General features: G+C 37.5%; 1 protein-coding gene across 1 annotated transcript; it reads right to left on the minus strand.

Annotated features, from left to right (window-relative positions):
* Window positions 1-25690: 25690 nt before the first annotated feature.
* LOC148027781 (uncharacterized) lies at window positions 25691-35783 on the minus strand. Its single transcript, XM_087689878.1, has 6 exons — window positions 35436-35783; window positions 32976-33065; window positions 32689-32872; window positions 32131-32304; window positions 31787-31854; window positions 25691-25999 (listed from the first exon to the last, which is right to left on the minus strand). Exons 1-6 carry the CDS (start codon window positions 35781-35783, stop codon window positions 25691-25693), a joined length of 1173 nt encoding a protein of 390 aa, XP_087546004.1.
* Between the last annotated feature and the right edge of the window lie 36306 nt (window positions 35784-72089).

The raw sequence follows: 72089 nt of genomic DNA on the forward strand, positions 1-72089 counted from the left end.
AGCCTATGGGATAGAAGACGGATTGGCAAGATGCTGTTGATGTGGTTTCCAATTGACAAAGAGGCGGAGATGGAAGGTTCGCTTGCAGATTGGCATGCAAACACCTCTAGCAATGTCTTCTCCTACCTTGACTTCTCCTACTTCGCCTATTGCTTCTTCAACTTCTTCTCCTATTTCTCACCCTATGTCTATGCATACTTCTATGCCCTATGCCCATTCCTTCTGCGATTGTCAAGACCATTTGCCAAACTAACTGTCAAAGACATGGTGGAGGAAATTTCAAAGAACTTGAAAGATCTTCAAATTAAGATGACCAGAAAAGAGCAGTAGCCACTTAACCCAACTCCAATTTCTTTCCCAATCTCTTCTACTCATATAAATTATTTGAGAAATGATTGTGTTTGCCATTGCATGTGGTGCGATAGTCCAAACCATGAGCATAAGGACTATCAATATTTTGAAGAGACAAAAAGGCTGAAGTTGGTGACTTGGAAGGACAAGATGATATGTTTTGGAAATATAGAGCAATCGATTAAACCAAATTTTAGTAAAGGAGGTAGGAAGAAAGTATTGGAGGAATATATTTTGCGTTCTTCTTACGTGATGCAACAGGTGGCAAGAGAAGCTCCTGCTTATGGTTTTCAATTGGAGTAGTTGCCGAAGGACAAATCTCCTTTATGGTCCTATGCACTACATGCAGAAAAGAAAGGTAAGCTTCATCATCCGAACTTTTAGCCATAGGAGATTTAATAAAAAAAGGGACTGGATGGAATGATCACGTTGATGTCTTTTCTATCTATGCTTTCATCGCGAAATCTCAAGGATTGATCCAATCCTTCAGCCTTCTTCTTCAAGACCGGAGCAACACAGTATGACTGACGTATAGAAGCCAAAAGTACAAGAATATCAGAAGGCCCCAAAGACAAAGGATCTAAAGCCGAAAAAAGCAACGTGGATTCAAGCTACTATCCAACATTGAGATGACCACAGACTTGAAAAAGGTACTTGAGGATCGGGTTATTAATTGCAAAATATAATTTACTCTTGGAGAAGTCTTGGGGATTGCCAAAAGAGAATTTCATGATGTTATCATTGATATCATTAAAAGAAAACGACAAGTTATTGAAGAGCCAACACATGATATGATCCATCGAGAGGCTTTAACTGTTGAGGCTATTCTCTATGTGCTGCAAATTGAGGAGATTGATTTTGATAAGGAGAATATTGAGGTGTCTACATATGGAGCTCTATATGTATGCAGTCCCACTACAACAAAAAGGCTCCATAGATGCGCTTGTAGATGCAATATTTGAACTGTGTTAAAAAATGTCGGGCGCGTTTATTACCGCGTCTACTGCTGCGTCTAAAATTTCGCGTCTAAAAATCGCGCTTATAGTTAGAGTTACACACCCATATAGACGCGCATATAGACGTGCATATTGACGCATTACGCAAATATATAATCATATTTATAAAAAAGTGAATATATTCATAATGTGTGTCTATACAAGCGTGTATCTACGTGTCTAAAAAAGCATTTACTCTATAAGTTTTTGACGAGAATAGATGCACATTTATCCTGCAATTTAGACGCGCAAAACAGAGATGTGAAAAAAACCCAGAGCTCTCTAGTTTTTTTTCCCCCCATCAACAACAAATTGTATGCTTAGGAAAAACAGAGAAAGATAATTTCGAAGATTTCTTTACTGAAAACAAAACAATGTATGTAGAACACGAAATTTCATATATATAGATGAAACATTTTTACATGATGAGTTCTAGTGCTTGTGACCTCAAGCATGGTCATGGTCACAAGCACTAGCTGAAAGTAATACATATCAAAAATGAAAACTACAAGCCAAGGGGAGGCATGCATGCATGGGGCTTCTCTACATCTCCTCAGAAGAGGCATCATCATTGCTACCACCATCGCTGCCTGTGCCGCTGTCGTTGCCATTGCCGCCACCGCTACTGCTAGTCCCCCCTTCGCTATCCTCAATTGCATCAGGGTTCACCTACACAAAGGATTAAGGTATATAAATACCATTACAAAAAATAAATTAGAGTTACCTATACTTTTCATGTAAAAAATAAAACATACCTCTTCTGATTGTGGAATCCTCATGGCACAATTATATTGCTCCTTTGTGATGAGTCTCTCCTCGTAGAAATGCTGCCAAGTGGAAGCGCGGTTATGATCTCGATGGTAGCCTACCTCTCTAGTAGGCATCCTACCAACGATATGATACTACAAAACAATTTGAACATACAACGTATTAGAACACACTACATAATGAAGCAAAATAAATTACAAAATTTAATTTTAAAAAAGAAATAAAATAATACTTACAAACTTAGCCTCCCATGACTCGCTGCCACCACTACAACAGAAATGAGGCATAGACGCGCATGTTAGACGCACAAAGTCGGGCGCGTCTATAGGCTCGTCTAAACATGCGTGTAAAATAGATGCAACTTTTGCGTCTATATATCCACGCAAATAGACGCGCTTATACATGCAAAAATAGATGCACACGTCAAAATTCAAATCATACTTAAATCATTTCTTTTCAAACTACGCCTTTCCTTTCCTACGTTTTTTGGGATTCTGAAGCTTGAGTTTAGCCGACATGCAGTCTCTTCCTGTCTCACCTAGTCTTTTCATGCCTCACCTCCTCATGACTCACCTCTTCTTTCATTTCAAACACACAAGAAGGGAAAAAGGAAAGCCAAGGAGAGGAAGAAAGAGAGAACAAGAGAGAGGAGAACAAGAAGAAGCAGCAAGCAAGGAAGCAAGAATCAAGGGAGGGTAACTTACCAAGGAGAGGAAGAAGGAGAAGGAATAAGCGCTACCACCCGCCACACCAAACACCCAAGGTGACTCTCTCTCTCTCTTTCTCTCTCTCTCTCTCTCTCTCTCTCTCTCTCTATCTTCCTCTGTCTGCTTTGTCTGTGTATTTAGGATTTGTGATTCCATTATGTATTGCATTTTGTAAATCAATATTGGTGGTCGTTTGCTAAAATCAGCCAACCAAGCGCGTTTGATAGCGCATCTACATCTCAGTGTAGACGCGGATATAGACATGGAAAACGTTTCTCTAGGGGTGCGTCTTTGAGGGCGTGTACGGGTATGTGTGATCTGCAGTGTACACGCGAGGATAGACACGCACAGAGATGCAGGTATAGACGCGCACAAAGACGCAGGTATATACGTTGTATGTAATATGTTTTATCTACACAGGGTAATATGATTTTTCTTGTGTAGATGTGGAATCCTGGATCCTCCAGCACCCCATTCAACAAGGAGCAATTCATGGGGGAGATGGCCAATTATCTTGGTCGCCCTCCCACTGTAGATGAGGTTTTCAGTGTGATGTCTAGGACACCTATCACATCTTTGCCTACACAGGGATCAGCTGAGGTACATGGATCGGCCGAAGCACGTACATCTGCAAAGGCACGTGTATCGAGTGAGGTAGAGGGTAGTGCACGTCGAGGGAGGAGGGAGAGTGGTGTGGGAGGACGAGGAGGTCGAGGGCTTTGTGGGGGTTGCCTAGGTGGTGGCTCTTGATCACCCTCACTGGAAAATGAGAGAGGTGAGCCTCCACAAATGTACTACTCTATCACTGATGTTGGTGGTATCTTGCATGATTTCGAGGGGAGGGAAGTGATAGCCTACTTGAGGAGTGTCGTGCATGCCACATACAAAGATTGCATAATTACCTTCAAGCACCAAAAAATGGTTTGTGGCAAGAGGTGCTGCGGACAGTACATAAAAGGTATCCTAATCCCAAGAATTCACGATTCTCAGATGATTGCGAACTGTCAAAGGTGAGAGACGCGCTTCATAACAAGAGGTCTCACCTTATGACGTGCGCCAATGAGTCATTGCAGAGACAAGAGCAGGGGCGCCTTAGATATGGCCAACCACCCAATTGCCACCGCAAGGAGTGGAAAGAGGCCAAGAAGAGAGAAATGAAGAAAATGACAAGTCACCAGCATGCACAGGCGCGACGTATCCAGATGGAAACCATGGGATCATCACATTATGGATCGGGTGGCAGGGAGTCATGGGAGGCTGAGTTTGTAAGTATTATTTGATTTCTTTTTTTAAATTAAATTTTGTAATTTGTTTCACTTCATTATGTAGTGTGTTTTAATACGTTGTATATTCAAATTGTTTTGTAGTTCCATATCTTTGGTAGGATGCCTACTCCTAGAGAGGTAGGCTACCATCGAGGTCATAACCGGTTGGCAGTATTTCTATGAGGAGGGACTCATCATGGAGGAGCAATATAATCGTGCCATGAGGATTCCACCACCAGAAGAGGTATGTTTTATTTTTTACATGAAAAGTATAGATCAATATGATTTATTGTTTGTAATGGTATTTATATACTTTAATCCTTTGTGTAGGCGAACCGTGATGTAGTTGAGAATAGCGAAGGGGGGACTAGCAGTGGCGGTGGCGACAACGGCAGCGGCACAGGTAGCAGTGGTGGTAGCGATGATGATGCCTCTTCTGAGGAGATATAGAGGAGCCCCATGCATGCATGCCTCTCCTTGGCTTGTAATTTTCATTTTTGATATGTATTACTTTCAGCTAGTGCTTGCGATCATGATGTCACAAGCACTAGAACTCATAATGAAAAAACATTTCATCTATATATATGAAATTTCATGTGCTATATACATTGTTTTGTTTTAAGTATCCAATCTTTGAAATAATCTTTCTTTGTTTTCCCTAAGTATACAATTTGATGTTGATGGGGGTGCAAAGCCACATGCTCTCTGGTTTTTTTTTCATACCTCTGTTTTGTGCGTCTATCAGCGCGTCTAAATTGCAGGATAAATGCGCGTCTATTCTCATCAAAAACTTTCAGAGTAAACGCGGTTTTAGACGCGTAGATACACGCGTATATAGACGCACAATATGAATATATCCACTTTTTTATAGATATGATTATATATTTAGGTAGCACGTTTATACGTGCGTTTAAGTGTGCGTCTACTTCTTACTATAAGCGCGCTTTTAGACACGATTTTGTAGATGCAAAAATAGACGCGTTAATAAATGCGCCCGGCTTTTTTTTTCACAATTCAAATATTGCATCTACAAGCGTGTCTATGGAGCCTTTTTGTTGTAGTGCACGCGATCCATAATGCAATGATCCCATGGTTTCCATCTGGATACATCGCGCCTCTACATGCTAGCCACTTATCATTTTGTTTATTGCTCTCTTCTTGGCCTCTTTCCACTCCCTGCAGTGGCAATTGGGTAGTTGGCCATATCCAGGGCGCCCCTGCTCTTGTCTCCGCAGTGACTCCTTGGCGCGAGTCATAAGGTGAGACCTCTTGTTCTGAAGCACGTCTCTCACCTTTGACCGTTCCCAATCTTCTGAGAATCCTGAATTCTCAGGATTAGGGTACCTTCTATGTACTGCCCGCAGCACCTCTTGCCACAAACCATTTTTTTGGTACTTGAAGGGGATCATGCAATCTTTGTATGTGGCGTGCACGACACTCGTCAAGTAGGCTATCACTTCCCTCCCCTCAGAGTCATGCAAGATACCACCAACATCAGTGTCACAGAGTAGTACATTTGTGGAGGCTCACCTCTCTCATTTCCTGGTGAGGGTGATTGAGAGCCACCTCCTAGGCAACCCCCACAAAGCCCTCGACCTCCTTGTCCTCCTGCACGACTCTCCCTCCTCCCTCGACGGGCACTACCCTGTACCTCACTCGATGCACGTGCTTCTGCAGATGCACGTTCTTTGACCGATCCATGTACTTCAGCTGATCCCTGTGCATCAGTTGATCTGTGTGTATACATAGTGCATGGAGTACCTGTTAGTAGAGGTGTGCCAAGGTTTGGTGTTTGTGTGGAAGTGCTAGGCAAAGATGTGATAGGTGTCCGAGACATCACATTGAAAACCTCCTTTGCTGTGGGAGGGTGACCAAGATAATTGGTCATCTCCCCCATGAATTGATCCTTGTTTGGAAAACTTCCAAAAAAGCTACTAACACCTCTAGAAAACTTTGCTAAGGTGTTGTTCATGCGTTCCAACTCAGGATCAGTGCTGGAAGATCCAGGATTCCACATCTACACAAGAAAAATCATATTACCCTGTGTAGATAAAACATATTACATGCTACGTCTCTGTGTGCGTCTGTCAGCGCGTCTATTTCCTCATCTATACCTGCATCTACACTATCACCTAGACGCACTGATAGACGTGCACAGTCGGACCATTTTTTTCAAACTTGGTTAAAAAAGGCACAAAAAAACCTCCATAGATGACAGTCTATAGCATGTAAAGAGAGAGAGAGAGACAAACAGACAGAAAAAGTAAACAAGATTGAGAGAGAGAAGAAGAACTCACCTTCTTTGCTTGTTCCGATGGGTGGCGGCTAGGTTGCAAGCTCCTTGTCCTCCTTCTCCCTTCCCTTGGTAAGTTGCTTGAATCTTCTTCTCTTCCTTGTTGCTTGGCTCTTTTTCTTTACTCTTTGGCTCTTCTTCCCCATGTCCTCTTTTTACTCTTATTTCCTTCCCTCATTGTCTTCATGAAGTGATAGATAGACCTTATTAGTGATGTCGAGCTCGAATTGCAAAAAATGCAGGAAAGCACTGGTTTGAAAAGAAAGCCACAACTTTTTTTAAAAAAATTTAATATTTGCGTAGCTCATTTGTAAGCGCGTGTAATTGTGCGTGTATATGCGCAGATAATACTTATTACACGCATTGACAGACGTGCAGTAACAATTAAACTGATTAGATGCTAGCTTTTGGTTGTTTTTGGATCAACATGACATGACTTTCCTAGTCTTTCAATATCAAAATGTTTGCCTCCATGTTGTAAGTATCAATGCATGCATTTAGGGAATATGACATATATACCAAATGAAATCACATTTGTTCTTATGATCCAGGTGTAATTATGTCGTATATACATCCAATCATGCCCTATACATGCATCACTTTGGAAAATGTGGCCATAGAACTTATTTGGAGGATTTTTTATGTTTTCTTTTAGTTCTTATTTTCTTATTTGGAATATCACTTGTCCTAATAATCTTATTTCTAACAATGCTACTTTGTTTTCTTTATAGCACTCCATCACAAACCGTGATCCTACAGATTTGGAGACTCGATGTACAAAGAGACATGGTCTCACTACACTCATTGATAGATTGTATGTGCATAGTGGTCTAACAAATCAAGCCTCTTTCTTATTTGCAGGTATTATATATTGTAGTTAGACTCTAATAGTTTATATTGTAGAGTTTGTTTGACGAGGATAATGAAATGGAGGGTGATAAAGAAATGTTTGATATGTTGGGTAACACTTCAGAAAATGCAACTAACACAGGAAACTCCACAACAACATCAAAAGAGTACTCTAGAAAATTTTGAATAGAATGGACTAGAAAATATCCTTCTTAAAAACATGTGGTGGAGGGAAAGAATGAGTATATGAATGAGGGAAACGAAATCTATGCATTCACTAACATGCTATATTTTGGATGAGAGAGAATGAGTATGAAGGATGCATGGCATGTTTTCTCCAACAATTCTAATTGGCAAGTAACATAACCAAACTTGATGAGATTATGGAAAATTCTTTTGGTTCTTCCTACTTCATAAATAGTATATGAAGGAGGCTTCTCTAAGCAGATTGATGGTGTCAACTCTTGAGGCATTAATGCAAAATTTCTCTTATTGGCCTTGACATCAAAAGCATTGAATGGGCCTTGGTTTATGAGAAATGGGAGCTAGTAAAGGCACGAAGACTACTTGATTTGTAGTTCTTACTTGTTGCTCACCTTGTTTCTATCATGATGAACTTTATCAATTAACTATGATGTACAAGAGTCTAGACCTTGGAAATTTTTTTGGTCTTAAGAATATGAAACCAAAGTTTTTATTGTGATTTTCCACACTAGTTTATACTTCTTTTTTGTATCATGTATTATGGGACCTTACCATCTTATATTAAGAATTGTTATCTCTTAAGTTGCATCTAAGAATGCTCTCTTGTAAGCTACTTGGAAGTTGATGCCTAAATTTAGAGCAAAGGTGTCAAAATGAAGCTCGCCAAAAAGGATAAAAGTGTCATTGATTTTGTCTTGAAGCCCAACCTTGGGCATCAAATTTAAAGCTTAATTTGAACTGTGAAGACTCGGTTCTCGCAACCTTGCTAATTTTAGATGTTGATACTACTAATTAGTAGTCGTGTCAAATTACACTTTCTAGATATGTAGGGCAATGTACCATCATGTGTCCCTGTTAGTTTCAAGACTTCAAAACAATCTAGTAGAGGTTAACCTAATCTAATACTCACATTATGGCACAAAATATTTCAACAATTTTTAAGGGCTATGAATATCCCGTCGTTCATAAATGGGAGCAACCGGTTCATTAGACTAGATGAAAAACTGCACTCGACTACAAAAAAAAACACACACATACACACACACACACACACTCTCTCTCTCTCTCTCTCTCTCTCTCTCAGAGCATACCTGATTGGTTTGAAAGTCTCACAATCCCTTTGTTGAGAGCCTTCAAGTGCAGCTCGATTTTTGGAAAGAAGGAGATCGCTTCTTTGTATGGCTTACTATGCTCATCATGATTTGTGATACTTCTAAAGCATGTCACAATTGGCATCTTAGAAGGAAAAACTGAGGTAAAACACGCATGCTTTAAGTGGAGTATTGCTACATCTGACATTTGCATTCATTGTGGAGGAGGATACTTTCTGCGTTGTGACCACTACCCCTCTACCTTTTATACATTCTAGCATTGACTTCTTGGCAAAGGTTGATTGTGCTCTAAAGTTAAATACTCCTCTTGTGATCAGTTGGGATTGGGCATTATCCTTCTCTATTGTGGGTCTTGTTTCAAGTTTTACATCAGCTCAAGATGGCCATGAAAACTAGAGAGCTATTGAAAATGCACGCAAGCTGGAATTACTATTTCAATGGCACAACATACTTTTTGGATGATGCACCTTCCCTTGAGACTCAACTGGTACATGGTGATGATCTTGACTAGGGACATGTTGCAATCTCCAACTATGACATTGAGGAAGCAATTGCAACAACAATGGAATCCTCTAAGGCCCTATCTAACATGTATACATAATACTCTTACAGTGACTATGTATCTCTAGAATCTTCCATGCCAAGAAGTAGAAAGACATAATAAACCAAAAGAAGAGTTTAAGACAAACCATGAGCTACTCTTAAATCCTGCCCTTAACTGCAGAAATGAAGCTGAGATGCTAAGTTGACATTTGTTCCCAAACATGTGGGAGCACAGAATACTATTGGTTGGGACATGCTCATTGATACATCAATTGAAGCAACCAAGGAATATCTCTTTTATCCTAAAGAGCACCATGTCCATGTATAACTTGATGATTGTCACCCAGAGATTTCACTATTTAGCAGTCCTTAAAGGATGTATATTGAGGGTACTGTTATTCCTCTACTTGCAGCTGTTAATATAACCATCTTTGCAAAAGCAAATAGTTCTAATGGAACTGTGGAATAGGAAGCCGTGGTCAGGATGGTATTCACACATGATAGGGGTGTTTATGTAGCTGGACCTTTTATAATGACATAGAATATGCTGTTGAAGTTGCCAAGTCTGGGTACTATCTTAAAGCAACTCATGAGAGTAGCATCCCATGAACGAATGTGGAAGGTTAGCACCACGATAAAACATTCGGCCAATTGTTCTTGCAAAACTGAATGCTGAGAAATATTCGAAGCTTGCTTACAACTCTGTTGCTGGCACGTTGCTTCAACCACGGTGAGGATCAGTGTGTTGAATGATGCCTTGATGAAGATGAACAATGCGGAGAAGCATGGAGGTACAGGCTCAGGCCTTGGCTCCCTTTTGTTGGAGTGACTATCAGTGGATTATGGGAAAAAGTATAAACTTGGTTTACTGTGTATCCATCTCTGCAAGTCTGAACATCTATTGTTGAGCCATATAATAATGTGCTGTCTACTCTACTGGAGCACACAAATGTTGCAATACTGCTTGACAATGAGGTGATTCATCGCACCGACACTCTCTTGACATTGATCACCCTACCTACACCAATCTCAACAGGCTTGTATCTCAGTAATATCAGCAAAGAAAGCATACCATGAGCAGCTATCTGTTGCAAAGATCACGAATAGTGCCTTTGAGCCATCCTCTATGATGGCGAAGTGTGACTCGTGCCATGGCAAAAGCATGGCATGTTGTCTCATGTACGGAGGTGATATGGCGGCCCAATTGATGATTTTTAGGCAGTATGACGATGAAAGATGACTGCCGGCTGGTGTTTGAAACATGAAGTCATGGTGTAGATGGCGACGTAGCTAGGCGGCAATAATGGCGGTTTGAAGACGACGGTGGCACGATGATGTAATGTCGGATGTCAATCAGATACAAATTAAGGAATGTTTTCTTGGCGCCTCAAACAAAATAAGCAGAACGATATTTTGAACAATCCTTTTTTGAAGCTTTGCGAGGCATCGGACGATTATAAAAGGCATTGAGGAGGCTACTGAAAACGGCATCGGGACGAGCTCTACAGAACGAATACGATTGCTACTTCATATTGAAGGCACCTTCTAGCGTGCTGATGAGGAGCTACGACCATCTCTTTTGGTGACCCAAACATCTGATTGCCAAGCCATGTATCTGGGAAGACTCGGCCACCTACTCCTCTTCGACGATGTGAAAGGTTTCACGCTGGAATATATTACAAAAACTTGAGAAGAAGGCTAATGATAGTAATGAAGGAAGTTGTGTGCCTTATCGGTCTTACTTCGGCAAAGTCAAGAAGCAACATGGCTCTATCTTTCATAAGGTAAAGGTGGTGGAAAATTAATTCGATGAATGGTTGTTTGTTGCCTTGTCTTTGTGCTTTAGGGACAACGTGGAGAAGATTAAGCAATCATGAGACGCTCCTACAACTTCCACCTTAGTGCTATCTCAGAAGGAATTGGACATCTAGCTCATGCTTGCCCACCAATGAGCATCTTATCACCAAAAATTGCAACTCTTGTCACAAAATCATATTTGTGTGGAACATTAGAAACTCATACATGTCAACTATCTGACAAGACATGAAGGTGTAGTTGATGACGAGCATTCTGTCTAGTCATGGTGCATGGAAAGGGGTGAGAAACTTGCTGCACTAATCAAACCTTTAAATGGTTTGGGTGATGGAACCTTATTCCTTGGAAGTGACCTATCTACACTATCAAAAACACTTGCAACTCGCTTCTCTTTTCATGCATATTCATGACAAATTATGCTCTCTTGTGATCAAACTTTGAAGATATCTTGTCAATTGATTCATTGAACTTCTTCCATTCTATTCCTTGTGTGTATCAATCAAGAAATCTGTGTATGAGAACATATCGAGAAGATTGAAATCTTTGTATTCCCACTTCTCCTTCTCATGCCGACATATGTAATGGATGGAATGAGAATCCTAACCATTCTTTACTCCATGTATTTATCTTGATTTGAGTACTCTTCTTATCTTTTGCTCCCATCTTGCCAAGCGTCCCTGCAGTGAGCTACTTTCACGAACCCCCATGTGAATCCCATGCGACAACACTCGATAATGGAAATGGATCAAGATTAACCTCCTATACGATTAGGGCCTTCTAGATCAACGCAATACTCTAAACCACAATGTGCTTTTTAATAATTAATATTTTGATGAAAGAAATATTAAAAGTGCTTACAAAAATTATAAATCTAAGGGAGAGGATTTAGATAATGAAATTGACACACTGAATTACGAAACAAAAGAGCGTAAAATAGAGCAAATCATCATGGACTCTAAGTATAGGGAAGCACCTATGATGCTCATTGATAAAATGGTCCAGCTCAAACTTGACTTGAGTACCTCATGGTGCAAGACTATGAGTGATTATGGCTTGAGGGATGGCAAAGTCTATTGCACTATATGAGGCTTGAGTCAAGTCCCACTAGGTGAAACACCCTTGTTTAGTGAATGATGTGATTACAAATTCAATGCAAAAGTTAGATATAATAGTGATCTGGAAGTCATGTTACCATCTAAGACTCAATAAACCAATGGGAACCCTCTAATCCACCTAGCCCAAATAAATTTGGAGGAAAGGTGGAAGATCACCAAGGATTTAGATGCTAAGAAGTAGAAAAAAACCCAAGATCCATCGAAATGCTTCATTGAGTTTATGAAAGGAGATCAAATTGTAGTAATGTTAGAAAATAAGCATCAAGGACATACCAATGAGTAGAATGAGGAACCCACCAAGGTAAAGGAAGTTAATCTCATGAGAGAATTCAAAGATGTATTTGTGTGGTTCATAGAAGAGCTCAAAGAAGTAGATCCTAGCATCATCACCTAGAATATCCCCATGATGGTGCCACTGAAAAAATGCCCATATGTAATGAATTATAAACATGTACATTTTGTGAAAGAGGAAATAGATAAACTCTTAAAAATGGGATTCATTTATGAAATTGGGCACATGGATTGGGTTTCACTTATCATCATCATGTTGAAGAATAATGGAAAGATTCATTGATGAAATTAAGTACACATCCTAGGTTTCACCTATCGTTCGTGCTAAATAAAAACAAAAAGATCAGGGTGTGCTTGAATTATAGAAAGGTTAGGGCATGCTTGAATTATAGAAAGGTTAGGGCGTGCTTGAATTATAGCAAGGTTAGTGTAGCAAGAAGAGAGATAATTATCTATTACCCTTCACAAAGCATATGCTAAAAAGGGTTGCAAGAAAGGAGGCTTACAGCTTCCTCAATGGAATTTTTGGGTTACAACTAGGTGCAAGTTCACTCAAACAATAGGTAGAAAACTGCATTCACCATAGAATGGAACTACTTGAAGTTAGGGCTACATAGAAAAGATAATATTTATTTTTTAGCTTTCTTTGTAATGCTATTTTTAAAATAGATCAAAATTATAAATAAGACTATTCAAATTTTCTGTCATGGTTATTAATCTAGAATCAATGAATCTTATAATTTTTCAATACTAATGTAGATATGTGAAAGTTACTAGTAAATTAGTAAAATCATGCCAAAACTTATTTTAGATACATATTATTTCTAAATAGATTAATTTTATGGCTCCTTGACAAGACTAGTGTAAATCTATCAAAATGAATCAAACACATATTATTTCTAAATAAAGTAATTTTTAAATACTTTCAAGACTATGATCTAATTGATGTTCAACAATACTAGTATTCATCAGATATTTGAATGATAGTTTAAATAGAAAGTCCTCCTATAATTTTTATAATCTTAATGTTATATTTCAAGGATTTTTCAATAAATTTATAACATTAACATCTAAATTTTCCTAGTTTTTAAAGCTTTTGTCTAGTATTTTTAAAAGCAACTTGGAAGAAACTTGAGTTTAATCTCTAATCTAATTTTTTAATCATTTACTCGAATTATGTAAGATTTTAAAAATTATTATATATTTGTTCATAATGTAGCTTTAATTATATACGATAAATTTGATTTTACCTTTAATGTTTTAAGCTTTGGCTATTTTAACACTTTTTTTAACTATTCATTTTAGTACTTTAAGGATTTTTAGTATTACTTGAGGATTAAGGGATGTAGGGTTTAGTTTATTTATAATTTAAAAAATTTAACATTCTGACCTATTATTTTATTTAGCTTTCTTAAGAATCCCCTCTCTCCCTATAAGATTAATTTACCTTTCTTTTTCATGTTTTCCCTAATCATTGTGTGTGTGTGTGTGTAAGTCTAAAATCTCTAAACTTTATAAGTAAAAATTTAGATTAACTTAGGAAATTAATAAGTAGTTAAATTAATTTAAGAGAAACTAGTTAAAAGTTTTAGCCAAAAATATGAAAAAAATAAGTAATTTTGGCAAAAATTTTATTAAAATAATTCAAATCATAAGAAAATTAAAATAAGATTATAAAACTAATAATAAACCAAAAAACATGATAATAAATTAAGATAAGTGAAGAACATTAATGATAATTTGGGATGTGTTTAAAAAATTATTAATAAATTTAAATAAATTATAAAATTTAGTTAATAATTAAGATAAACTTAAAATATAAATAAAATTTAAAATAATTATTTTACAATTTTAATGACTTATAATTTTATAACTTATTTTAGTAATCTCTTTTTGAATTGTACAAAGAGTGATCATCCAACCCATGTATGTTTCAAGAGGCATTTTGATTCAAATCATAATAGAGCATATATTGCTACACATCACAACACTATTGAAGAAGCAAATTGTGTGAATTATTCTCTCTCTCTGGAAAGGATACTTCATGTTCATGATAGATCTGTTTTATTAATAATTCTAGTGCTACAGAAAACATAACATATCAGTCCCAATGGTTACATAAGTATCATTTTATTTGTGTCAAGAAATTAGTTTATCTTACTATGACACAACCTATCAAGTCAAAGGTATGGGTGATCTATATCTCCGTACTCTTTCTTTAGCAAGAATTCTGCATGGAGTTTTACATATTCCAGATCTACAAAGAAATCTTCCTTCAGTTGCAAGACTTATTGTTGCGCAGATCGGACGTTGTATGCTCGCGTAGTGAATGCTGGAAGGTCCCCAAGAACAATGAATTCTACTTTTTGCACAAGTTACAAGGTAAAAAGCATGAACGACAAGAGCAAGAGACCAATTGGGTGCAATCTCCCCCCATGCCTTGTGTGAACGCTTCACAAAGCATGTATTTTATGTATATTTCCTCTTCATGCTCAATAATAGCCCAATTTACAAAAATATAACAAGCTTTTAGCTTCTGAGTTTGCTTTTACACAAAAATAGGAATAAAGCTAATGGACGGTGCCCAAAGAGTCTCGCACGCCCAATACAATGTCCAAATAGAAATAAGATAACCGTGCGCCCATGCGCATACAAAATAATAATAAATAATCGATGCCTCAATAAATAGGTATGACAAAATATAGACGTGGCGCCTATCGGAATATAATCCATAGATCGAATACTCGCTATCCTCCAATGCTTTCCTCCGCCACTGCTGCTATCTCTACACATCAACTGAAGCATTCACAATCATTAGTAAAATAATACAATTCAACCGACAAAAGTGAATACCTAGCAGTCTTCAGTTACATAAATAAATCAACTGGTTAGAAATAAATCCTAACCTTAATTTATTACGAGTGCGCACTCTAAACTCATAAACGTTTATTAATTTAATATGCATTTTGCGGAATCACCCGCTATGGAATCACCCATGTACACACTGAATTAATGAAACGCCCGAAAAGGACAGGCGTCCCCATCAACTTCTTGCACAAAGAATCCACTTTGTGTATGAGCCCCGGTCATCAAAGTTTACGTAATCCACCGTAAAACCTCATTGAATGCACCATGGAATATGCCTCCTGGCATCATACCCCCGGGGTGGGATAGCAATTGACCTCAATTGCTATTAGCTCAATGTGGAGCTAACAGAGTGGAGAAAGCATTTAAGTCTCTAGCGTGCATCCATTGTGCTTCCTCTACATGATGGTTTTTAAATTTAACTAGATATCTAGAATACCTTCGGCCAGTTCTAGTGGTCATAAAGTCAGTGTCTATGATAGCTTATGGTTCAAGTATTTCAGTCTCTTCCTCTAATAAAGGTGGGTTTTCATAAACAGGGTGTACAGGTGGGTTTTCTTCTAAATGGTCTCAATAAACTAATGTGAAATGTGTTGTGAATTTTCCAGTGAGGTGGTAATTCTAACTTGAATGCATTGTCATTAATTTTATGAATGATCCTAAATGGTCTCAATAAACTAATGTGAAATGTGTTGTGAATTTTTCAGTGAGGTGGTAATTCTAACTTGAATGCATTGTCATTAATTTTATGAATGATCCTAAATGGTCCATAGAATCTAGGGGCTAATTTGACAACTGGATGTCTATCTACACTTTGCAGTCTACGTTTTTCTATTCTCAGTCAAACATAATCATCAACTTTAAAATTCATTGCTTGTCTTTTCTTGTTGGCTTGTTTGGTATATGATTGCTGGGCTTTAGCAATCATATCTTTCACCTCATCAAAAATAGTATTATGCATACTAGCAATATCATCAGCACTCTGAATTCTATTTGACAAAGATGCAACAAGTGTAGATAATCTATATCCATAAATCACTTCAAACGGTGCTTTCTTTGTAGATGTGTGTAGTGTATTGTTATATGCAAACTGTAATAAATGCAAATGTGTGTCCTATGTCTGTGGTTTAGAGATAGTATATGCACGTAAAAGATCTAGAATTGTGCTGTTAATGGCTTCTGTTTGTCCATTAGTTTCTGGATGAAATGCAGATGAGAAATCAATCTTTGTGCCTAGGTTAGCAAACAAAGTAATCCAAAAGTTGTTACAAAATCTAGAATCACGATCTGAAATAATAACTTTTGGCAATCCATGATTAGTAAAAACAGTTTTCAAAAACAATTGTGCTGCTTGTGATGCTGTTAAAGTTTTCTTACATGGAATGAAATATGCTTGTTTACTAAATCTATCTACAACTGTCCAAATCATATCATGGTTAGATTTAGTATTAGGTAAACCAGTAATGAAATCCATAGAAATTTGTTCCCAAGGTTTAGATGGAATAGACAAAGGCATAAGTAATCCATACTGTTTATCATGATGTCTCTTAACTCTTTGACAAATCAAACATTCAGAAACAAAGTTAGATACATCAGCATCCATATGCGGCCAATAAAAATCTTCAGTTAATGTACGTAAGGTAGATATGATACCTCTATGACCTTGATATGGGGGACAATGAATTTCATTCAAAACAAAAGATCGGAATGAAATTGTAACACACAATCTTTTTTCATAAAACATAAATCCATCATTATATGACAATGAATAAATAGGAATCAAATTATTTTGAACTAATTTATTCCAATCAGCATGAAAAGTAATATCCTGATGATATGTATCTTTCATAGCAATCAAAGAATCAAAAGATATAACATAAATATTATGAATGGCAGGTTTTCTACTCAATGCATCAGCCACTACATTTTCTTTTCCAGGTTGGTATTGAATGATAGGATGAAAACTTTGAATAAAGGAGGCCCATTTGATATGACGGTCAGAAATTTGAGGTTGGCTAAGTAAATGTCTAATACTTTGCTGATCGGTCTTAATCATAAATTCTGAACCTATTAAGTAGTGTTTCCACTGTCTTAATGCTTGTACAACTGCTAATAGTTCTTTGTCATATGTGGAATATTTCAGCTCAGAAGGTTTCAACTTACAACTAGAATAGGCTATAGGATGATTGTCTTTCATAAGTACAGCTCCTATTCCTGATCCACTAGCATCGGTCACTACTAGAAAGAATGGTCTATTAAAATCAGGAAACTGTAGAACAGGGGCATGGGTTAATGCATGTTTCAGTAAGTCAAAGGATTTCTGTTGATTTTCGAACCATTGATAAACGATTCCTTTCTTCAGAAGTTTGGTTAATGGTAATGCAAGTAATGAAAAATTACGTACAAACTTCCTATAGAAACTAGCAAGACCAATGAATGAACGTAACTCATGCACGTTTTTAGGTACATGCCAATTCAATATTGCATCAATTTTCTTAGGATCAACTTTAATTCCATCAGATGATACAATATGACCTAAATACTCAATTTCTGTTTTAAAGAATTCACTCTTTTCAAGGTTTGCATATAGTTGATTTTCTTTCAATAACTGAAAAACCAATGACAAATGCTCATAATGTTCTTTCTCATTTTGACTAAACACCAAAATACATCAAAGAAGACGATTACACAATACTGATATTTCAGAAATATACGGTTCATCATTCTACTAAACGTAGCAGGTACATTAGTAGTCAATCCAAATGGCATCACTAAAAATTCGTAATGACCAAACTGTGTTCTAAATGCAATCTTGAATATGTCTGAGGTATCTAGTCTCACCTGATGATAACCAGACTTAAGGTCTATTTTACTAAATATAGCAGATCCTTGCAGTTTGTCCATAAGGTCATCAACTCTAGGAATGGGATACCTATTCTTTACAGTGATCTTATTTAAAGTGCGATAGTTGATGCACATGCGATAGGTATTATTCTTTTTCTTGACTAACAGAACAGGTGCACCGAATGGAGAACTACTAGGTCGAATCAATCCTCTATTTAGTAATTCCTCAACTTGACTCTGGATTTCTTTTTGCTCTATCTGGTTATGCCTATATGGTGCTTTGCAAGGTGGTTGTGTATCAAATCTATCTTATGGTCTTCTGGACGTGAAGGAGGTAAACCAGGTGATAGGCCTTCTGCAAAATAGTCCTTAAAATGTGCAAGAAATTCTTTATGCCTAGGATGCATATGATTATCTTTTACTTGCAGTTCATTCACCCAAATGAAATAGGATTTACTACTCTTGTGTAATGCACGTTTAGCTTGAGTATGTGAAAGCAGTGGAAAAACATTAGATGCATGCATACCATATAATGTAATAGATTTTCCTTGAAAATTAATATTCATTGAGTGTGTGGAATAGTCTATATTTGGGTTATGCTGGTGACGCCAAGGCATACCTAAAATAATGTCACTCGACTGTAATGGAACAACTAGGAAATTTCGTCTTTCAGTGTATTGACCAATTTGAATCTCTATGTCTTGCACTTCCTGTGTACCATTATACCTAGTACCTAAGAATGCAGCTTTGATGCGGTAATGCGTAGATACAGTCTGTAACTTCAATTCCTTTACTAATTTTGTTCAAATAAAATCATGAGTGCTACCATCATCATGCAAAATAGTCTTTTCCTTTCCATGCGCCAAACATTTCATAGTCAATAAAGAATGTGGAGTAGGCATACCTGGTAAAGTATCGGAAGTAGTAGTAGTGTCGCTCTCATCTTCAGTGAAATCAGGTATATCTTCATGTTCATCTTCGTCCATTGCTCCAAGGTAGTTGATATGAGCAGGTGACTTCTTTGAATGACAATTTGCTGCTAGATGTCCAAGCTGGTGGCATTTATAGCATACTATTGGCTTGGCTTTGGTTATATTGTTTGCAATGGCGGGAAGTCTAGGTACATTAGGATTTGGCTGTGGAATAGGCTTAGGGTTTTTATTGAGATTGGATGGTAATGCAGGTGGTTTTGCCCAATTTTTGCAGAAAGATGATGAAGAGAAACGGCCTGGATTAAATCTTCTAAAATTGGAATTGAATTGTTTAGATCCATAATTACCATTGGCTTGGAATTGCTGTGGACGTTTGTCTCTACCTCGTAGCTTATCTTCAGTGTCGTGAGCTAGTGAAATGGCGTCTTTAAGGGTAGCAGGCTTGAACATGTTAACTTCAGCGTAGTAATGCCCAAGGAGTCCAGACATATACTTGCGCTTGTGTGTCGCTTCCGGTACGTCTTCAAGCATGCATAGCTAGAGTAATGCATTCCAAAAACGCTCTGTATACTAAGGTATAGGCTCACAATCCCATTACTGGAGAAGATCCCATTGCTTAATAGCTTTCTCATGAAATTGTGGTGGAAGGAAATTCTGCATGAACTTCTTCTTGAAATTCTCCCAAGTATCAGGACATTCTATGATCTTGCGTACTACAGTCCACCAAAGAGATGCTCTGTCTACTAAATGATTAGTGAGACACTTGATTTTATCTTTTTCTGCATAGGTTTCTTCATGGAAATAGTCATCAAACTGACTAATGAATGCTATAATAGTTTTCCCTTCTCGTATGCCATTGAAAGTACGGAATTTGAAACTTCGTTTACTTATCTTTGATTCCTTGCGGATAGTTTGAGCTTTAAGAGTTGCGTCGATGGTACGTCGAATCAGATCTTCAGCTTGAGGTTCTTCTTTGTCGGTAGACGCTCTTTGTAAATTTGCCAGTTGAGCTTGCAATGCTTGCCTAGCCCTTCGTTCTTCTTCCAATTACATCATGATTAAGTCCAGCTTTTGCTCCATCGTAGGCTCAGGTAGGTCGCCTTCAGCCATAAGATCATCCATATGTGGTTCCGTCATCCTGCAAAACTAAAAAGACCTTTCTCACTCAAAATTAAGTTAGCGGATTGAGCATAGCTCAAGTTCGGGAATACAAGGCTTATGTGTTTTTGGGTATAGCTTTCACAATCTTCGAAAAATCTGTGTTTTATCCTTCTTTGTATGCTGAAAATGCTTCAGTAAACCTGCGTATGGGTAGAGTACCTTCCAATGAACAACTTTGCAGTTCGGAGTTTCTGTGCAGGAACAGTCCTTCTAGGAGTTTTGAGCACAAGTCAGTTCTGACTCCAATTGACTAGTCTGACTTGCAGAACTTAGTCGATTTACAGAACTTGCAGAACTTAACTTGGAAATACTTGTTGCTGAACTTGATTGTTTTGGTGTGACCTGGAGTTTGTGACTTGCAGGACTGATTTGCCCTAGAAGACTTATGGAAATAAGAAGCTTAGTGCTTCTCAGTAAGCGCGCGTTTTTTTTAGGACAAGAGGATGTTCTCGGCGCAATTTGTGGCCCTCAGTACAACCCGCTGTCCTTCACGATTCGATTTTTTTTTTAAAGCTTAAGTCAATTAACTAAAGCTTTTAAACTTTGAAGGCTTATGCTTTTTTAGCTATGGAAAATATGAAGCTTATCTCTAGTTGTCCACGACTTGATGAAGGAGATGTAAGAGTGGTCCTCCACCTCTGTAGCCCGGTCCTTCGCGATCCACAGAAACAGGGGTTCTTGATCGCCAGAAGTCTTCCTATATCGACGGTTCGCGACGAGATTGACCGTAGAGCCCGATCATTCGAGGAGCTCCGCCTTCGCATGAGATGGGTAGCGATTGGAAGCTCTTGATCTTAGCTCTGCTCTGATACCAGTGGTGTGCAGATCGGACGCTTTATGCTCGCGTAGTGAATGCCGGAAGGTCCCCAAGAACAATGAACTCTACTTTTTGCACAAGTTACAAGGTAAAAAGCATGAACGACAAGAGCAAGAGACCAATTGGGTGCAATCTCCCCCCATGCCTTGTGTGAGCGCTTCACAAAGCATGTATTTTATGTATATTTCCTCTTCATGCTCAATAATAGCCCAATTTACAAAAATATAAAAAGCTTTTAGCTTTTGAGTTTGCTTTTACACAAAAATAGGAATAAAGCTAATGGACGGTACCCAAAGAGTCTGGCACGCCCAATACAATGTCCAAATAGAAATAACATAACCGTGCGCCCATGCCTATACAAAATAATAATAAATAATCTATGCCTCAATAAATAGGCATGACAAAATATAGGCATGGCGCCTATCGGAATATAATCCATATATTGAATACTCGCTATCCTCCAATGCTTTCCTCTGCTCCACTGCTGCTATCTCTACACATCAACTGAAGCATTCACAATCGTTAGTAAAATAATACAATTAAACCGACAAAAGTAAATACCTAGCAGTCTTCAGCTACATAAATAAATCAACTGGTTAGAAATAAATCCTAACCTTAATTTATTATGAGTGCTCACTCTAAACTCATAAACATTTATTAATTTAATATGCATTTTGCGGAATCACCCGCTATGGAATCATCCATGTACACACTAAATTAATGAAACGCCCGAAAAGGACAGGCGTCCCCATCAACTTCTCGTACAAAGAATCCACTTTGTGTATGAGCCCGAGTCATCAAAGTTTACGGAATCCACCGTAAAACCTCACGGAATCCACCGTGGCACGGAATCCACCGTGGAATATGCCTCCTGGCATCACTTATGGATCTTGGTCTCTTTGTCAGTTTTGACCATACCAAGTGTCGCATTGAGAAAGACGGCCAAACCATAGCTGTCGCTCCTTCTCGCAATGGTAATCTTTTTTAGTTGTCCTTAAATGAAGATGTTGCAAACATCGTTACGACTCCTGGCGATCATAATAACAAAATATGGCATCATCACTTTGTTCACTTTCATTTTTCTAAGCTTGTCGATCTTTATCGACGTGACCTTGTTCAAGGAATGGAATTCAAAGCTCGTCCTCATATGGGTATTTGTGAATATTGTGCACTTGGAAAGCATTTTCACAAACCCTTTTCCATTTCCACCACAACTCATTCCAGAGATTTGCTTGATCTTATTCACATTAATATTTGTGGACCTTTTCGTCCATCGAAATCCAGAGATTTGCTTGATCTTATTCACATTAATATTTGTGGACCTTTTCGTCCATCGAAATCTTAATATTCGTATTTCATGACCTTTATTGATGACTTCTCAAGATACACCACTGTTTTTCTCTTGCGACACAAATAAGAAGCTTTATTATATTTTAAGCAACATAAAAAAACTACAGAACTTCATATTGGTATTACATCAAGGAACTTCGCAGTGATAATGGTGGATAATACATTTCAAATGATTTTGATGAGTATTGTAATAATCAAGGTATTCATCATGAATATACAATTCCCTACTCTCCTCAACAGAGTGGTATTGTTGAACATAAAAATATGACTATCCTCAATGCCATGCAATGTATGCTCAATCATTCTAGCTTGCCTCAATGTTTCTGGCTAAAACAATCTTAGTAGTAGTATTTGTGCAAAATCATCTTTCTATGACTTTTCCCTCTTGTAAAATATTGATTACTATGCTTGGACAAGTGAAACTGCTTCTACTTCATATTTTTGGGCTTTTGGATGTATTGCTTATATTCTGTACCCAAAGAGACTCGCAGAAAGCTTGATCCTCCTGGTTTGAAAGTTATTTTCATTGGATATTCAATTTTTTCTAAGGGATACAAGTTTTATGATCCATCCTCCAAGAAGGTAATCATAATTCGTGATGCTATTTTCAATGAGCAACTTATGGGAAGCACATGGTCTCAAGAGGATGTTGGGAGGACGTGGTCACTAGAGAAGGTTGATGATACAAATTCATTACTCACTTCTTTTCCTTTTCTATATGATGATGAACCTCCTTCATGGGATAATATTGACTCTTCAAATTAGGATTCCCAACATGTACCTATTATTACTAATGATGACCTTGGTGTTGATCTTTATGTTGATTTTCCAATTGATAATGAGCATGGTACCTATCATGTTTATGATGTTGATATTCTTGAGAATGCTCTCAATATTTCTGAAGACCCTGTCTCTTATAGTGATGCCATGTCATCCCCGCAAAAGGAACAATGGTAGGAGGCCATGGAAGATGAGTATGAATCTCTTCTCTCTAAAGGTGGAACATTTGACAAATTCAAAGCAAGGCTAGCTGCCAAAGGTTTCTCACAAATCATAGGAGTTGGTTATTAAGAAACCTTCTCACCTATTGTTTGTAATACCACTATTCAGGTCTTGTTAGTTTTTGCCATGAGTTTGATTTGGAGGTTCACCAACTGGATGTGAGAACTGCTTTTCTTAATGGTGATTTAAAGGAAGGGATATACATGGAGAAACCAGAGGGATTTGTAGTCAAACATATGAAAAATCTTACTTGCAGACTTCATCAAGCACTCTACAGTCTCAAACAATCTTCACAAGCTTGGTATCAAAAGATTGATCTCTTCCTTACAAAACAAGGTTTTATCTCTTGTTCTTCAAATCCTAGCTTTTATGTGAAGAAATGCAATGATAGTTTTGTTATTCTTTCTCTATATGTGGATGATACCGTAATTGTTTCTAACAATCTCAACTTTCTTCAACAAGTAAAGAAGGTTTTATCTTTTGCATTTGACATGGTGGATCTTGGAGACATATACTCATGTCTTGGTATTTAGATTCAATGGTATTGAGAAAAGGGTGTTTTATTACTACGTCTGACAAAGTTCATTGAAGATATTATTCAAAAGTTTGGTTTGGGTTCTGCACATTCCTGCTAGTACTCCTTGTCTTTTGAGCTCTACCAAAAACTCTCACTTTCTATAGAATGATGAACAATTAGCATTACATCAACCTTATGCTAATCTTGTTGGATGCCTTCAATTTGTTAGCTTAAATTCTCACCTTGACATTCTTTTTACTACAAATTTTATTGGACAACATCTTAGCTCTCTATGCCTTTAACATTGGACTACAGCTAAACATGTTTTTAAGTATTTCAAAGGCACTAAAGATTTTGGGTTGGTTTATCGACATTAATAGAACTCTAATTCTCTACATTCACTTCGCCTTTTGGATTATACAGATTCAAATTGGGCAAGTTCTCACTTATCTATGCATTCTACAAGTGGAAATTGTTTCTTTCTCAATGGTTTGTCTTGTTTCTTGGACTAGCAAGAAATAATGTTGTGTTGTTGTTTCCACTACAGAGGCTAAATATGTAGCTACGTCTTTCATGTCTCAAGAGTTAGTATGTCTTCAACAAGTTCTATTAAATATTGGCCATGCTCCTCTCTTTAGCAAACCACTTTGACGTGATAACCAAAGTGTTATTAGTCTTGCTAAAGACTATGTTCAACATAACAAGTCTAAACATACTGTAGTGCATTATCATTATGTTCAATATGAAGTAAAGAAAGATACAATCATGATTGAACATTGTCCAAGTGATCAAATGACTACATATATATTTACCAAAGGACTCAATAAAAAATGCTTCACTCTATTGTGCTGCTCGGAACTTGGAGTTGTCTCAACTTCAATCTTTGGGAATTAATCTACTATGACATTGTAGTGCCATTGTACATACTCCTTCTAGGCACCATACACTTTACACATGCGCATACACCTTAGACCTCTTGGTTATCTTTGTACATACATATTCAATTTCAATTCACATGCACGGATTCACTTGACATGCACACAATAATCCTTCTTGATTATGTTTGTACATTTTTATATACGAGCTCTGGTTTTTCCCTTGTGCTTTCCAAGGGTTTTTTTATGTATAGCTAGAGACCTTTGTTTGAGTGGGGGTGTTTAAGCTATATATAGCTCACCTTATCAAGACTAGTCTCACCTATATATATATATATATATATATATATATATAAAATAATCTTTGGGAGTGTACATGATGTGTCTCTTCTCTCTCTCCCGCATCTCTACATGTCTTTTCTCTCTACATATCAACATGTTCAACATAAAAGAGTGAAGGTACAAAATGCTCCATGTCAAAAGCTCTGTTGGTAAACTTTGAGACTGTAATATTTCCGTTGTAAATATTTCCAACCCGTATGATGCTCATGCAAGGGAATGACGGCATTGAATATTTGGACAGTGAAATTGTACAATCTCCATTGGCATGAACAAGACCAAAGTCAAGGAAAGCGCTTATGCTTGTGTGAACCCCCTCTTGGAAAGAAATCAAGATGAAATTTTGGATTTGTGGCATTTTTTTAAAAAAAAATCCAGCCAAACGATCGTGCTAAAGGAGAGAGAGGGGAGCTGCTATGACTTAGCATCTAGCTGGAGCTCGTAAGGGAATGTAGGCATGCATGATGCCGCGTGGGGGAGGGAGGACCCCCTCCCCCTCACCTATTTAAGTGGTATGGGATAGCCAGGGAAGGAGGCTGCGGTGAAGGAGGGGCCCGTGAAGAGGAGGAAGGAGGCTGTGGTGAAGGAGGGGCCCGTGAAGAGGAGGAAGGAGGCCGTGCTACGTCGTGTGAAGGAGGGACGTGAGAAGGCTGCCGTAGGACGCCACCAACTTGCCGCCATCAGGCGGTCATCATGCCGACGGGGGGGAGAAGGTAGGCATAAGAAAAAAAAAGAGGCTGTGATACGACGGGGCGCTGGCCAAGCCAAGGAAGAACGAGATTGAAGAGAGTCGGGATGCTGCCGTCGAAGGGGAGAAGAGAGCCGCGCTGCTCTACTAGCCGAGGAGTAGGCTGGGATAATCGGCTGCTAGCCATGAGGGAGGAGGGCGTCACGCTACTGGGCATGAGGAAAGAAGAGAGCTGCGCTGCTCTGCTGGCCGAGAGGGAGGAGGAATCTCCTGAAGATTCGCTGCTCCCATATTTCGCCTCCTGCCCACCAATAGTTGTCGACTATAGCCATCCCCCTCTTCCCCCCCCCCCCCCCCCCCCACGTGAATACTGAGACCACAGAAGCTTCCAAGAAGCTTCTTGGAAGCTTTTAAGGGATCTTCTTTTAAGCCCCCTTCCCGTGGTTCATTTAAACTCCCTTCCCGTGGTCCATTTAAACCCCCTTCCCGTGGTCCATTTAAACCCCCTTCCCGTGGACCTTTTGTAATTACCTTCTCAAGTGGTTTTTTTTCAAACCCGGGGATTTAAGCCTTGCTCCCCTTGCATTCCACAAAACTATTTTACCCTTCCATGGATTCCCACACTAGACGGTTTTAAGCCATTTTTCCCTTGAATCTTCGTAATTCCACTTTATCCCCCAGCTTTCTTCTAAAGCCCTTCTCGTGGACTCACATAAAGCCATATTAGCCAGGTTTTAAACCCCTTCCCCATTGAATCTTCTTTAAGTCCACTCTACCCTCTGGAATTTAAATCCATCCTTCCCATTGTAACTCCTACAAGCCCCCCCCCCTAGCCCGGACTTTGAAGAGAAGAAGGGAAAGTCTACAAGCCCTTCCACCAATCACCCACAAGCCCATTCCTAGCCTCGGAATTTTGAAGAGAAGAAGAAGAAGCTTATAAAGCTCCCTTTCTGCGAGACCCATCGTAAGAGCCTCTCCGCAAATAGGCTTCAAAGCCCACAAGCCATCCGTAAACCCATTCCTAGCCACCACCCCGGTTTCTTCCTAAGAAGCTCATAAAGCCCCTTTTCTGCAAGCACCGTTCATCTAAAGTCCCGCGAAGGAATCTCCTATGTACGATGGAGAAAGGCAAAGATCATAAGGCTGCATACCAAGATGAGAAAAATTGATAGACCGCGAAGGCAAACCACAAGCCGAAATCATGCCTACGATGGCCCTAAAAAGTCACAAGGCGCGCCAGCGGGAGGATCTTCTCCTAGTATTTACGTGGATATTTCCCGGAGTCCACAAGTCTAGGTTTTATCTATTTGGATTCCACACAAAAGTATTGAATTAGTCACGATAACTTCATGGATTAGGAAGCACTCATGCATGTTCAAATTCAACTAGTCAAGTTAAATGCAGTTGGAAAATGAATTGGCTATTGAACATTTACTAGAATTAGCTCAAGATATGAAACTTGGTCATTGGTACGTTCAATGGAATGAATGAAAAGAACATAAGGTGTCTATGCATTTTTAGGACCTTACCAGTAAGTTTCCTTTCGTGCATTCAAAAGTGACGAGCCTAGGACAACTACTGCCTCATTACAAGGTTGAAATTATTGAGGTACATCTTTTACTGGGCATGGAAAGATTAATGGCATGTCACATTTTTAGACAAATCTTCTTGGTAATGACTCATTAAGGAAGTCGTTATCACCCGTAGGAAATAGCAAAGCGTGGAGATAATTCTAAGGGTTGCATTAAATAGGTTAACTCTAGCTTCAATTGGCATGAATTTCATTCATCAAGAGATGTAGTTAAGGAAAGGTTGCATGGTTCATTAAGCATGAAATCTTAAAAAGATTAGAAAAAGAATTGCGAGCATGATTCATGAATGCAAGTCCTAGTAGGATCAATGGAAGTTATGCCGAAATTTTACATGCCTTTTGGCCTTAACAAGAAAAGTTAGGGATTGTGAATCTAGTCATACGTAGAAGCAATGAATCGTGTGCTCACGTAAATTGTGACAAAATGCAACTAGTTTTCCCCTTTTAAATCAAGTAAACATCTCTAGGAATGGTTCGTCCTTATCGCAAGACAAGTAAACTCTAATACCTAAATCACTTAAACCGCAAAGTATTCGCATAGGATGGTTCAATCGATACAATAAATACTCCAAGTGCTAACTAGGGTTTAGCACGTTAAGGACTTGACCTAGTTTCACACTTGTTGCCAAGTCGAAACCCTCATACCCAAAGGTCCCACCCACATTCACGGAATGTAGGGGCAATTGGACGGGCTTGCAAGAAACGATCTAAGGTTTCTACCCTAAGGGTCACTCATTCAAATGATGAAACTCGGATTGAGTTGGAATTCCTAGGACCATGGTCGGCCTAATGTAATTAGGAATGGGTTGGGTAAGAAGACACCCTAAACCCTGCTTCTCGTCTGGAGATAATTCCGTGACCAAAACAACACCGTTCAATGGGTGAAATGATCTCATGGAATAGATGCGACACTTGTGCAATAAGTTGCAACGTCGCATAGACTTGTGGTTTGTTCACAAGAGAGTTTTGCCATTTCTTGAAATGAGGTTGGCAAGTTCTTGCGCAAGTTTAACTTGCAAGAGGATGAGTAGTCATCCTGTTATATCACATTTCTTGGGAAAAATTGCCAAGTAAAGGGAAGTTAGGTATTTGCTTGGAAGCAAATGATCAATCAATAAATTAAAGTGACATGGTTGCCAGGATTTACTGTTAATAAAGCCTAAGGTATTGGTTAAGTTGGGTTAACAGGGTACGGCCCTAACCCAAGGACAAAAGGGTGAACAAACAAACCCTTGGGGATCTTGCCAAGTCGCAATTGATCCCGGATCGAATGCTGGATGCATTCGGAGAGAAGGATTCACTCCTTGACAGTTGGCCAAATAAACGACCACTGGAATTGATTGTGCTTGTAACAGTTTAGAAAGCACTGTTTGCATTGTTTGCTCAAAGAACTAAAGGATGAAATGATATCTAATGCTTCAGGTTGAAGGCCTGAAGGGAGAGGTAGCTTCAGTTACCCCCGACTGCCTGCCTGACCCTAACCAAGGGGGTTGTTGACCGCGCCGGGAACATGGACTGAACCCGCCGCGAGAGGTCTTTCCGTTGAGCTCTACTTGGAGCAGGAGGACGCTTGGGTGCCAGGGGGGGCTCTGGCTGTAAATCCCTCGCCTTCCGAGTCTTGCACAAGAGGCTAACGTGACTCGGGATTGGATCTCGAGGCCCGCATACTAGTTTACGGGCGGAATCTTGGAATAGTGATCCCTGGCGGATTACTGGATAGCCTTCAGGCAGATTATGGACAAGCCTACGGGCGGAACTCCTTGTATTTCAAAGATAAAATGATGAAATGATAATAAAGAATTTGTCTGATATTGTTTTTCGATGTCACGTGATAAGATTACGTGAAGAAACCAGTGCTTAACAGGAGTAATTAAAGAAGCTGGTTGTTATATGTCAAATTAATGTGTTAGATAATTACATAACTAAAACAAACTGAGGAAAGTGCGGAGGATGGGCCATGGGTCCGTCCTATGGTTGGGTGGTCCCGGTTAGCTGGGAACTTTTCTCAAAAATCTCGAAGAACAGCGGGAGGATCATCGAAAGCAATGACCTAGAATTATGTTTTACCCGATTTACGCTGTTTTAGGGGAACGGAATGGGACTATGCCTTATGGTAGAGAGGTTGACTTTTGCATCCCTCTCGTTTCCCATTCTCCTTGAACCAAGTCCATCGTGAATCCGCTTCGGACCTGGCGTTTCTGCATAAAGTAGTTCGCTCGGGTCTGACGCTAGTTGCTGTTAGCTAATGACCAAACAGGAAAACCCAAATTCAGGTCGATCCTAAGTGGGAACGGCCAGGATACTTCCGCTACGTGGCAAACGTGGGAAGACCTAGATCGCAAGTCCCATAACATTCCATGGGAATGCCAGGCAGAGCTTTCTAGACATCCTTTCCGATGGACTGCTAAGACGTGTCCTGGATGATTCTAGTGGACACGTTATAGAGACATTATGCCAAAGTAATTGACCACGAAGCTCAAATGTAAATTTATTCACATTTTATGAAATTTAGTTTTCATTTCTCATTTTTTTTTTATTTACATGTTCTATGTGATCTTCTTGCTTGGGAAGACTTTATGTGGAGGAGTGAAACCCAAAATCAATATTTGAGATTGATTGAAAGGAGTTCCAATGATGTTTTAAAACACCACCCTTTCTAGATATTTATTACTAGATTGAGTCAAGAGTTGCCAAAATAGTCCAATATATTTGAACACTATCACCATGTCAATATCAATTTTTATCATAGAATAAGAATATGTGCCTTAGTTAGTTGGGCCAACCATATTCAAAGCATACATGTTAGGCCCTATTATCCCTTTCCTAATCTCATTATATTAGGCAAACACATTACAAAAACTATTGATCTTTGCAATTTGGAATTTTCCATACCATGTAGCTTTTCCCACTCTATGTGAAACACTCTTGAAAGCTACACACCTCAAAGGCAAGCATGCCATGCTTCAAACAATCAAGTGAGACACATAGCACAATTTAACATCTTTTTATTTCTATTAGGAAATGGAAGTGTAAAAAAATGATAGAAATTTAGCCATGTCTCTTCATAATATGTCCACTCTAATTTAATAATTGTATAAGGTACATATAATAGTTCTTACATCTTTCTTTTGTTTTAATTAACTGACATATAGAAGACTAATGTTTGGAGAAGTAGAAAGTAGGCTTATAACATGTTGTAAAGAATATGATGAACCTTTAGGTGGCTCACAACAGGGGATATATCTCAAGTATAAATGCATGCCATGCCAAAGCATGTTTCACTAGGACAATTAACCTTATTGGATCTCATTTTCGTACTCAAATTTGTCATTTTTTTCTTGAGGATATTTGTGATTAAGAGAGATAAAAGAAATGCTCCTATGGACATTATGAAAAGGAAATGTATGCCATGCAAAGTAGTTTGGTGGGATATGTTAATATTCCTATCCAAAATCATGTACAAGTTTCTGTAAGAATCTAGACCAAGGTTTTTATATAATGAACGCACTGGAGATAATAGTACCTGCAAGAATTGAAAGTATGAGAAGATATTGAGTGAACATCATTTTAAAACCATAAAAGATGTTCATAATGTGACATAGATTACTAGCCTGATAAGTAAATGGAAGCATCCAACTCATTCCCATTGCATCAAAAATATTATCAAGAAACCAACCACTATGCATGGAAACAACAATGTCATCCACAATTATGTCACCATCAAGGGTAAAGGGGTTATAAATGCCAATTTCCTTTGTCAAATGAACATCTGCAAGACTTAGCAGTGTCAACAAAAAAGTTCTACTTTTTGAGGAAATCAAGATCAAGGTCTAATGTAAGCTTCAAAATAGAAATCATATTGTTGAAAGGTTGTACTAACCTATAACATCAAAAGCAACCATTTTTATTGATGGACTATCATCAATAATATCATGTTTCAATGCTACTAGCATTTTATCACCAATAGAAATGTCCCTTGCTCTTTTGTAGACAATATTGGTGCTCCCTAGAAAGCAAAAGGATAGAATTGATCAATTCCATGTGGGCCCAAGCAATGGAGCTGTGTAAACATATCATAATTAGTTGATCCTAAGTTAAAATGAGCCAAAATCACTAACAATACTTGAAAGCTATGTCATGATAAATTTCATTAGGGTAGAAAGAAAACCCTTATTATATTTGTAAAGTAGCACGGGGGCAAAATGATCTCCTGTGAGCTTTAGTCTCTTAAATGATGCATTTGGGGATGTTGTATATCCATGAGGACCATGTAGCGTAAGCTCAAAAAAAAGGAATGTGACATTGGATTCAGCATGTCCAAAAGCATAAACATCACTATATGTGATTTCACCATGTGTCTTGCTTCTCACACCAATCTATAATCAAAATAATTTTCAAAATCAAGAAATATATTGATGAGAAAGAGAAACCACAAAATTTCCATATTCACTTTTGACTCAATGTGAGCTATTTGTAAAGATATAGAGCATTATTCACCTTGTCTCCAATTTTTAAGTGGGACATGGGTAAAACATCTCCTGAATAAGTTTTAACAAGGGCGTTACCTGGAAGAAAAATTCAAGAAACATGATAAGAAAAATTTTACACTAGGGGTTCATTACGTTAGAGCCACATATCCCACGTGTGCATGCAAGATGTATTTCTAGGTTTTCATAAACCCCTTATATGCCCTATCGAGCCCCTATCCACATGTTCTTTTTGTAACTCCACTAGTGAATAAAATGCTTACTATTGCACACATACACTATGTTAGATATTTCAAAGTGAGCTCCCTAGGCAATTTGATAAGATGTTACATCACTTGTGTAAATAAGACTTGCCAGGGAAGCAACCACTATTAGCACGACCAGAGCCTGCACAAGTAGTTAAAACACCCACACCAGCACCAGCACCGGCACCAGCGAGCACGAGAGCTGCATCACATGCGATATTAATTCCTCCCTCACAAAAGAATATGCTAGCTATAAGCCCACCAATGGCACCTGCATATGCTCCTGCATTAACAATGAATATATTTTGTGAAGTTTTAAATACATATTATGAAACTTACAAGTACTCATATTTAATCTTCCTTTCATTCCAAGGAATCCAAAAAACATCCAAATGTACAATAGTCCATGAATGTGAAACTAAAGATCCATAAAAACTTCTAATGATATGGAACTTCTTAACTCTATAGTTGTCTTGTTTCCAAAAGTTTTGGGTTTGTTTTTCCAAGTGATTCACTTTAGAAGTTAATATATTATATTTAAAAATATCATTAGTTTGGAAGGTTTAAATTGATAATTATTAAAACTTAAATAAATTAATAGAATTTTTGCACTTCTAAAGTACCATTTATATGAGTTTGAAAGGTTCTGAGAAAGAGGTACATTTACCACTTGATGTTCCTTCTGTAAAACAATTTCCAAGAAGTTTACGTGTTTGGGGTAACTCATGCATGTGCATGGTATTAGAATTCGGGTGTAGTGCATTCCATGCTTCAGTATAGAATGTGTTGATGTCATCACTAGTGTCAAAGAGGAAGCATCCACTATCTTTCGACCCTTGCGGGCAAACAAGCTAGAAATATCATGTAAGAAGGTATCACTCATAGTAATATATCTAGAGTTTTAAGATGAACAATTAGTAGAAAAAAATTGTTAGCAAGGTGTTTAGTATTTACAGCACTAAAGGAACCATCATCATCTACAAGGACAGCTTCTACTCCATCGCTTCCATCAGTTGTGGCACCACAACCTCCAAGTGCATTTATCTAAAAATCAAGCAACCAAATTTTAAAATCCACATTATGATTGAGCCTAGATATGAGGTGAGATAATTTGACAATCGAATGGCCATGTTGGAGATATGACCAATGAATACTCAACTTTAAACCACAAAGATAACATGAAAACTCATTTTTTAGGGTGCTTAGTTAGGAATATAAAAACCAAACTTGGTAATGGAAGCACTGTAACCACCAACTCCTAAGTTGCATTGATGGTAGCAAGATATATTTTTCTTTCTCATCTAACTCAAAAAGTGGTTTCTTTAAAATATTAAAACTAAGGTATTTTTAAGGAGATTATTTTAAGTTATTCTAGCTTACTACAAGGTTCATTGATAAGAAAAACAAGGTCTCCATAGAGGCTCCTAAGAAAGGTGCTATCATTGTCTATGAGAGAATATTTTAAGCTCATTTAGCTATTTTATAACAGAAGAGTTTAAATTTGTTCAAACTTCCAGATAAAATTTTCCATTAAAAAAACTAGCCTTAATTAAACAAGCCTAAATTAAAGGTTAAACATGTGCATACAAGAGTATGTGCATAAATCCCTTATATCCAAGCTATACAATTTTTTAGATAATTTTAATGATAATATTGTAGTAAATACCAGTTCCATTGGAGATTTTGTGTTTATTTGCATTTCTCTCTTAGAATTTAACCATCCACTTTGTTGAAGAATGTGTACATATACATGCCCTACATATTTGTATCCTAATAATTTGAAAATTATGATGTCATGCAACTCCAGACGGTATGATCCATTTGCAAACATAACCAATTTCACAAGGGGCCATGAATGAAGAAGTAAATCATGCAAGGAAAGTGCCTCATCCACTCCTTGTTGTAGCAATATCTTCCCCCCATAGGAAATCATCTATACAACGTGGGTACTGCAATGGGTATTAAGAAATGCCCTTTCTTTACATGGTATAAATCCATAAAGTGTCCCCTTTTACTTTATTAAACTTACATAGTCTTTTCAAATTGCAATTAAAAAATCCATTTTATAAATATAATCATCTAGACTTTACTAAATAAAATACATTTTTTATAAGATGCAGCCCCCAAGAGCAATATAAAGAATGAGCTATTAATAAATGGCCATGAGAAAAAGACAGAAAGAAAGGAAAGTTAATAATATCTATAAGAAAGCATTTGGTTGGACACTTCACATGAATAGCCATGAAGAAACCCTCAAGTTCTTGAAGCTAATTTGCTAACATAAGAGCTACCATAGCATGAGCAATTAGTAACCCACTCTCACCTCTTGTACTCTAGCATCCTAACAAAATGTTGAGACTAGGCATCTATTTTTCTTTTTAAATGCTTTCCCTGCCCATGTGATATGAGCCCAATTCTCCCAATATCCATTTGGTATCTTAAAGTCATGATAAGGCTACATAAACCCTCCATAATTGGATGCATGGATGCAGGTCTGCGAGAATGGAGTTTACTAGCATTATTCAATCATTGCTAAGTTCAAATGCATGGATGCAAGTTCAAATGGTGTCCACATTCTCTATGCATATTGAATTGTCTATCACAGTATCATCTATATTGCACCCTTCTCTAGTGAGCAATTGGCCCAACCATAATGTCAAAGGTAGATGGCTAACAACTGGCATGGGATAGTCATTTGGCGTTTCTTTTGAAAGGAATGCTTATTGTAGTGTCTTGTTTCCCTATGCAAATTGGAGAGATGGATGGTCATTTTCTAGCACATGGGTACCACCAATGCTAGTTAGCATTTGGTGTTCCTTTTGAAAACAATACCAATTTGTTTTGTTCAGCAAGTTGCACTACAAGATGCACAATCTAGTTGCTTTCAAACAAATTGGTTCCTTGTTTTATATGTTTATAATGGGTTGGGGCCCACCACACTAGTGGATCTTGACATAGCTTGATCATCTACAAGACCTAGCTAGGTTGGGTTGAGGAAGGAAGTACGAGACCCTTTGTCCAACATATATGGCAATTGTGGTTGTGTGGTTGAAGACCTCTTCAAAGGCTAGAATGAAATCTTCTTGCGCAATTTAGATGTTCTTAATATTAATGTTTCTAGCATTTGCTAGATGGTTGGAACTTCTAGCTCACATCGGTGTTCAGACGAGGGCCTCTATGCCCTCGCCATGTTACTAAGGAAGCTTAGCTCGAAGACTTATGAGGTAGTCACGTCCAGTAATGGAAGCATACAATCAACCATGGAAAGACCTTGGGAGTTTGTGTATGCTTCCCCGGAGGGAAAGAAAGTCTGAAGGAGGACTAGAGGAACTCAATTGCTCTACCGGTCATGCAGGCTAATCAAGATGTAAGTTGTCAGGTTAGGTGGTCGCATGTGACTGTCTGACTGATTACCTGCATGTTACGGGGGAAGCTGGCTCCGTCATAGGAGACGGAGACGGAGAAGCTCAGCTGGCCGTACTGAACCACCTGACTGCATATGGTGGTGACAGCGTCAGCGGGGACGCTGCCCCAGAGCAAGGCCGGGATGGCGGAGCCGAGCAGCGACGTGGCGAGCATCGACATGAAGGTGGTGTCCTCGTCCACCCCCAGGGCCTCTGCCGGGGTCAGCGCCGTGATATCCACATCATACGCCCAGATATGCGATATCCAACCGCGGCTGCTTAATACACACAGCGCCATCACTAGTGCATACATCTGCAATGGCAGCGCGCAGCGATTATACCTGGAGCCCATTATCATGTTCGGCAACTTCATCATAAGCATAACACACACACACACACTCTCTCTCTCTCTCTCTCTTTCTCACTCTCACTCTGTGTGTGTGTGTGTGTCTCTGATCTCTCCTTCTATTATATGGATGTGTATCTAGATGGCGCCGTAGGGATTGATGCCGCTTCCTGCTAGTTTTGTCTTCACGCCCTAAGGTTTCAATCATTGCTTTCTATCTCTCCGCCGGGTTTCCGAGAGCCCTGGAGAACGATGTCCAAGTTAGGCAAACAGACACTATACCAGTTAAATCACTACATCTGGACCCATTGGGGACGGAGTATTCGGTATCAAGGATATCCATGGTCTTCCTCGAGGCTCGCATAGAGGAAAATTATTTAGCACCTCTACCATTGGGGACGGAGTATCCATGCTCTTCCTTGTATAGAGCAAAATGATTTAGCACCTCTATCATTATAGAAGACACTAAGTGAGCTGGCCACGGGAAACCCAGAGACCGTGAAATGTATTATATGTGAGTCCGTTTTAAGATCTCTATGTGATGCTTTACGTCATCAAGGAAATTTCATACATGTTAGATCTTCAGCATAGTGATTATATTGTGTAGGCTGGGCTTGTTACACCGAATTGTAGTGCATGGAGGGGAACCTCCCTTGGTCACACACAACTAGGTGCTATGTGCTTACATTGTCCTAGCACTTCACACATTTGTGTTATTTTGGTGTTTTAGTACAATGAGGCTCAATGCATCGATGTGAATATTGATGTAATCCATTCATAGCTTTGTTTGTGTCTTGGCCAAGCTTCTTGCCCAATTCTTATGGTCTCCATTTATGGCTTTGTTTGTATCTTGGTGGCCAAGCTTCTTACCCAATACATATGGTCTTTACATAGCCTCAATATACAACACACCTTGATATATAATACAATTATGAAGATTAGATATTAAGACATCCAAATAGGTAACCCTAGGGCTAGTTGAGTGGAACATAGTAGTTTAAATTTATATAATCAAGAACATAGTGTCACACATGTTTGAACATGCTCTATAAATAAGCCAAGGTATCTAAATGTTTTTTCAATATGAATCTAGAATGGATCCAAAAATGAAGTCAAGTATATTATTCAAACTCTACATGTAGTGATAGTAAAGTACCATAAATAGATTAGTACACAATATAATTTTGTGCATCTCAACCATATCAAAAGATGAATGAACAGACAATACACATGTTTTGGGCAAGAAAGATTTATTAACCATATCAACCATTGAAAGAATAGCTCCCTCTTCCAAAATATAGTCCCCACCTAGTGATGTTTCAATTACCTCTTAACTCCAGTATTGAGAAAGAAATTTAATAACACCATTCACATTGTTCATGTAGATTTGACTTTCACATGTACTTGCAAACAAATATATAAGAAATAACCATATATATAGTGACACTAAACTACCATAAATAGATTATTGCATAATACAATGTTGCATATCTCAAACATATAAGAAGATTAATGAAAAAAAAGTATGATTGTAGTATCCCAACCATAGAAGAAGATAAATGAAGAAAAAAGAAATGTAATGTTTTGAATACGATAGATCCATTGTCCTAAATCAATTATTAAAAATATAGCATTCTCTTCTTAGTTGAATTGTTCAAAGTGGATTTAGCTTGCACAACATGAAAGGGTAAGCCTATGTCATGCCCCCTCCATGATTGTGTAGCAACACCTGAGAATGAAATTTTTAATAGAAATAATAGTATTTACTCAATTAATTTCATACAAAAAAACATTTAGTAAGTATTACATGGGGTTGAAACTAATGTAAAGTAACAAAGCATGATAAATCCTAGAACACCCATTTACTCCAATCCTTCGATATCAACCTAGTTTAGGAGTAGTATATATGGCAATCATAATCTATTTTTTTAACATAGTAGCGTTGAACATATCCATATTGCAAAACTTCTATGTACAAATGAGAATTTCCATTAGTGAACCTATCACTTGGTAATCCTTTGATCACTATTCCAAGAGTTCTATGAATGATATAATTCATAGCTAACGGGCATGATTCCTCTTGTAGTTGCATTTGATAAGGTGAAGCACAATAAAATTCAACCCCTAACTAGGGCCATGTGAGAATTTTTTATATTTTAAAAACATAATGAATTTAGTATCCAATTGATAATGAACAAAAATTTCATCCACGAATCCAACTATCATAAGTTATCAAGTTCATTCTAGATCACGAGAAAGGATATCCCCCTCTTTGCTACTAAGCTCTCCATGACTTACTATACTACACCTTCTCTCTTGCAATATGTTTCTAAATATTTTCAAGTTAGAATCATACATCACTACAGGGGAATGGGACAATAGCGACGACCATTTGCAATGCAAAATAGTGGTGTTGCTATATGTGTCTCGCTATTAGCGTCGCAAATAAATACAATCCATATAGCGACGCTAATATCAATGCATATAGTGACACTAATAGCAATGTTGCCGTGAGAAAAAAGTATAGAAAATGCGAGCATGGCATTTGCTGAAAACATGTGTGAGAAATAATGAAAGAGAGAGTGAGAGAGCTTAAAGCTTAGAGAGAGAGAGAGAGAGAGAGAGAGAGAGAGAGAGAGAGAGAGAGAGAAAGAAAAGAAAGAAAGTTATATTAACGTCTTCTAAAGACCAAATTTGGCCTATGAGACAAACTGTGATACAACTGATGAGGTCCAGCTATCCAAAATAAAAGTGCTGAATGAAAAGCTAAAAACTAGAAACTGAAAATACGGTGCTGTGAGTGTGATAAGTGTCTTAGAGAGGAGCTCATTACCACCATCGTCACCACTGCCATCGTCGTACGTGAAGAAGAAAGAGAAGTGTGCAAGGGAGAAGGGAGGGAAGACCCGAAGAGAAGGCACATCGGGTTTTATCTTTCTCACTCGTTTGGGCTTTTTCAATTGTCCAGTGTTATTCTTCTCATTAAATTGGTCCTTTGAATCATTCTTCTATTGTCCCTTCTCCTAACTAGTCTCCTTTGACACTTCTTGGGGCTCCTTAATTCATGTTTATTCTCACACTATTATTGCCTTGTATTCACATTGAAACTTTTGCCAACTCTTGTTCTAAAAGAGCTTCTCCAATAAGCTACTTAATACATATTTATTCAAAATGAAACCTTGCCTAGTATTCTAATCAATATAATGAGCAAATGAAAGGACCAGACAAAGAAAAGAGGTACCATTTGACAAGCATAAACATTAATAGACTACGGTTGAACATAGTGGCAATGTGTTTGTGTGGTGAGTAGGAAATTCTTTCCTTTGGTCGAGATTCAACATAACCATGCATAGTTATGGTGGAGGGTGTAAGAGATTTGACATGATGATATTTAGTTGCTACTTATGTTTGATAGGTCGAGCTAGTTACCTTTGGATCATAATTGGGTTGTTATTCATAGGTATCATTGTTTTTGGATCAATGTGTACTTGTAATTTCAAGATGAAAATAATTAAAAAAATATACTAATGTGAAAGAATAGGCAAAGATGTGCATGCATGACCATTGACCTAGCTTTAGTAAAGAGAAAAGAGAGTAAAGCATGCATGTATGTACATCATTAGGCCAAAAATGCTTCAAAAATGGCACTTGTAAGAAAGTGATTAAGTTGCTAATTAGTTGAGGTTTAGGAAGAATAAAACCTCTAAATTTGGTTGTCCAAATCTGATTAATGAGAGAATATTTGGTTCATTGAAGAGGTCGGCCATTAATTGCCCTCATCTTTTAATCTAGGTCAGGGGTCACCTTTTCAGCCATTTTTGTCTTGGAACTCGAGAGATTTTGTATTTTCGAGATTTTTGTACGAAATTCGCATTTGTTGACTCCCGCATTTTCTTTCTACATACTATTCTCTTTTGCCATTCTTTTTGTTGCACTTGCTTCCTATCACTGTGAGATTCTTGCTCAGTTCATTTGCTAGAATGTCTAGCAATACCTCTTCAAATAACACAGGCGCAAGCACATGTAAATACAAGCTAACTGTTCAGCTAGATCCGATTTACACATCTTGAAGAAGTATACATCATCGAGTATTGATAGATGAGATCGAAGCCAACAGGTTGTGAACATAAGGAATGAAGCATATAGATTTGTGGGTGGACGGAAATATTTATCCCAAGGATCCTTCTACAGGTAAACCACCTTTTTTCAATGTCCATGACTATATAAGATATGTTGGAGAAGGTTACAATGGGATGCTTGGCTACTGTATGAGGTTATACTATGCATCTTACACATATATAGCTCAAATGCACAAAATGAAAAAAGCACGAGAAACTACAAAACAAATATTTTAGAGTTGACAAGTCAAATTGATGTTTTGAAAAATGTTAACAAGTCATTGCAGGATAAGCTAACACGCTTGAGAGAAACTCTAGTAGGATTTAGAGAGAGGAAGAGACCATTAAAAAATATAACCAACTTGTGTGAGAGAGCAAAGAAAAGGAGACTAAATCTTATAAAGAAATATGTCTCTAACATATTAGGCATCAATATTCGAGAGAATGAGGAAAGAATCGAACTTTTGAAGTAAACCATGAATAAGATAGATATTTTGAGGATTCTTAAGTCACCCGAAAATGCGGATTTGAGAGGTCCAACTCTCAAAGAGTTAGTGAAGGACTTAAAAGGCACAGTGAAAGCAAATGAAATTGTAGACATGTGATACTGTGGGTATAAGTCGAAAAGGTTATTGTGCTATCTCTGGATTATGGTTTAAAAATCTTAAACGCAATAGGGTAACTATATTTGGATTGCCAGGAGCCCTTGCAGTTTCAATTGCAAGAATTGCCATGAATCTCAAGATTCCACATGTTTTTGGAGATTACATTCACATCGAAAGGTCTATGTCCTATGAAAAACAAAAAAAAAGTAATTTTTTATTATAATACATTTAAAAATATATGGGTTGATCTAAAAAAGGTGCAAATTGCAATGGTTCACATGTATTAAATCACAGTAGAAGAAAGTTATGGTGTTCTAAAGTTTTCCTTGAAGTTGGATGAAGCATAGATTCAAAAGGAATAGAAGATGAAAAGAATTAGCATTTGCCTCATGAACATGGCATTGGACCATAGCAATGGTGAGGGCCAAGCTCCATTGCATAAGATCCAATCCGAGATGGAGATTTGGTGGATTGGTGCAACCCAGGTACCAATTGAAAATCATCAAACGTTGAAATGGTTGTTCAACCATACAAGTATTCCAAATATCATTAAGTCTCAAAGTGAAGGCAAAATGTTGGTAGTTGATGGGGTTGCTAATTTTAATGTGGAATGGCATATGAGTGCTGATTTAAAAACTATCAAATGTATGCTTGGAATATGTAATGGTGCAAATGTAAAATATCCTTGCATCTATTGCATGGAAAGTATTGGATCCAAAGATTGGAGTAGTTTGAGACCAGTAAGAAGAGCCCCAAATAGAGACTCTATAGATTTGAGTAAATTTAAAAACATAGAAGACATCTAGGATCCCATTCTTTCAATCTCTCTTAAGAATGTTCATATTTGTACTTTGCATGTAGAGATTAGAATAATCGATAAGCTTCTCAGGTTGCATCTTGACTACGCATATTCCATTAAGCCATTATCTTTATCAGATGAGTGTATTGATAAATGCGAGGCATTACTATCGAAAATGGGATTTCATGGGGGCCAAGTTCACTTGAGAAAGGATCCAATACTTTCAGGAAAAACAAGAGATATCTTGGCCGATGTCTTTATGGGAGGCTCAAAAGCTAGACGATTCTTAGGAAACCATTCAGGAAAGCAGGTGAATGCGGCTTGGGAGTATTGGAGAGAGCTATGTGAGATCACAACAAATGTTGCAAGCACACCGAGGCTTGCGTTTCTTAGAATGGAGGTCTGGATACACCTTGATGTTTTTCTAAAGCTCCTTAGGCAACATAAGACAACATATACATATGCGGAAGAGTTTAAAAGATCAATCACAAATCTTGTTCAGGCGATAAAAGAGGCATGGGGAGAAAAAGATATCACTTTTTATCTGGTAAAGTAACAATTATTTAATATGAGTTTATTTTGACAGGTTTTTCAATTGGTATAAAATTAGTGTTACTTTGTATTGCAGCATATTCTTCATATTCATGGGCCTTACTTTGTGGAGGAGCATGGCCCCTTAGCAACTTATAGTAACCAAGGCATGGAAAAATCCCACTATCAAGCACGCACAAGTTATTTTCGAAGCACAAGGCATGGGGGAGTAGTTACAAAAAGCAATGCTTTGGAGGAGCTATTCAATTGGTTTTTTCGACGACAATTTCAAAGAATGCAAACAAAAGACGGAAATGACACATGAGCAGTCGCACTTTTATATATAAGAAAGAATATATACAAAGCTAGCTTTCCAAAACTCTTACGTTCTCTTCCTCCTCAGGAATCTTTCCTCTATAACATAGAAATTTTTTTCTCTTGTAGCCAGCTATAGATTTTACATCAGTTCGGTTTGCAGCCAAGGCGTAGGATGTGAATGCCAAAAGGTATATTGCTCTAGAAGCAGAGTAACCTGGACCATAGCCAAAAATCCTAATTGCTATAGTCTTTTTCAAAAACATTACTTTGTGGGCATTATATTGTAATCTTGAGAAACCTAGAAGCCTTGTAAGAGCTTTAATACAAAGTATGGGCCATGGTGCGTCCTCTGAGAAACTACTATGAAGTACTAAAAAGGAATCAGGGTCAATCCTAGCCAAGTAGTGGCTAAGTGCAATGTCTTTCAATGTACTACCACGAGCTCTCGATCCTTTGTCACCTCCCAAGAAGTTATCTGAATCAGCAATCTCCAACTTCAAATAAAACCCATACTGAATGAGCGTGAAATGAAAACCTACCAATGTGTAAAAGCAAATTCAAAATTATCTTACCACTTGGTTTTCATCGTACTCCAATTTAACTAGATTCCATAAATTTATTGATGATGATGATGTCTCATTGGTGTTAATCAATTCTTTAACGTATTCAGACTCCTCTCTTCCAAAATTGGAAATCCCAATGTGGCTTTGAATGCGATCGAAGTCCTCATTAGTAATACTCAACTCTTTCTCAGCTTCTTTTGCCTTTTCAAAACAAAGAGAGAGGGCCTTACCAGCATCAATAAACTTATCGTCTAGAGTTTCTTTATCAAGTTTGAGTATCTCTTCCTTTGATTCATTCTCTGTGTCAATTATCCCATTTGCAGTATCAGAAGCCTCTGCAATAATTGCTAGACAATAATCTTCCCTAAGATTGAAAAGTTTTTGAATATCAGATAGTAAAATATACTCCTTCTCCTTGAAAGGTATAGATGGTAGAGAAGGAACAGTATGGTGAGAACTCTCATCAGTTTTGCAGGGTTTGCATTTCCTTGGCTCTCCTCAATGAAGTGAGCAACATCCAACTTCTCAGTAATAGAAGCCTCAAAATCTGCATCTACAACCTCCTCTATTTCCTTTTCATCTGCCAGATCATCTAACATGCAAAAGCTAGCAGACTTTGCTCCTTCCAACTGTTGCTCATCAGCTTTCAGAGGATATTTGACAAGGGTGAAAACAATAAAAGCAGTAGACTTTGACATCATCTTGCAATTCTTGGAATGAGTGGAGCACAATATATCTCTTGCATAAAACTTGTCCAGAGAGCTGTGGGCACCACACTTCTTAGTAAACACTGACTTTTCATTTCCTGTTGACCCAATGGGAACATGGACATATTCCTTTGTACCAACTTCAATAGAAGGACCTGCTAGATTTTCAAACTCCAAAAAGTCCTCAAAAAATATTTTTTACAATATTTCAAAACACTGTCAAGGTCCCAATTAGGATTAAAGACATTCTTCACAACTCCATAGAAAGAGAGATCCATGCCATTCTGAAGGATAAAATCAAGAAGCCTCTCTGATGGAGTGACATCAATAAGCTCTGATACTCCAAGACCTCTCATTACCGACTTTCGCTTCCCTGGAGATGTGCTTGGCATTTTGACACTGGTGGCAGAGCATGGAGAAGAAACAGAATGCACAGGCTCATCACATGTTGAAGCCCTTGAGCCTTTTGAAAGCCTTCTCCTTTTCCCAGTTCCTGGCAAAACCTTGGAGCCTAGAAAATCTATAGGTTTAGACATGTTTCCAACTTTTGCTTGATACGATGCGATGAGACTCAAACGCTAGACACGGATGTTTGTATTCACGCCGTATCGGTAGTGCAAACCAGCAACTTTAAGCAAAGGGCTGCAACAGTAACGACACGATAAGGAAGAGCCAAAATCAGTGATCACGCACCCTCGCATAGTATCGGGTTAGGAGGCACGCCGAAGGAAGACTCTGAAGAATAAGAAAGCCCGAAACGACACAAACAGGCGAAAGCACAAAAGAGGAACACTTACTCTCGCGCCGTATCGGGAGAAGAAATAGAGGTCCACAAAGAAAGCGAAAAAAGCCGTACAAATGAGGGGCATCCCCTTATGTAGGCGTGAAATAATCCCACCTGGCACTAGTCGTTGGGCTTCGACACGTGGCACTAGCCATTGGGCTTCGACACGTGGACCGATCATTAATCAACACGTGGCATATGGACGATAGGTGGACATGTGGCACAATCACTGCGAGACACGTGACTGACATGTGTCATGGTTCATGAGGGTATATAAGGGGTTATTTTGCTTACATGTACACTTTACATTTCTCGAGCTCTCGCACCTTGCTTGTCGATACGGTGCGATCCAATGTTACGTCTACTGCGTTTCTGTCCTCTCACATCATATCGGTTCCCATCCTCGATTCAGAGCGAGTGTGCATTTGCCTCTTTCCCGATTTCCTCATTTCACTGGTCTTCAGTCAGTGGGCCAATACGGAGCGAGGACGTCCTTTGATAGTCTTTGCAATATCCAAATCGCGCCATATCGGCCTTCTCTATCATGCTATCATTGTCTCTGATACGGCATGATTGTGACGATCCGTTTGTTTTGTTTATTCCTTCTCGCTGTGTATTGGGCCTATTGCGTTGTTGTCAGATTTTCGAGAAAGTTCCTATCTCACTTTTGTCTTTCTGGCTCTTCTATTTTCTCCTCTGTACGGCAAGGACAAAGCAAACTGTAAGAAGAGTGTATGTGGATAGGAAGGATAGTGGGGGTAGAAGAAAGTTACAATTTGATGAATCTGAGGAGGAGCCCTCTTCAAATATTGCTGAAGCTGGGCCATCAGAGGCCCCAGAGCATTTTTCCACAGAAATCCCCCCTACACCAGGTGTTGGCCTAGCATCTTCCATGGAGTTAAAGCATATAAGTGCAGAGAATGTTTCTTCTCCTGAAGTTGAAGAAGCAAAGGGTGAGACTTTCCCTGTTAATGATTCATCCCCTCCAATTGCACCTGAGCCTACATCTGGTGAAGCCATTGAGCCTCCTAAGCCACAAAAGAGAAAGAGGAAGTCCCGGTTCTTCTACATGCATAGGTGTTTCACTGAGATTAGAAAAGCCCAGAGGGCTACAGAGCACGTGATTCCAAAGGCTGCTTTCATAAGAGTGGTTAAAGAGATCTCTAATAGATTGTCTCAAGTGGAAACTATCTATGGTCTAAATAAGAAGTGGCAACTCTTAGCCATTCTTGCTCTACAAGAGGCTGCAGAAGATTTTGTTATTGATTTCATGAACGATGCTTACATTGCTGCTCCGCATGCTCATAGAATTACCCTTATGAATAAAGATTTCAGCATCATCAACAGCAGAATGTATAGGTTCGATAAAGTGTTGAGGCCCTTGCCTTCCAACGATCAAAAAGCCCTTGAAATCCTTAACATTCCCCCGAAATTGTCCAAGAAAGGGAAAAAGCTAAAGGTTGAGGATGTTACTCACCTTTACTCTACAAGGGGTGCCACCTAGCAAGAGTCTATCTTGAGTGAAAAAATTTAGGATGTGTTCGAAATTGAAGATGAAGTTTACAAGAGGAAAGTCGCATCACTTGCTCCCGTCAACAACGAGAGGATGGGTAAAGTGTATGGGCAAATACTTGTGAATGTTTCTGCGGAACCTGAGGAGGAATACCTTAGTATATCTCCCGAGGACAAGTCCATGTTGGAGAAAAGGGATGTCCAACTATTTGACTTTGTTGTTTTTTGTTGCATAAGGTAAGGTTTATATTTTTTATTTTTTTTTGTATAAGGTAAGGCTTATAGATTTAAGTATAATTTATATGTAATTTGTATTGATTTTGTTATTCAAATAGCTTTTGCTATTGACTGCAGGGCATTTGTCCCTTTCTCGGTCTCGATATCCATAGAACCATATATATTGTTGATCCACTTCTCTTTATGGAACTATTTGCAAGATCTGGGTCTAATATTGCACCATTCTTCCATACTTTCGATAGTATGACAAATTACCACATCTTTTTCCCTTATGTAGAAAGGTATTTTTCTTTTCTGTAGAGGAAAATTTATATTCATTTGCTTCCACCCTTCTGCTCACCTCTATTTTGAATTTGCAGAGGGCATTGGAGTCTTATCTATATTAACTATCTTACTAGAGAAATTATCTTTATGAACTCTCTCACCAGTGTTCATGGCCAAGCACGAATGTATGTTGAAAGAAAATTACTTGCTTTGATTATATTTACAAAAAATATTTTGAACTTACAAAGCTTCCTTTTGTAGTGCTGGTAGACTTGTTTCTACATTTTTGGATACTACATATGAGGTTCTTGCTGATCCTCAAAAGCCTTATACGTTTCTTCTATAAGAAGTTTCATTGCAAAGTGATGCGCATTCTTGTGGATGGAGAGTTATATCAAATATTTGTAGAACAATGGATTCAAGGTTGTTACAAATAGAAGGAGTGAATGCAAGTTAATTTCATTTGATTTTTGTGTAACCCTTATCATGATTTCTTTTCACTAACTTATAACATTTATTCTTATAGTGTAGAGACTATCTTGATTCATATGTTTGGTGGATAAGGGAGAGATGCATTGAGCTGATTTTGGACAAGGCAATCACACCATATGATCCTAACTCCCCTCTTCCTCCCAAAACTTCAATGGAGAAGGGCACAAGCAAGGGAAAGGGCAAGGGAAAGGGTAAGGGCAATGGTAAGGGCAATGGCAAGGGCAATGGCAAGGGCAAGGGCAAGGGCAAGGGCAAGGGCAAGGGCAAGGGCAAGGGCAAAGGCAAAGGCAATGGGAGCACTACTGCAGACTCTTAAAAAAAAGGAATGCCAATGCTTTCTCCTCTGAAATTTGATCCATCCCCTCTCAAAACCCCAAGAAAAGAGAGTACCTGTAAAGGTGAAATTCTTTCAACAATCAAAGAAAGGCTCTGTGAGAAAAAACATCTTTGAAAAAATCGATAAAGAAGCCACAAAGCCAACAAAGGAGAAGGCAGAGCAGATAAAGAATCAAAAGAGCAAACATAAGCATACACAAGCCTTATTATTTTGGCTTTGTACATTTATATGACATTTTTGTACCTCATGATGTAATGAACTTTTTCACTTATAAATCGAATGTAATATACATTTATTTCTATACATTCGAAAGGCAACTTGCTTCATGATAGCTTATGAGTTCCCACTAAAAAATATCTTAAGGACAGTCTATTAAGATAAATTCCTGCAAAAAAAAATTCATTCTCAAGGCTCAAAACTCACAATTGTGGGAGACAAACAACTCGTACAAGAGAAAGAGTGCTCGACTCTTTTACCAATTGTTACGCCATTCACTTTGAACCTATATCTAGGGGATGTATTGTCTAGCAATTCCAAGGTATCCCTCACATATTTCAGACTCCAATTGGAAGTAACATTCACCTTCTTTACTTCTTCATGCGGCAAAACGTGCACCGCAAGTTTATATGGTGTGCAATTTGTATCAGAATCCAAGGGAACCCAAATACCCAATCTTAGTTTGTATCTCCTGTAATCAAAGCCCAAAGCAAGAGTTTGGCGAGGGATACTGTAAGCCAAAGCCAAGGATTGAGGGCATGCACTGCACCTCAAGATATCACCCTTATGGTCGCACTCTCTAGATTTCCAAAGCGTCCCTATAGTGTTGTCCAAATCCTCTTCCGAAAAGTTTCTACTTAGCCAGGATACCTTCGTTCTTTGTAAATTTGTTGTTTTGAAGCAAGCCACGAAGATATGGAGGGGTGCAAACCATGATAAACGTATTCTTCTTGAGATCCCTCCAGTTGTCATGGACTTTTGAATATCCTAAGATATTTTGAATTTGAAACTTTGCACCGTTACCTTGTCAGGAATCTCCCAGTTTAGAGATGAAAGGCTTGGCAATGGCAAATCTTCGATATTCACATACCTATCCGCTTTAGAGGGAACCACATACTATGCATAATATATAAAAACCTTACATTCACTAAAAAAAGACACAGTTTGATCGGCATAAATAATATCTACCAATACCTTATGAATGGCATGGAAAGTCCCACTTAGGCTTTTCACAGGTTGCCATTCAATACTTGTTGACAGAAAGATATCTGCAATGACGAACCAATTGTTGGAACTTGCCTAAATGGAAAAGAATTATATACGTTATTCAACTAATAACTTAGAATGCGTTTGTTGGGGAAGACGTTCGTTTGGAGGCAAGTGCATATCCTTGGCCATGTAAACATGTTGCACCTTGACAAACCACCCTTCAGGCATAATTTTGAAGGCAATGATATGCCCCTTCCAGTGATGTTTTATATGATCTTGTTTTCTTCTTTTCACCTTATGAGAGCCCTTGCAAGATGGCAGCATGGTAACCCAATCATTTACAGTAAAGGTTTTGGGCTCCCAATTTCCATCTACTCCCTTGCTATAGACTGTGCAAGAGTGTATTAAACGAGAAGGGCACCTAGAGGAAACCATGAAAAGAATGAAAGCGCAGAGAAAGAAGCTCAAAGAGGGGTGAATGAACTAAAAAGTAGCGCCAAGAACACAAATGAGTATATGTTGGGCACCAAAAAGAATATTGAAAGATCTCCCGACTTTCAAAAAAATCATTATTAATTTCATTACATCTTTGTCACGTATTTTGTCAGATTTGTAAGTAAATAAATGTCTTTGGGACTCCAAAACATGTTAGACTTTAGGGATTTTGGCTAAAAAAGAAGAGAGAATCACGAAATGGACTCCACAATCTCTAAAAAAGAGGAGACAAGAATACCATATTCTTGCACACGTGGCAAACTCTCTTTGGCCCTTTCCTTAATCCCGTGATTAACAAAAGTGCATTTTTTGAAGCATTTTTTGCCCTAATTTTGTTTTTGGATGAATGTGAGTGCAAAATATTATGTTTTTTCTATGCGTTATAGTAATAAAAGAACACAATTATTTTTCTTTTCATTTTGATTAAACTAGAAGAAATTATGCTTGAGACAAATAGTGGGAGGATTGATTAAAAGATGCATTCCTTCACCTATTACAGTGGATGTTTAGATTTTTTTTCTTCTAGGCATTGATGCCTATTTTTATGAATAGTATTGGATTTTGAGAAAGGGACTTGCACAATCATAAACATGACCAAATTTCATGCACTATCCTTTGATGACATTCACCTTCTCTTCCCTAGCTTGATCTCCATTAGCACTACTTCCAAGATCAACTCATTAGAGTGATAACAACTAGATTTTCATTCATGATATCTATCTTGTGTGGATTATAGGATCTATCATGAATTTTTTGCAAAAACTGGATTTGGATATTATACATTGGCAACTTGGAGCAACACAAAGAGGTATTTGAACAATTGTAAGTAAGGTTTCTATCCTTTTAGCTACATATCAAGTGCTAAACCTATAAACACATTGCAAAGATGTGGCTTTGTGCTAAGGTGAGTAACTATAGTATTTTCAATGTGAGCTACTATGCTGTCTAAGAGAGAGGGCTGAGTGATGCTTGAAATCTATGAAACTATGTTCAATAAGATGTGTTGGCTTCAAAAGGCATAATAATAGATTACATTTATTTTTTAGAAATTAGACATATGATTTCATGGGCTTTAACATGCCTTATGCGAGTGGTAATTTGGCCTCAAGGTCTACTTTGAGTTGCAATGAAGAAAGCACATGAGAAATGGTTAATTTGTTGTAAGTTTGCTATGTAGTACTGATTATGTTTGTTAATTGAAAAATTGAGACAATTGTGAGATAGTGGCATCTAGGTAGACTATCAATGTGAGACTTTTACCTTTCCTTTGAAGAGTTTTTGACAATGAAACTATTATTGATTAGGCACATATCAACTTGATTGGTGGCACTTGCATGGATGAATACCAATAGTTCAATCCTTTGTCTATTCTAGATGCAACTTTAAACTCAGAGGAAGACTCTTGTAAAACTAATGGCCATAAGTCCTTTCTAGTTTGGAAGGTAAATGGACTTGGCAATAGTAGTTTACTAGCTTTCATTTACTAAGATACTTATGTTTAGTATGTTCATGTGTGCGATGTGTGGGATCTAGGTAGCATCGACTCAATAAGGTTCATCCTTTTGAGCTCCTTGCCAAAATGGATCTCAAAACATTGATGAAGTATGCCGATGATGAGTGCAAGAAGTAGGAGCAAGAAGATGAAGACATTCAAGATGTTGTCCATTCTAAACGTCAAGAGCAAGCTCTTAAAGCTACTCCAAATGACATAACTCGTGACTACTGTTGAGATGTAGAAAGAGAAGATATGTAGAGATGCGAGAGGAAGAGAAGAGACAAACCATGTACACTCCCAATGACTACATCATATTGATCACAATATCTATATATATATAGGTGAGACCTAGTCTGGATAGGGTGAGCTATATATAGCTCCAACACCCCCACTCAAACAAATGTCTTTAGATGTAGATGAAAAAACCCTTGGGGAGCACAAGGAAAAACTTGAGCTCCTATATACAATGTAAAAACATGATCAAGAAGGATTATTGTGTGCATGTAAAGTGAATCCGTGCACGTGAAGTGAAATTGAATATGTGTCTACACAGATGACCAAGAGATCTGAAGAGATATATGTGCATGTGTGAAGTGTATGGTACCTACAAGGAGTATGTACAATGGCACTACAATGTCATATTAGATTAATTCCCAAAGATTGAAGTTGAGACAACTCCAAGTTCTAAGCATGGGAGAGTGAAGCGTGCTTCATTGCATCCTTTGGTGAATATGTCTGTAGTAAGTTGATCACTTGTACAATGTTTAATCATGATCGTGCCTTTCTTTACTTCATATCAAACATAATGATAATTCACTGCAATATGTTTAGACTTGTTATGTTGAACATAGTCTTTAGCAAGACTAATAGCACTTTGGTTATCACATCAAAGTGGTGTGCTATAGGGAGAGAGGAGGATGGCCAATATCTAATAGAACTTGTCGAAGGCATATTAACTCTTGAGCCGCTAAAGATGCAGCTACATATTCAGCCTATGTAGTTGAAACAACAACACAATGTTGTTTCTTGCTAGTCTAAGAAACAAGACAACCATTGATAAAGAACAATTTCCACTTGTAGAATGCATAGATAAGTGTGAGAGCTTACCCAATCTGCATCTCTATAACCGAAAAGTTGAAGTGAATGTAAAGAATCAGAGTTTTGTTAGCACCAATAAACCAACCCAAAATCTTTAGTGCCTTTCAAATACTTCAAAACTTGTTTAATGTTTAAGGCATGGAGAACTAAGATGTTGTCCAAGAAAATTTGCAGCAAAATGAATGTTAGGGCAAGAATTTAAGCCAAAACTTTGAAGACATCCAACAAGATTAGCATAAGGTTGATGTAATGCTAATTGTTCATCATTCTGCATTGAGAGTTTCTGGTAGAGGTCACAAGACAAGGAGTACTAGCAAGGTGTGCAAAACCCAAACCAAACTTCTAAATAATATCTTCAATGAACTTTGTTTGACCTAGTAATAAAACACCCTTTTCTCGATAGCGTTGAATTTGAATACCAAGACATGAGTGTATGTCTCCAAGATCGACCATGTCAAACGCAGAAGATAAAACCTTCTTTACTTGTTGAAGGAAGTTGAGATTGTTAGAAACAAGTATGGTATCATCCACATATAGAGCAAGAATAAAAAAACTATCATTGAAGTGCATGACATATAAGTACAAATAATAGGTAAGAAAGTTTCTTGATAATCAACTCCTGCAATTTGTGAGTAGTAGTATATCCAAGTGGTCACTCAGCACTTCCATGGCCTCCTACCATTGTTCCTTTTGTGGGGATGACATGGCATCACTATAAGAGACAGGGTTTGCACAAATATTGAGAGCATTCTCAAGAATATCAACATCATAAACATGACAAGTACCATGCTATTATCAATTGGAATATCAATATAAAGATCAAGACTAAGGTCATCATCAGTAATAATAGGTGCAAGTTGTGAATCATGATTTGAAGAATCAATATTATCCCATGAAGGAGGTTCATCATCATATAGAAAAGGAAAGGAATTGAATTATGATTTGGTATCATCAACATCCTCTAGTGACCACATCTGCCTAGCCTCCTACTGAGACCATGTGTTGCCCACAAGTTGCTCATTGAAAATAACATCACGATTTATGATGACCTTCTTGGAATACAGATCTTAAAACTTGCATCCCTTAGAAAAAGTTGAATTCCCAATGAAAATAAATTTCAAACTAGGAGGATCGAGTTTTCTATGAGTCTCTTTCGGTAGATGAATATAAGCAATACATCCAAAATGAGTATTCTATGAAGCTATTGGATCAAGTTTTCTATGAGTCTCTTTCGGTAGATGAATATAAGCAATACATCCAAAAGTTCAAAAATATGAAATAGAATGAGTTTTACTTGTCCAAGTAATAATCAATATTTTACCAAAAGCAGTAGTTGTAGGAATATGATTTTGCACAAATATTGCTGTTAAGACTACTTCAGCCCAGAAACATCGAGATAAGCTAGAATAAATGAGCACACATTGCATGTCATTGAGAATAGTCTTGTTTTTACGTTCAACAATATCATTCTGTTGAGGAGAGTAGGGAACCGTATATTCATGATGAATACCTTGATTATTACAATAATCATCAAAATCATTTGAAATGTATTCTCCATCATTATCACTACGATTTTCTTGATGCGATGACTAGTATGAAGTTCTGTAGCTTTTTTATCTTACTTAAAAGATAATAAAGCTTCTTATTTGTGTCGCAAGAGAAAAAAAGTGGTGTATCTTGAGAAGTCATCAATAAAAGTCATGAAATACCGATATTGAGATTTTGATGGAGGAAAAGGTCCACAAATATCAATGTGAATACGATCAAGCAAATCTCTAGAATGAGTTATGGTGGAAATGGAAAAGGGTTTGCGAAAATGCTTTCCAAGTACACAATATTCACAAATACCCATATGAGGACAAGCTTTTAATTCCATACCTTAAACAAGGTCACACCGATAAATATCAACAAGCTTAGAAAAATCAGAGTGAACAAAGTGATGATGTCATATTTTGTTGTTAAGATTACCAGGAGCTGTAACAACATTTGTAACATCTTCATTTAAAGATAACTCAAAAAGTTTACCATTTTGAGGAGCAACAGCTATGGTTTTTGGCCATCTTTCTCAATGCGACACTTGGTATGGTCAAAACTAAAAAAGAGACCAAGATCCACTAGTCTTGCAAACTGAAACAAGATTCCTTTGTAGATCTCGGACATGTAAAAATCCACCCAGAATTCTTGTTGAAGAAAGAGTATTGAGATATAAATCACCTATGCCTTTGACTTTGGCAAGTCATCAACAAGATAAACCAATTTCTTGATAGGAATAGAATGATAAATATGTAACCATTGGGACTAATATGTCATGTTTCCTGTAGCACTGGAATAAATAATAAAAAGAGATCCATCACGAACATGAAGTATCCATTTCAGAGAGATAGAATAACTCACACAATTTTCTTCTTCAGTAGTGTTGTCATGTGTTGTAGCATATGCTCTGTTATGATCTCAATCAAAACACCTCTTGAAACATAGATGGGCTAGATGATCACTCTTTTTGCAATAGTCACAAGGAGAATAATATCTGGATAAACGTGGTTGTTTTTTTGTAACACCGTGTTCCTCATCATACTGTTTTTCCCAATAATCATCTATAGTATGACCATTTCTATTGCAATAAGAACAATGTCTATTAGGAAACTTGAGATGAGAGAAGTTCCTACCACCACCATGACTCCTATGTGTAGAGCATGGAAAGGGATGCCGTCAAGCAAGTAAAGCTTGGTCAATTTGTTCTGACTCTGCATCCTCTTGTGAGATCATAACTATTTCAGGATTTGTGTGTCGTCATTCATGTCTTTGTGAATATTCAATCAAAGATATACAAGCTTGATCAAAATTGATCCTATCTTTGTCAGATAATATGGTAACAATATTATCATAAGTATAATCTTTTATGGTATCAAGAAGCTGTGTTACCAATTTCTTTCATGGAATAGCATCACTGGCAGCCAACAACAAGCTGATTGATAATGTTCTTGAATGATTTGATGTGTTGTTAAAGAAATTCTGATGTTGTATTGTAACTTAGTGAGCTGACTACAAAGATAAAGTATTTTTGTAATAGATTTCTTCTCAAAATTTGCCATCAAATACTCCCATATAGCTTGTGAGGTTGAAAGATTACATACATCAAGCATAAGATTCTTGAAGAGCAGAAGTAATATATCGACGAGTTACTTTGTCGTGGTTTGACGATCCACTCATTATAAAGAGTTTGCCATTATTCAAAGATAGGTCCTTCAATTACAAGGGTATTATCATGAGCCTAATCCATTAATTGAGGCGGACATTCATAATTACCAAGAACAATACTATGCAAGTCATCACCTTCAAGAATCAGCAGCATCTTTACTTTCCACCCAAGGAATCCTTGTTCTTGAAAGTGAGGAATGGAACATTGCCCAAAAGAAAATCCATTGATGATTATTGAATTTGACATAGCTGGCTAAGAGAATATATACAATATGAGATCATAGAATCTGCACACCATATACGAAACGATGAGACAAAAGTGCAGCACAACAAATTGTACGCAGAAGCTATGTTGTAAGAAAAGATGTTTAGTTCAAAAAACATACTCCAAAAGAAAGAGACCTAAGATAGACGAAACATGGGCAAGAATAAAGCGATCCAAAATAGACAAAACATGTGGGAGAGAAGAAATCTGTCCAACATAGATGAGAAATATGAACAACGCTCAAAACGTTATCGCTTTACTTTTAGACCAAGAATAGATGATGATGTGGCTAATTTTGGCAGAAATGTAGAAACACAAGAGTGAGTAAGCATGACAAAACCTATATCATAGAACTCTACATGACAAGCTGTTGGTCTACTTATTTTCCTATTTCAAGTCTAGTTTACCCAAACTGACATAACTTTTGATAGAGAAATCCAAGTTGAGCATGGATTTGACAAGAAAAAAGGTTGTGAGTTGCACCACATGCCAAAAGCTATTTTTCTTGAGGAATGCATTTTCTTAAGAGTTTCCCAAATAGAAAATATTAGGGTGTCCAAGAAAGACATATCTACAATTCAACTTATCTCCAATCTAAATGATGATCGAGTAAACTTCTTCCATGCTTAAAATTCATAACATTAGATACTCATGACATACACAATACATCAAATTTAAGCATGAAAAGAATATGAATCAATAGTTGAAGAGATACTACATAGATATACTTCCTGATTATCTCCTTTAAGGAATTGATTATAGTCGATCATGATAGTTCTGATACCATGTTGAGATGTGCAGAGAGAAGATATGTAGAGATGTGAGGGGAGTGAACGGACACACCATATATACTCCCAAAGAGGACATCATATTGATCACAATCTACATATATATAGATGAGACCTAGTCTAGATAGAGAGAGTGGAGCCCCAAGAGAGACACCAAAGAAATGGGGTTTCTACTTTAAGAAAATCTACCTTGTACTATCAACAACCATATTTTTCATATTTGATATGTCCACCACATAGAAAAGAACACCACAAACAAGAAATCTTCATGTAGCTTCATAAAAACAATTGTCTCACGGCTTTAACTTTAACAAAATCAATCATTTTCTTCATATTCTTTATAGAATTCATTTGTAGGCCACAAAAACACAAAATAATTCACCACTTTGAATGGAAAGATATCACATATTATTCATCTTTAAAGATTCCATAGCTTTCTCTCACAATCTCTCATATGTAGATTTATTATTTTACATAGAATTGGCTATCTCTGACTCTCTCTCTCTCTCTCTCTCTCTCTCTCTCTCTCAGTATTACATCATCTCCTCACTAAAATACTCAATAATCACTCAAAATAACTCTTATTTAGTCATGAATACCCCTTCCAAGAGGTGTGTCTGACATGAAAGATCACGAGAGCCACTATAGTGACTCTTCATTGTCACTTCACTCTAGTCTTCTCTTGAGTCTTCAACAGCTACTTCTTCCACTTCCTTGAGCTATTTTGAAATTGCATTCACATATTTCCAAGGCCAGAAAACTTTCCCATACTATACTCTCATCCAAGAGAACACATATACATAGGCATACAAGAACAAAAGAGAACACGAATAGAGGCTTTACAGAAGCTCAATAGAGGGTTATAGAAGGTCAACAGAAAGCATCCAACTCAACTGAAACCAATCAAAACCATTCAATGAGCTTTCAAACAACCTCAAAATTCATAAATCATGACTCCATCCTTCATACAGAAGAAAAACAGAACAAAATAGAAGCTATCAGAACTAATTAAACACTATCAAGACATCATTAGAACATCACATAACCTCATATCTCTATTGAAAAACATCATGAGCTTATCAAAATCATTCCACCCTATCCAAAAAACTCTCAAACCACTTCCAAAGCAATCAATCATCATGTAAATCAACCATTTAGTCCAAAAAAACAACAAAAATCAACCAATAAATACAAGTCATTTTAGCATTCAACATATCCCCACACTTAATAAGGGAGTGTTCTCACGACCTAGGAAAAAGAGAAAACAAGTTCATCAAATACCTCAACTTGATCTTCTTTAGCATCTTTAAGAATACCATCCAACCAGGACCCAACTTATAACCTGTATCTAATAAAGAATACAATGAAAGAAAAACCCTTTATCCATTAACACATCTTATGAACAATAGAAAATCATGACAAACTCGTAAATGATATAAGAGGTTATGCATCTTTACATCTAGAGATATCCATCCACCATCACCATCACCATCATTGAAATATCCAAAAATATATCTCTCGAACAAATCAAATATCCAAACACCACGACCCCATCACATATAAATTAAAACACAACACAAACACTAAATACAAAGCAACCATCTGAATGGCACCTCCAAAAGAGAGATATTTCATTATGAATAATGAAAGATACATCTAGAGGTATCAGTGAAGATGATCCCTCTTAAAGGCTTGATGATTGCAAAAATGGTCCATGGATAAGGATTCATCCACAAAAGTTTGTTAAGGATTTTGGAAAAACTAAAGGCAACACATCTTCTCTAGCAAGATAAGATATTTGCTAGGTAAACAAAGGGCATGAAAATATAATACATCTAGTTGTTGGGAATCAATCTTCACATTTACATTCATTTACAACTTTGGAATGGCCTTCGGATCATTATGTGAATGCTTGTAATATAATACATCTAGTTGTTGGGAATCAATATTCACATTTATATTCAAATAAAACTTTGGAATGGCCTTCGGATCATTATGTGAATGCTTGTGTATATACACTAGGTACCAAGCAAAGTGAGATATCAATCTTACTGAAGGATTTGTAGACTGAGAATGCTGTTGAGCAAAATGGAGATAATTTTGATATGCTTAACTAGCAGTCGTCCACTTCCCTAGAATCAATGGTCAATTAATCTAAGATCCAGTAAGAGAATCCGTTGAGCACCCTCATCTTCTAGGAATCTTCTTACCAAACCCTGCATATCCACTAACCAACTAAGGGGGATGATGAATAGAAGTGGTAGGAGATGGAATAGAAACTAGTAAAAGAGGATGAAGAGATGGGTAGGCGAAATTGAAAAATGAAGAATGAGCTAAAGAGGGATTAGCTAAAAATTTAGGAGAATCTTTTAAGAAAGGTGTTAATAGATAGGCATGAAAAGTGGAGAGAAACTTTGTAGATGGGGAAAGAGAAGAAGGATGAGGGGAAAATACATGATCCTGATGGTGCATAGATCGGATGCTGTATGCTTGCGTAGTGAGCGCTGGAAGGTCCCCAAGAACAAAATAACTCTACTTTTTGAACAAAACTCAAGGTAGAAAGCATGCACGACATGAACAAGAGACCAATTGGGTGCAATCTCCCCCCATGCCTTGTGTGAGCGCTCCACAAAGCATGTATTTTATGTATTAATCATCTTCAAGCTCAAATAATAGCCCAAATTACAAAATAGCATGCTTTTGGCTTTTGAGTTTGCTTTAGTGCCAAACAAAAATAAAGCTAATGGACGGGCGCCCAAAGAGTCAAGCATACCCAATACAATGTCCAAATACAAATATCATAATCGTGCGCCCATGCGCATACTAAATAATAAATAAATATCCAACGCCTTAATAAATAGGCGTGACAAAATATAGGCGCCATACCTAAGGTATGCGCCCATCAAAATATAAGTGATAACTCGAATACACGCTATCCTCCAATGCTTTCCTCCACCACTGCTACAATCTCTATACATCAACCGAAGCATTCACAATTGTTAGTAAAATAATACAATTAAACCGACAAAAGTGAATACCTAGAAGTCTTCAGCTACATAAATAAATCAATTGGTTAGAAATTAATCCTAACCTTAATTTATCACGAGTGCACACTCTAAACTCATAAATGTTTATTAATTTAATATGTATTTTGCGGAATCACCCACTATGGAATCACCCATGTACACACTAAATTAATGAAACACCCGAAAAGGATAGGCGTCCCCATCAACTTCTCCCACAAGAATCCACTTTGTGTGTGAGCCCCGGTCAACAAAGTCTACAGAATCCATCGTAAAACCTCACGGAATCCATCGTGGCACGAAATCCACTGTGTAATATGCATTCTGGCATCATACCCTCGGGGTGGGATAGCAATTGTTCTCAATTGCTATTAGCTCAATGTGGAGCTAACAGAGTGCAGAAAGCATTTAAGTCTCTAGCGTGCATCCATTGGGCCTCTTCAATAGGATGGTTTTTAAACTTGACCAAATATCTAGAATATCTACGGCCAGTTCTAGTGGTCATAAAGTCAGTATCTATGATAGCTTCACGCTCAAGGATTTTAGTCTCTTTATCTAGCAAAGGTGGGTTTTCATAGACAGGGTGTATAAGTAATTGGCCTCTAAAGGGTCGTAATAAACTAATGTGAAAGGTATTGTGAATTTTCCAATGTGGTGGTAGTTCTAACTTAAATGCATTGTCATTGATTTTATGAATGATCTTAAATGGTCCATAGAATCTAGGTGCTAATTTCACAACTGGGTGTTTATCTATACTTTCTAATCTACGTTTTTCTATTCTTAACCAAACATAGTCATCAACTTTGAAATTCATGGCCTGTCTTTTCTTATTGGCTTGTTTTGTATATGATTGCTGGGCTTTGGCAATCACGTCTTTAACCTCATCAAAAATAGTAGCGTGCATGTTAGCAATATCATCAGCACTCTGAATTCTATTTGATAAAGATGTAACAGGTGTAGACAATCTATAACCATAAATCACTTCAAACGGTGCTTTCTTTGTAGCTGTGTGTGGTGTATTGTTATATGCAAACTGCAATAAATGTAAATGTGTATCCCATGTCTGTGGTTTAGAAATAGTGTAAGCACGTAAAAGATCTAAAATAGTATTGTTAGTGGCTTCTGTTTGACCATTAGTTTCAAGATGAAATGCAAATGAGAAATCAATCTTTGTTCCTAAGTTAGCAAACAAAGTAATCCAAAAGTTATTACAAAATCTAGAATCACAGTCAGAAATAATAACTTTTGGTAATCCATGATTAGTGAAAACAGTTTTCAAAAATAATTGTGCTGCCTGAGATGCTGTTAAAGTTTTCTTGCATGGAATGAAATATGCTTGTTTACTAAACCTGTCTAGAACAGTCCAAATCATATCATGGTTAGCTTTAGTATTAGGTAAACCGGTAATAAAATCCATAGAAATCTGTTCCCATGGTCTTGATGGAATAGATAAATGCATTAGTAAACCATATTGTTTACCATAATGTCTCTTAACTCTTTGACAAACCAAACATTCAAAAACAAAGTTAGATACATCAGTGTCCATATGTGGCCAATAAAAATCTTCAGTCAATGTATGCAAAGCAGATATGATACCTCTATGACCTTGATATGGAGGACAATGAATCTCATTCAAAACAAAAGATCTAAATGGAACTGTAACACATAATCTCTTTTCATAAAATATGAATCATTCATTGTAAGACAGTGAATCAATAGGAATCTAGTTATTTCCAACTAATTTATTCCAATCAGCATGAAAAGTAATGTCCTGATGATAAGTATCTTTCATAGGAGTTAGAGAATCAAATGATATGACAGAGATATTATGAATAGTCGGTCTTCTACTTAAAGCATTGGCTACTACATTTTCTTTACATGGTTGATATTGGATAAGGGGATGAAAACTCTGAATAAAAGCTGCCCATTTGATATGTCGGTCAGATATTTGGGGTTGACTAAGGAGATGTCTAATACGTTGTTGGTCAGTCTTAATTATAAACTCAGAACCCACTAAGTAATGTTTACATTTTCTTAAAGCTTGTACAACAGCTAATAACTCTTTATCATATGTGGAATATTTAAGTTCGGATGGTTTCAATTTACAGCTAGAATAGGCTATGGGATGATTATCTTGCATAAGTATGGCTCCTATTCCAGATCCGCTAGCATCAATAACTACTAAAAAGAATGGTCTATTGAAACCAGGTAGTTGTAATACAAGAGCATGGGTTAATGCATGTTTCAATAAATCAAAAGATTTTTATTGATTATCAGACCAATGATAAACAATACCTTTCTTTAAAAGTTTAGTCAAAGGTAAAGCAAGTAATGAAAAATTTCGCACAAACTTCCTGTAAAAACTAGCAAGACCAAGAAAAGAACGTAACTCATGCACATTTTTAGATATAGGCCAGTTTAATATTGCTTCTATCTTCTTAGGGTCAACCTTAATACCTTCTAATGACACAATATGACCTAAATATTCAATTTCTATTTGAAAGAACTCACTCTTTTCCGGATTAGTATACAATTGATTATCTTTCAACAACTTGAAAACCAAAGACAGATGTTCATAATGTTCTTTCTCATTTTTACCGAGTACCAAGATATCATCAAATAATACTATTACACAATGCTGATATTTCAAAAATATGCGATTCATCATTCTACTAAATGTAGCAGGTATGTTAGTCAATCCAAAAGGCATCACTAGAAATTCATAATGACCAAATTGTGTTCTAAATTCAGTCTTGAATATGTCAGATTTATCTAATCTCACCTGATGATAACCATATTTAAGATCTATTTTACTAAATATGGCAGAACCTTGTAGTTTATCCATAAGATCATCTATCCTAGGAATTGGATATCTATTCTTTATAGTAATCTTATTTAGAGCACGATAATCAATGCACATACGATAAGTATTATTATTCTTCTTTACCAACAAAACAGGTGCGCCAAATGGAGAACTACTAGGTCTAATTAATCCTCTGTTTAATTATTCCTCAACTTGATTTTGAATTTATTTCTATTTGATCTGGTTATGCCTATATGGTGCTTTACAGGGTGGTTGTGTACGAGGAATCAAATCTATTTTGTGGTCTTTAGGACGTGAAGGAGGTAGTCCAGGTGGTAAATCTTCAACAAAACAATCTTTAAATTGTGCAAGGAATTCTTTATGCCTAGGGTGCATATGTTTTTCTTTAGCTTGAAGTTCATTCACCCAAATTAAATAAGATTTGCTACTTTTACGCAATGCACGTTTAGCTTGAGTATGAGTAAGCAGTGGAAAATTATTAGATGCGTGCATACCATACAATGTAATGTGTTTTCCTTGAAAATGAATTTTAATTGACTGTGTGGAATAATCTATGTCAGGATTATGCTGATGATGCCAAGGCATACCTAGGATAATATCACTAGACTATAAAGGTACAACTAGGAAATTCCTTCTTTCAGTGTATTCACCAATTTGAATTTCTAAATCATGCACCTCTTGTGTTCCATTATACCTTGTGCCTAAGAATGCTGCTTTAATGCGATAATGTGTAGGAACAGTTTGTAATTTCAATTCTTTCACTAGCTTTGCAGAAATAAAATCATGTGTACTACCATCATCATGCAAAATAATCTTTTCTTTTCCATGCACTAAACATTTCATTGTCAACAAAGAATGTGGAGTTGGCATGCCTGGTAAAGTATCCGAAGGAGTAGCAATGTCATCCTCATCTTCCGTAAAGTTAGGCATTTCCTCATGTTCTTCATCTTCCATTGCTCCAAGATAGTTGATATGGACAGGTGGCTTCTTCGATTGGCAATTGGCTGCTAGATGTCCAGGTTGATGGCATTTGTAACACACTATAGGTTTGGCTTTAGATACATTGTTTGCAATGCCAGGAAGTCTAGGAATATTAGGATTTGGCTGTGAGGATGGCTTAGGGTTTTGATTGGTATTTGATGGCAAAGAAGGTGGTTTTGTCCAAGACTTACGAAAATATGATAAAGGAAATCGACTTTGATTGAATCTTCTAAAATTTGAATTGAATTACTTAGAACCATAGTTACCATTTGCTTGAAATTGTTGTGGACGCTTGTCTCTTCCTCAAAGCTTGTCTTCAGTGTCCTGAGCTAAAGAAATTGCATCTTCAAGAGTTGCAGGCTTGAACATATTGACTTCAGTGTAGTAATGCCCAAGTAATTCAGACATAAACTTGCGCTTGTGAGTCGCTTCAGGTACATCTTCAAGCATGCGTAGTTGAAGTAAGGCATTCCAAAAACGTTCGGTGTACTGGGAAATAGGCTCACGATCTCTTTGCTGAAGTAGGTCCCATTGCTTTATGGCTTTTTCATGGAATTGTGGAGGAAGGAAATTCTGCATAAACTTCTTTTTGAAACTCTCCCAGGTAGTGGGACAATCTATGCTCTTACGAACCACTTTCCACCAAAGAGATACTCGATCGACTAAGTGATTAGTGACACATTTAATTTTATCTTTTTCATCATATGTCTCCTCATGAAAGTAATCATCAAACTGACTGATGAATGCAAGAACAGTCTTTTCATCTCGAGTTCCATTGAAAGTATGGAATTTGAAATTTCTTTTACTTATCTTTGTTTCCTTGTGAATGGATTGAGCTTCGAGAGTCGCATCGATGGTTTATCAGATAAGATCTTTAGGTTGTGGTCCATCTTTGTCAGTAGTCGATTGTGTAAATTGTCAATTGAACTCGCAAGGCTTGCCCGGCTCTTCGTTCTTCATCCAGCTGCATCATAATTAAATCCAATTTTTGTTCCATCGTAGGTTCAGGAAGATCGCCTTCAGCCATTAAATCATCCATATTTTATTCTGTCATCCTGTAAAAATTCAAAAGACCTCACACTCTCAAAATCTAATTAGCGGGATGAGCGTAGCTCAAAGTCGGGTATACAAGGCTTATAGATTTTTGTTTGGCTTTCACAGTCTTCGAATTTTGCGGTTGCGAGATTTGAAGTGTTCGTAAAATCTGCGTATGACCTTCTACGTGTGCTGAAACTGGTTTAGCAAGTCTACGTATGCGAACAGAGTCTTCCAAGGAACAACTTTGTAGTTCAATGCTTCTGCGCAGGAACAATCCTTATGGGAGTTTTTGGAATAAGTATGTTCTGACCTCTGCTGACTTGCAGGACTTGCAGAGTTACAGAACTTAAGGAACTTAACCAACTTTGGAGATTTTTGTGACTTGTGACTTAGTGGATTAAGCTTATAGCTTAATCTGAAGATAAATGACGAATTTTAGGGGGGGTGTTTTCAGCCGCAAAATTTACGGGATGCTAGCGCCTGTCGCCGAAATTTATGCTTGAAGCTCCTAAGCTTCTTATCAAGCTTTTGCTAAGCTTTATTTTAAAGCTTAATGACTTTTAAAGTTATGGAGATAAGCTTATTGTCACTGTATAAAAACGTCTTGATAGAAGAGATGTAGGAGTGGTCATCTGCTTCCTCAAGCCGGTCCTTCGCGATCAAAGGCTGTAGACAGAGGTTCTTGACCGTCAAGAATCCACCCGTATCGACTGTTCACGATGAAACTGATTGTAGAGCTCGATCATTCCGAGAGCTCTGCCTTCGCGCAAGATGGGTAGCGATTGGAAGCTCTCGATCTCAGCTTCGCTCTGATACCACTGGTGCACATATTGGATGCTGTATGTTTACGTAGTGAGCGCCGGAAGGTCCCCAAGAACAAAAGAACTCTACTTTTTGCACAAAACTCAAGGTAGAAAGCATGCACGACATGAATAAGAGACCAATTGGGTGCAATCTCCCCCCATGCCTTGTGTGAGCGCTCCACAAAGCATGTATTTTATGTATTAATCATCTTCAAGCTCAAATAATAGCCCAAATTACAAAATAGCACGCTTTTGTCTTTTGAGTTTGCTTTAGTGCAAAATAGAAATAAAGCTAATGGGCGGGCGCCCAAAGAGTCAGGCATACTGAATACAATGTCCAAATACAAATATCATAATCGTGCGTCCATGCGCATACAAAATAATAAATAAATATCCAACCCCTTAATAAATAGACGCGACAAAATATAAGCGCCATGCCTAAGATATGCGCCCATAAAAATATAAATGATAACTCGAATACACACTATCCTCCAATGCTTTCCTCTGCCATTACTGCAATCTCTACACATCAACTGAAGCATTCACAATCGTTAGTAAATAATACAATTAAACCGACAAAAGTGAATACCTAACAGTCTTCAGCTATATAAATAGATAAACTGGTTAGAAATCAATCCTAACCTTAATTTATCATGAGTGCGCACTCTAAACTCATAAACGTTTATTAATTTAATATGTATTTTGCGGAACCACCCACTATGGAATCACCCATGTACACACTAAATTAATGAAATGCCCGAAAAGGATAGGCGTCCCCATCAGCTTCTCCCACAAAGAATCCACGTTGTGTATGAGCCCCGGTCAACAAAGTTTACGAAATCCACTGTAAAACCTCACGGAATCCACCGTGGCACGGAATCCACTGTGTAATATGCGTCCTGGCATCACCTGACCAATTGAAGAACAATGTGTAAAGGTAGGAATTTGTGGGGCACCCTGAGATTGAAAGAGAAGGGGTAAAATGACCTAGGGGTTAGATTGATAAAGGGAAAGATAACTGTCATACCAATGGGCCATTTGTTGATAATGAGATAGACAAGGTACTGACCGGATCTATGATGATAAGCTTCAAAAAAGGAGGAATCGAATGGGGGTTGCTTGGAAAGATGGGCTAAAAGATCCACCCTTAGTTGGTTAATGTTTTATGCATGATGTGAAGCCTTGCTTTGGTATTGATTCAAAATGATAGAGTCAATCATATCATGCCACGAAATCTTAGGACAATTAGCCACTTTGGAGGAATAACAGTGAGACATCTCATCTATCTACAACTCCAAATGTCTGACATAAAAAGCAACTTGTAGTACCACATCCTTGACATACCAAGCTAAATCTCCATCGTCTCAAATTAAAAAATTACATCTCAAATACATATAAGAAAGAAACATAATATTTGAAGTTATAGAGTCCTCAAAAACCATTCAGACTACACTCAACAGGTTAGAAGACCAGGTCCCATTCCATCCATCCTCCTTTGGGAGAGGTAAATACATCGTCACAATGAATGCTTGCAAAACAACAATATAGGAATAGATAAGATATTAATCATAATAAATGCACATGATTTGATCATTTGACTAGCCACCCCAAGCAGTCCACATCCTAGGAAAAATCTAGTATGACCTCTACACACGTGCGGCCGAATGCTTTGTGTGATGCAGATAAACAGACACCTTGAATCCCCATATGACAGAAAAGAAAAATAAAAATACATACCGTACCCTAACTTGTCAATATGAGCAAAAAAAAAAAAAGTATCATATAATAACTGATCATACCAACATGACACTCAAACTTTTTAACTAGCATCGACAAGAGAGGAACTAGAGAAGACTCCATCATTTCCATCCCCACAAAGCACGTTCATTGAAAAGGGAAATGTGTAGTGTGGGGAAAAGAAATATAATGCAGGATTCATTTTAATAACATTATTAATAATGGGTGAAATTTTATTAAGTAATAAACCTTAAAAAGAAAACAATGGTTCCTTCTTATCCTTTATTTAAAAATTATTAAGTTTGAAATGGTGCTTTTAACATAACTCGGACTTTGGATCTTGATTGAGGGTTTTTAAATGTAAATTCACTTATTAAATTTTAATTATGTGTTGGGTATTTTTTTACCAATGTGTGCTTTTTGGTGATGGATGGTACATTTTTAATTAAAATTAAATGTGTATGTAGCACATGAAGCATGTGTTAAGTGAATGACATTGATTTTAATTTTAAAAAATATGTGTGTTTTTAACACAAATGCACGTGAAAAACATGGTGATCATGATTCCTTTTAATAATTAATTGTGTATTTTGGAATATCAAAAATAAAAAGAAAATAAAATAAATACTTAGGAGAGGTGTGTATGCAAGCATAGTTTGAATGTGCTATCAGTAAGAGAATGCAACCACAATGTAATCCAATAAGAAAATCTAACGAACTAAAAAGAATTGCTAATATTAATGAATTTGGATATGAATGTTGAATTAATATATATATTTTAAATTTCTTCAACAATCTGGGTTGAAAGCTAAGGACAAAGGTCCAATAGGTTTTTCAAAACTTTCCAAAATATTTTTAGCCATTTTTGGAGTGTAAAAAGAAAATTTCAAAGAATTTACATGTTAGATAAGGGTTTCTTATTCAATTAATTGGTTTCGAATTAATTTTAATCATTTTAGCACATGCAACTGATAAAATATATAAAGACATGTGAGATTTTTTTGGGATTTTTTAAATTTTCAAACTATTTTCAAGCCTTTTTAGAAAAAAATTCGTGGAATTAAAGGTTTTTAATTATTTTATAATTTTTTGTGGATATTCTTTTTGTGTAACTTTTTTAGAATTTTAAAATATTTTTTGGCATATTTATCAAATTTTTATAAGTTTTTATGTGTTTTTAAAATTATTTTTTGAATTTGAGAGATTTAAAAATTCAAAGAAATGTACGTGGGTTGCGTGTCACCTACGTTCGAATAGCGGCTAGCGCATCGCACCACAGAAAAACCACACGCACATCCTCATGCGTGAACAACCGCAATCACAAACATGCATCACAAGATGTGTGGCATCCTCGCGCGTGAACAATTGCAATCATAAACACGCGCCATGAGATGTACAACCCCCCTGCACATGAACAAGGCCTAAAGAGGCACACACATGTATGACACGAAGGAAAAGAGGCGGTCACGCGTGGAAGATGGATGGAACATGAGGCCCAACAATCGCAGGGGTAAGGTGAGGGAAAAAGGGGGGTAGTGATTATGAGTAGGAATTGTGGTTTATGGTTTTTTTTTTAAATTTAAATAATTGAGAGAGAGAGAGAGAGAGAGAGAGAGAGATGTGAGCATGGGGGGTTGGGTTGGTGGTTTTGTTATGTTAAGTGCAATGGAAAGTAATTAAAAAGTGGTATGCTATTTTTTTAATAAAAATTATGATTATGAGGGTGATTGTTTTTTTTTTAAAGTTGAAAAAGGGAGAGGGATTGGATTGGGTACCTTGGGGCGGAGGGTGGGCACCTAAGTGGGCGGGGTGGGTGGGCAGGTAGGTGGGCGGGGGAGGAGGCGCGAAGAGGGAGGAGATAGAGAAACCAGGGGAGAAGGCGCAAGGGGCGAGTGGCGACAACGTGACAAGTGGGCGCGTCTAGTGGCGGTGATGGGGCGGCGTTTGTGACCAGGTTGGCGAGGCGATAGAGGCAATTTGGCAAGCCTGACAGGCAACTCTTCGATAGTGTTTTGCAACGGGCTAGGGTAGGGCATTTGGCAGTGTGGTTGCTGTGGGCGAGGAGGGAGGGGAAGAAGGGGGAGGGAGCGAGAGGAAGACGCGGGTGGGGGGAGAAGGGGGGAAGGGTGGTTAGGGGAAGGAGGGGAAAAGGGGGAGAAGGGAAGGGGCACAAGGGGAGGGGGGTCATGAACGGGGGGTCACAAAGAGGGGGCCACCAAAGTGGGGGGGGGGGGGGGGGGGGTTTTAGGGTCTAAAGGGGGGAAGGGTTTGTTTGTGTTTTTGTTTAGTTTATTGTTGTTGTTCTTTTCTTTTTTAAATGGAAATAAATGACCATCAGTGCCCTCATCTTGCATGTGTGCACAGGGCGAGGGTAAAAAAATTTGTGGTGCTCGGATTGGGAGGGTGTGCAGTAACATGCCTAGGTGGAGGATGGAGGCACAAACACGTGGACACGCTTGAGAAGCCGGAATCGGGAATGTGCATGCACAAATACGTGTAATTTCAAAACGTAAAATCATAGAAAATTTAATTTAAAAAAGTTTGACCACTAGAATGAAACATGGAAAGAAGAGGAAGTATGGAGAATAATGTGCTACATAGGCTTGTCAAATGAGAACATAGTTTTGACAGGGATAGGATGCATTTGCATGGGAAAAATAGTAAAATCACACACAAAATGGAAAAAAAAACATATATCGAAAGATCTCGTCATGCAAAACCCAATGAGGTAAACGCAAAAAATGTCCACAGAAAGATGTCAGACAGGATAGGTAAGATCAAAGGTGGGTCCAAAAACGGTAGAGCGTGTTCACATGGATAAAATGGCAAAAATACCAACCAAAACAAAGTCGACAATTAATCCGAAAAAATCCATGCATCAGAACAAAGGGCAACGAAAAGGAAAAATATCAGGGGAAGCTTGTGGAACAGGTTTATTAGGTCAAAACACAGGTCCAACGGCATTAGGGGGTGTTCACATGTGAAAATTAGCAAAAAGAAGCACAAAAAATTACAATAAAATTAATAATATAAAATCAGTAGGCCAGATCAGGGTGGAAAAAAAAGAAATTTATGGAGGGGTTTAAGTCAGATAGTGTTGTCAAAGCAAAAGTGAATTCCGAGGTGGTTAAGGCATGTTCACATTAAAAAATGGTAAAAATACGAAAATACTCGAAAATACAAAAAATTTAATAATGGAAAAATGGGACATTAAAATGATGTGTAGTAAAAAGGAAAAATGTCTCCAAGAAGGTCTAGGTTAAGGCTATCACATTAGATCACTATTTCGAAACAAAAAAGATACGTTTGCATGGAAACATGTAAAATAGACGAAAAATTCTTCAAAAATTAATAACTCATGATCCGTGGCTCAAAACATGGGGCTGTAAGAAGGAAAAGTAGTTAATTAAAAGGGACAAATAGGGTTGGAAGGTCAGATTGGAAGGTTGATGAACATAGGATACATTCACATGGAAAAGCGACAAAAGAAAGGAAAAATGAAAAGGGACAAGGAACAACCCCAAGATGGGTTGAAAAAAGGATGAGTGGGTGGGGAAGGGACCCCATGAGGGCAGAATCAGGACTTGTTATGCTCAAATTGTATAAGAGGGATGTTTCCATAAGGGTATACACAATGGACACACAAGGACGCGTCCCCACTGTCAAGACCTTCATAAATCAGATTGACGACACAATAGGGTCCTAACACAGGATCATAACTCATACACATATGTCCCCTCACTTAAAACATGACTGAATCTTGAAATCAAAAGGGGTAAGGTTAGAAAATCTTGGCCCAATTTGTAGATGATTGAGGAAAACCGTTATTGTGTCATATGAAGGATCAGAATCGTCGGTAAGAGGTACCACAGATCGCCATGTCACACTCATCCAGCATGGCAAGGACCATGTAGCAGCACCCAAGGAGGTAGTGTTATTGTTGAAACGTTGCTAAGGTTGTCGATGGCAAGGTATACAACACTTAATCTCAACTATCACTCATGTGGAAATGATAGATCAGTCATTCACCCCATGGCTCACGTCACATGAGGAATAATAAGTGAATATCCATATCTCACATCTGGTTTACAAATCAACAAAGGGAATAGTTCAGAGAGAGTATGCCAATATGCACAGTTGATGGTGCATCCATGCGTCCCAACCCATTTGGCATAGGTACAAGAAGGAAGGCCAGGGAGCCTTATTATGCATGTTTCAGTAAATCAAAAGATTTCTGTTGATTATCAGACCAATGATAAACAATACCTTTCTTTAAAAGTTTAGTCAAAGGCAAAGCAAGTAATGAAAAATTTTGCACAAACTTCCTGTAAAAACTAGCAAGACCTAGAAAAGAACGTAACTCATGCACATTTTTAGGTATAGGTCAGTTTAATATTGCATCTATCTTCTTAGGGTCAACCTTAATACCTTTTGATGACACAATATGTCCTAGATATTCAATTTCTATTTGAAAGAACTCACTCTTTTCCAGATTAGCATACAATTGATTATCTTTCAACAACTTGAAAATCAAAGATATATGTTCATAATGCTCTTTCTCATTTTTACTGAATACCAAGATATCATCAAAGAATACTATAACACAATGTTGATATTTCAAAAATATGTGATTCATCATTCTACTAAATGTAGCAGGTGCGTTAGTCAATCCAAAAGGCATCACTAGAAATTCATCATGACCAAATTGTGTTCTAAATGCAGTCTTGAATATGCCAGATTTATCTAATCTCACCTGATGATAACCATATTTAAGATCTATTTTACTAAATATGGCAGAGCCTTGTAGTTTATCCATAAGATCATCTACCCTAGGAATTGGATATCTATTCTTTATAATAATCTTATTTAGAGCATGATAATCAATGCACATGCGATAAGTATAATTATTCTTCTTTACCAACAAAACAGGTGCGCCAAATGGAGAACTACTAGGTCTAATTAATCCTCTGTTTAATAATTTCTCAACTTGATTTTGAATTTATTTCTATTTTATCTGGTTATGTCTATATGGTGCTTTACAGGGTGGTTGTATACAAGGAATCAAATCTATTTTGTGGTCTTTAGGACGTGAAGGAGGTAGTCCACGTGGTAGATCTTCAGCAAAACAATCTTTAAATTGTGCAAGGAATTCTTTATGCCTAGGGGGCATATGTTTTTCTTTAGCTTGAAGTTCATTCACCCAAATTAGATAAGATTTACTACTTTTGCGTAATGCATGTTTAGCTTGAGTATGAGTAAGCAGTGGGAAAGCATTAGATGCATGCATACCATACAATGTAATGTTTTTTCCTTGAAAATGAATGTTAATTGAATGTGTGGAATAATCTATGTCAGGATTATGCTAGTGGTGACGCCAAGGAATACCTAGGATAATATCACTGGACTGTAATGGTACAACTAGAAAATTCTTTCTTTCAGTGTATTCACCAATTTGAATTTCTAAATCATGCACCTCTTGTGTTCCATTATACCTTGTGCCTAAGAATGCTGATTTAATGCGATAATGCGTAGGAACAGTTTGTAATTTCAATTCTTTCACTAACTTTGCATAAATAAAATCATGTGTACTACCATCATCATGCAAAATAATCTTTTCTTTTCCATGCACTAAACATTTCATTGTCAACAAAGAATGTGGAGTTGGCATACCTGGTAAAGTATCTGAAATAGTAGTAATGTTATCCTCATCTTCTGTAAAGTCAGGCATTTTCTCATGTTCTTCATCTTCCATTGCTCCAAGATTGTTGATATGGACAGGTGGCTTCTTCAATTGGCAATTGGTTGCTAGATGTCTAGGTTGATGGCATTTGTAACACACTATAGGTTTGGCTTTAGATACATTGTTTGCAATGGCAGGAAGTCTAGGAATATTAGGATTTGGCTGTGAGGATGGCTTAGGGTTTTGATTGGCATTTGATGGCAAAGCAGGTGGTTTTGTCTAAGACTTACGGAAAGATGATGAAGGAAATTGACTTTGGTTGAATCTTCTAAAATTTCAATTGAATTGCTCAGAACCATAGTTACCATTTTCTTGAAATTGTTGTGGATGCTTGTCTCTTCCTCGAAGCTTGTCTTCAAT

Source organism: Lygodium microphyllum, chromosome 12 (genome assembly GCF_053477565.2).
Source record: "Lygodium microphyllum isolate KBCC chromosome 12, Lygodium_microphyllum_v1.1.10, whole genome shotgun sequence".
Lineage (NCBI taxonomy): Eukaryota > Viridiplantae > Streptophyta > Polypodiopsida > Schizaeales > Lygodiaceae > Lygodium > Lygodium microphyllum.

Coding starts and splice junctions, on each gene's coding strand:
- LOC148027781 (XM_087689878.1), bottom strand. CDS start 35,783: ATGATAATGGGCTCCAGGTATAATCGCTGCGCGCTGCCATTGCAGATG. Junction 32,305..32,688: donor TACAGAAGGAACATCAAGTG/GTAAATGTACCT, acceptor TTGTTAATGCAG/GAGCATATGCAGGTGCCATT. Junction 31,855..32,130: donor TAATAGTGGTTGCTTCCCTG/GCAAGTCTTATT, acceptor TTTTTCTTCCAG/GTAACGCCCTTGTTAAAACT.